Raw genomic sequence first — 72,089 nt, forward strand, 5'->3', positions numbered from 1 at the left:
GGGATGAGCAGACTTCCAAGTTTAGTACATTTAGGGAGTGTCAAGGAAGATTCCTCTGAGGAAGTTTACTTTTTAAATTGAAGTATTGTTGATTTATGATAAAGTTTGCTGAAGTTAAAACATGAAAATAGGGAGTAACCAAGTTGAGGAAAAGAGAAAATGTATTTCAGGATAAAGAACAGAAAGCAGGGGATTCTAGAATTTGTGAAGTACTTAGGGTATTGATGTCTCCAAGCCTTCATGATCGTAACTAGCAGGAAAGCAAAGAGTGGTGGGAAATAAGTTTGAAGAATTTCTTGTCTTGAGTTCTCCTGAAAACAGAACCTGATACAGGGACTTGGGAGATGATCTCAGGAAGCAAGAGTGATACAGTAGGGAGAGTGACATAGAGAAGGTGGAAAAATATCAAGTTTTTATTGGGTTTTTTTGTTTGGTTGGTTGGTTCATTTTCTGGCCACACTATGCAGCATGCAGGATCTTAGTTCCTCTACCAGGAATGGAACCTCTGCCCCCTGTGTTTGGAGTGCAGAGTCTTAACCCCTGAACTGCCAGGGAAGTATGTATTATAAGATTTTCATTTATAGGGTATTCAAGGATGTTACTGTGTGTAGCTGGAGTTCTATTTTGTTGGCCCTCCTAAGAAGCATACATAATGCCTTCCAGAATTACCCAACTGAAGGTCAGAAGAAAGAAAAATCCCTCACCAGTCTCAGTCTCCTTTGGTCAATGTCTATTCTCAGGAGGTACTTCCACAGTTGCATCCCGTGTTCAGGACCTATATTTTGACAGAATCCAAGCTTAAGGGAATGGGAAGCATAAATGTCACAAGTGACAGAGTAAAGGGAGGAAGAAGCAATCATTGCTTTACCCTTGCACTGATACATTCCCGGTATTGTGCAACAACACCATGCAATAACCCTTGATTCAGTACATATGCCACATCCTGAGGGACAACACCCCATCTCACTGACCTTTAGCTAGAATCTTCAATGAAACTCTAAAAGGTATTCTGTTGTTCTATCAGGTTAACAGTTTCCACATTAATTCTCACATGGTAGGATGAGAGAATCATGAGGTCATACATGCATTGCCACAGGCCCATCCCTGTAAAATAGGCATCTTTGCCTGAGGCAATATTGATGTAAGATTCAGTATTTCTCAATAAGGAACTGTGCAAACTCTTGAAGAAGTACTGGAAGAGGTAGTGCAGAAAATAAAAATCAAATTCACCACCACAGATGCCAATTCCATGAAGAAGCTTCCTTGTCTTGTCTGGGGTACTATGGTCCAATGTGGCAATCATAGTGTTCATTCAGCATTGGTTTCTAGATAATCCCCAATTGATTGATTTTGGTTCAAGGGTACCCATGGTATTGGACCCATGCACAGCCTGCTTCATTGCATTCATTGTCATTCCATTCATGGTCCTATTATATATAAGCACCAGGTTGGCCACTGATAAAAACTATATGACCTTTACTGGATAAGTCATTCTGTCCACCTCTTTCTTTAGTGGCCATTCAATGATGTGTGCTCTAAGAAGGCACTGATATGAAGTAGAAAGTTCTGCTCAGTTTATTCCTATCTTACAGATTCATTCATACTTCATGCTCCTTCCATAGACTTCTTTGTTTCTGATTTTTCAAATTATGCTTCCCCAGGCCACATACAACTAGCCAAGCCATTAACCATGGCTTAAGTTATGTATGTCCTTATCTCAGTCTATATCTCTCTACATACAGAGTAAATAATTAAACCTCTGCCCTGAGGGAAGATTTTCACACACAACTGTCCTTTAGGGTCTCCTAAGAATGGGGTCATAAGGTAAAAGAAATCCCTTATTTTGGCTTAAACCAATGTACTAAACTAATGCATCAGTGAATTAGGTTCACATTTTTGCTTTTTCCATTCTTTGATCTTAGGAAGAGGCATTGGTTTAACAAAAGTAGATGTCTTTGAAGACTGATTGGGCTACCATTCATGGTACCATTCGTGGATCATTACTTATGATCTCTGAATCTGCTTAATTCAATTTCTCAATACATCATTTTCATTATATGTTGGATTGCTGTGCCTGGTTAAACTCACAATTTGATCCATTTAAAATAGTGGCTCATGGTAGGCTACTCCTGCTGCACAGTCACTTGTCATATACAGGCGTTCAGTTTCTGACATCAGGTTGTGTGTCCAATGATAAGCCACGCTCTGCTGTAGAAGACATGGACAACTTTAAAATCCTAGGATTCTGAATTGTAACTCTTCTATAGCTCCTGTTTAAGAGTCCACACACCATTTTAAACACTACTGTGGAAATAACTGAAGATATTACAAATGAGAGAATATCAAGGATATTTAATTTGAGCTTTTACAGTAAGGAGGGTTTCTCTGGTGGCTCAGAAGGTAAAGAATCTGCATGCAATGCAGGAGGTCCAGGTACAATCCCTGGGTTAGGAAGATCCCCTGGAGAAGGGAATGGCTACCCATTCTAGTATTCTTGTTTGTTTGTTTGTTTGTTTTTACTTTTTATTTTATTCTCCTATAATTTTGTTGTTGTTGTTGTTGTTGTTTCTAGTATTCTTGCCTGAAGAATTCCAAAGACAGAGGAGCCTCGTGAACTGCAGTCTATGGGGTCACAAAGAGCTGGACACAACTGAGTGACTAATGCTTTACAGTTAAGGGAATCAGCTACCATCACTTCAGTTTGGTAAAGAATCAAAGTCAAGTAGAGGAGTGGGAAAACTTCATTGTGGGAAAAAGGAAGGTGTCATGTATGCCCTATTGGAGATTTTTGACTTGTGGAAGCTGTCGGCAGGCTAACTAAAAACAGAGTGTCCTGTGTTATTGATTAGGAGAGGATATTTGGCTTCTTTCAATTGGTCAGAAGTTGGAAATGAGCATAAAAACTAAGTCTGATAATAATTAATCAAGTCTTAACTGGTACAGGTCAGTTGCTATTGGGTTATCATCTGATCTCTTGAATTGGTTACTAGAGAGTATAGGCTGGCTTCCTGGGCTGATTGCTGAAAGTTGTGGGTAGAAGTTCTGTTTTGATACAGAGTCTGGCTGTTATCCATTTGTTATTCATTTGTACGCTTACCTCACACTTCTAGCAATATTTGATATGGAGAGTTTTAACACTGCAAGACTGTGAATATTTACTACTTGTACTTCCCACATAATAACTGAATGCTTTTTATTCTCTTTATTGAAAAGTGAAGTGAAGGTGTTAGTTGCTCAGTCATATCTGACTCTCTGTGACCCCAAGGAATGTAGCCCACCAGGCTCCTTTGTCCATGGAATCCTCCAGGCAAGAATACTGGAGTGGGTATCCATTCCCTTCTCCAAGGGATCTTCCTTACCCAGGGATCAAACCTGGGTCTCCTGAATTGCAGGCAGATTCTTTACTGTCTGAGCCACAAGGGAAGCCCCCTTCTCTTTATTGGTGGGAAATTAAAACGACATTTTTGCAAGATTAACAACCAAATACCAGTACTAGAGATTGTGATTATTTTATTCATCAAAGATATCACATTTGGAATGAAACCATTCTAGGGAATATCACCAACCTGCTAATCCCTTCATCCTTAAAATGGAGAATAAAATTAAATATAATTTCATATTTCATATTCACTAACAATTAGTGATGGAGAAGGCAATGCACCCCACTCCAGTACTCCTGCCTGGAAAATCCCATGGACAGAGGAGCCTGGTAGGCTGCAGTCCGTGGGGTCGCTGAGGGTCGGACAAGACTGAGCAACTTCGCTTTCACTTTTCACTTTCATGCATTGGAGAAGGAAATGGCAACCCACTCCAGTGTTCTTGCCTGGAGAATCCCAGGGACGGGAGAGCCTGGTGGGCTGCCATCTATGGGGTCACACAGAGTTGGACACAACTGAAGTGACTTAGCAGTAGCAACAGCAACAATTAGTGAATATGTTTTCAATAAACTTATAAAGATAACAAAGACCAGAAGTTGGCAAACTTTTTCTTTGAAGATTCAGATATTTAATATTTTAGTCTTTGTGGTCTATAGGGTCTCTGCCACAACTAATCAACTCTGAAAATATAGAAGCAGCTGTAGCTAATATGAAAATTAATAAGAATGAATAAACCTTCCTGATGGACACTGAAATTTGAATTTCATACAATTTTCTGAGCCCATGGGCCATACAAATATATGCAGCAGGACACATTTGGTGGTAGGTTGCTGACTCTAAATAAAGATGATATAAAGGTAAATTAGTGTTATCTTTGTCCTCAAACAGCTGCATTATAACATGAAACTGTAAACACATATTCTAGAGTAATTCAAATAACAAGGCAGAACTTTTGATCAAAAATCCAGAGTACTGTATGGTATGTTTGTTCATACCACTTGTACAAATTAAGCACATAAATTTATACATTTGTATGCAAAGAGTTGATATTGCCAAAATACTACATATTAATTTAAAATTGCATTTTAAAAAATAAAATAAATAAAATTGCATTTTTATTGATAAAACATAAAATTATTAAATTATTTCCAACCCTTTTGAGATTTGCATGTGTGATGAAGGGGTTAAAGTGTTCAGAACTAAGCTTACATTTTTAACTAAGGTACATTACTTTTCCAACTTTTTCTGAATGTATTTGCCTGATTTTTTATTTCCTTTGACAATTGTCTGTTGTTTTTAAGGAATTGAAATGTATATTTCAAAACAATCTGGTTTTCATGATAATTATTTTGCAAATTATTTTTGAGTCTTTGTGGGCAAATATTCAGTCATAGTAGGTTAGACTGCTTTTAGAGACAGGAAACATTAAATCTTTAGATACTGTGTTTTGCTCTAGATATGCAAAAGGTACTCTCAAAACCAGGTAATAATAATAAACCAAGAGAGACTTCACATTGACTTTCTGAAAAACATTACAAGGACTCCATTAATTTTGTTAATTCAAATGGGTTATATAAAACACAGCCTAGTGAGACAGCTTTACTATGCCCACATCCACAGACAACATTACTAAAACTCAGAAATTTAATTTACTTGAATAAAATTTACAGTTAAAAAATTGGAGAGATGACCATTAATTTAGGTCCATCTGATCTCAGTTAATTTTATTTACCATATGTCAGTATGTTAAAATGAAGCTATATTATCAAACTGCTATAAAATGAACTTCATTAGAAGTCATATTGGCTATAAAGAATCATATAAAAATTGGGTAAAGTTTCTTGGGGGGGCGAGGTAAATGTAGAGATACTGAATATTGAGTATCCTTCTATTTTTGAAGTTTATCATAGGGCAGATTACATGTCCCTGATGGAAATTTATCATTTGCCTTGTGGTTTATCATGTGAAAATATTTTAAAACATCTGAATATTTTTCGATGGTGAGGGATATTTTTGTACATTTTAACTGTTGCCAATTAATTTCTAAGTTTTCCTATTACAATCTGGAATCAAAATTAATTAAAGTCTGGGGACTGTGTTCCCATAAGTCACTCACTAACAAGGTCTCCAGATCCTTGAAGGAAAATTATTAAACAATCTTACTATCAAGTTAGATCTTCACTGATATACCAACCAGTATATAATATACACAGAATCATAGCCACTGATCTCACTTTCAAAATGCATGACTTGCCATCAACATCATGTCAGTTGCATTCACTTTTCTATGCAAAATAAAGGGCTAATGCTGCATAGTGAGAAGGTGTGCCTGATCACAGAAAATTTGGAAGTTTTCAGCAATTCCAAGAGGCAGAGGAGACTGGAGACAAATAGAATTTAAGGTAGAAATGAAACCAGGAAAATAAAGAGTTTCGAACCTTGCCTGGTAATGGAAATTCTGTAGAGAATCTATATGATTAAGTCCTCAAATGTCAGACTTTGGTGATTGTATTTGTCAAAGGAAAATAAAAATCTGACTGTAGGCTTCCCAGGATTGAGGTCTAGGGGAAAACTACATAGAATTACATTTCTGTTTGACTATCTGTAGGAATTACATCAATTAAATAATGAGTCATAAATACTCATATAATCAAACACAGTATAATACTAAGCAGGTACTATTTATGATGTCAAGTAAAACATTTGAGAATGAGAATTACTATTCATTTATACTCAAAACTGATATCCAAAGATTCACCTAAACTCAGGAAACGATTTAATCTCTTGATAATTTCTTGAATCAATCCTGCTGCTTTAGAAAAGCTGTTTGATGACTGAGTTGTGATTTCATTTCCATCTGCCTTGTATGAACCCATAATAGGTATGGCCTCAAAGTATGCTAACAATAAGGGCAAACTCTGTTCCTAAAATGATATAGTAGTCATATCATTGTAAAAAGTCTTAAAAGGTCAATAAAATTCTACAGGTTAATATCATACTGTCCTCTTTATAAGCAGATTCATCTTCCATATTAGAGAAATAATGGAAATATATTCAGAGTTGACTCTCAGTAAGTACTTATTCCATTGAATTAAACTAATAAAATTGATCCACTTTTGTGAGAAAAGTTTAATAAATAATACAGAAATATTTACTAAGGGATAGTTTATTGTTCTATTTTAAAAATACTGTGTATAATTGGGTTATGCTATGATCCAAGGTTTCTACTTCCTGAACACCAACCAACAATTTGTTTTCAGGTAGCTGGTTATTATTTAATAAGAATTTATAAAAAGCAAAATAAAAGTATCAGGTAAAAAATTAAACACATTTGGAGGTTTTTTCTTAAAGTTTTGGCTCCAAAATTTTTAAACACTGACTTAGTCATCTTCATTAACCTCTTTGCCAGTTGTATTCTCATTGTTATAAAGTTAACCACTCATAATCTTAAAGAATATCATACCTTGGGTAATTAAAGTCAGGAGCACAGACCTAAAGCAAATTGTCAAATAGGGTGGTTGCAGTGATACTCATGATTTCTGAGATTTAGAATGTTTGAATGTTAGAATGTTTGCCATACCTCATACTAACTTTAAGTTGGAAGTCCTTTGATTATTATTCTAGCGAGAGAAATCAAGTATTTTTAGTAGACATATGAGTTCAACATAAAATACCAAAAGAGTTGGATGTCTCGACTCATTGAAGTAAATGGCAGGACAAGTTACATGGCATGATATGACTGTCCAGTTAAGAATTCCATGAGGTTACTCAGGAATGAGAAAACCTCAGGCTTTCAGAGTTATATAGTTCAAAACAGTTGAATAAAAAAGTGTGTAAGAATTCTAATTTGTTTCCCACTCACTTAGGAAATGTGATTTTCGCCATCAATGTGTTTTTAACCACAACAAACTCTGTGTTGCCTCAATCTTTAAATGTACATGAGTTGCTGTGTACTAAGGTAGATATCGGGCTTCCCTGGTGGCTAAAATGGTGAAGAATCCACCTGCAATGCGGGAGACCTGGGTTCGATCCCTGGATTGGGAAGATCCCCTGAAGGAGGGCATGGCAACCCACTCCAGATTCTTGCCTGGAGAATCCCCACGGACAGAGGAGCCTGATGGACTACAGTCCATAGGATCACGAAGAATCAGACATGACTGAGCGACTAAGCACAGCACAAGGTAGATAGAACTCAAATTAAACCTTACCTAATTATCCACTTACATCGTACTCAGACATTAGCTCTGTCTTCTGCGTTGGCATGTCACCCCATAGGAGACTTAGTTATAGCACTTGTTTCACTCTTCTGTGATTAGTAGATAGAAATGATTTCATATCTAAGCTCACAGTTCATTGAAGGTATTGACTGTATCTGAATGCATTGCTGCCCCTTCTTCAACACCTAGTACAGAATGTGTAAAATATAGTGATTACTAAGTAAATGTAGAATGAAAAATAAGTGGCTGGTAAAAGTATTTCAAGAACTATTCTGTAACTCTTCTGAAATCATATGAATATGACTTTAGCAAAATGTGTGCTTCCTGATCATTTTCAACAAGATTACCTTCATAATTTATATTGTAGCAGAGTTGTCACTAAAGGAACAATAATAGTATTTATTAACTGACATTTTGTTACAAAAATCATCAGGATAAACACATTCAGAAATGAACCATCACCATTAAACCAAAGGAAGGCATTGTTTAAATTATGAAATTCCTGCTGCATTCATAGAGAACAGGATTTCCAGCTATTTTGATGTCTATGCTATATTACTGCACTTCTGAGAGAAAACAGCAAAGAATATGAAATTTCCCCATATACAGCAACTGTCTTATTCAGGAGCAGGAAATCCACTTTTCCGTAAGATGACATGGAAGGAATGAGCTTTAGTTCTCATCATCAATGCCAATCCAGTGAGGGATTTGTCATATATTCTACAGGAAAATGTTTACTACTAACTCCATGGGGTTTGTTCAACTTTCTGGTTAAATATTCATTGACTATATATTCTTCTATAGCTACTGTGCTGATTTTATTGAGATAGAGTAGATAAGTAAAACATAATCCTAGCACTTAAAACCTCAACATTTATGTTGGAGAAATATGTATACATGGAAAACTATAATAAACATATACAATAATAACTCATCTAAGCTTCATGACTACACTCTTGATGTTATTTGATTAACTTCCTTATTTTAAAGATCAGGAAAGTGAGGCACAGATAGTAAATGATGCAGCTAGGCTTGAATTTGGGTATCCTAGCCCTTGATACCCTGAGGTGTCTCAGTGGTAAGTATCCATCTGCCAGGGCAGGAGACGCAGGAAACGTGGGTTCGATCCCTGGGTCAGGAAGATCACTTGGAGGAAGACATGGTAAGCCATCCAGTATTTGTTCCTGAAAAATCCCATGGACAGAGGAGCCTGCAAGGCTACAGTCCTTTGCGGTCACAAAGAGTCAGAAGACTGAGTGACTGAGCACGTATGCAGCCTCTGACATATGCTCTTAGACTCCAAGCTACACTGTCTCTTAGTTATGATGATAAATAATTATATGTCTGATGTTATTAGGGACCGTAGGAATGTGGATAGGAAAATTTCTTCTTCTTCAGCTTTCAGTATACTGATAATTCTGAGCAGAAATAAAAGCGAAGGAGTTCAGCTGTGTGAATACATAAGTCCTGTGGAGAAACCATGAGAACGTATGTTTGACTGGAATGTGGGTTATCTGTTTTAAATTAATGGAATCTAAGATTTATAAGCTTTCTTGGACCCAAGTCATGGAAAATCTAAAATTCTAGACTGAAAATATAAGCTTTATTTGGTCAGAAATAGGGAATATTGATGGCTTCCTAGCAGGTAATAATGTAAGTCTAGGAATTTCTATTACTCCATCTATGATGGTATGCATACCTGCTAAGTTGCTCAGTCAAGTCTGACTCTTTGTGTACCCATGGACTATAGCCTGCCAGGCTCCTCTGTCCATGGGATTTCCCAAGCAAGATTACTGGAATGGGTTGCCATTTCCTATTCCCGGGAATCGTCCCAATCCAGGGATTGAACCTGTGTCTCTTGCATCTCCTGCATTCACAGGCAGATTCTTTACCACCTGTGCCTGTTTATGATGGCACTTACCATAGAAAGTAAATCAACGGGATATTTCATTAAAATTTGAAAAGCAATTGATTTGTGATTTTCAAAACTAAATTGAGTGAATTAAGTTGATATTTCTTTTGCCCAAATCTATAAGAGTTAATAATCAGGGTCCATGACTATCAGAAATAATATATACATTTTGAGGTTCAAATTTGTAGAAAGTAGATCCATTGCTATGATAAGTTTCTCCAAGAAAAAGCAAAGAGAGAGGAAAAAATAAAGAATAGAAAGAGGAAAACAAGATGAATCTTAGCGAGGTGAAGAGGAACTAAATTTGATCATTTTTTATAATCTTTATTTAACACACTTTTAGGCAATTGCTCAACAAAATGTAGTTAAATACTTCTGAGGAGTTAATAGCACATATTGTGAAAGTCCAAATGGGAGGAAAGATATAAAATTTTAGATCCACATATTGATATAAGACATGTACTGAGTGTTCATTGTTCTAATGCATTTGATTTGTTCCCCAGCCCTGTTATATTTCTTTTAGAGGCATGGTGGGTGGGAATGCATCATCAGTAACTGATTTCATCCTTGTGGGACTCTTTCCTGAGTTTCAGCATTCCATTGTTCTCAACTTCGTGGTCATTTTCATCTACATCCTTGCTTTCCTGGGAAACTTATTTCTCATTGTCTTGATTTGGGGGGACTCTCGGCTCCATACACCCATGTACATTCTCCTCAGTCAACTCTCCCTCATTGACTTGACATTAACTTCCACCATTGTTCCGAAGACAGCCTCTAACTTTTTCACAGGGAAAAAGACCATATCATGGATTGGCTGTGGAACACAGAGTTTCTTCTACTTGATGTTGGGAATGTCAGAATGCCTCATCTTGACTCTCATGGCTTATGACCGCTACGTGGCTGTCTGCATCCCGCTGCATTATCTCACCATCATGAGCCCCAGGTTCTGTCTGCACATGGTTGCTGGATGTTGGATTGGAGGCTCCATAAGTTCATTTATCCATACAGTCTACCCTATGCATTTTCCCATCTGTGGGTCAAGGGAGATCCACCATTTCTTCTGTGAGGTCCCAGTCCTCATTAAGCTTTCCTGTGAAGACACTTCAGTGTATCAGTTAGTGGTGGTGGTCACAAGCATTGTACTGCTTGTTATGCCTTTCAGTCTCATCATAGCTTCCTATACACTCATCTTCCTCACTGTCCTGCGTATGAACTCTGTCAAGGGCAGGAAAAAAGCCCTGGCCACCTGCTCTTCCCACCTAACTGTGGTAAGTCTCTTCTTCGGCCCAAACATATTCATCTACATGACTTTCACTTCCTCACATAGTCCAGAGCAGGACCAGGCTCTCTCTCTTTTCAGCAACATCCTCACTCCCATGCTGAACCCCCTTATCTACAGCCTGAGGAATAAGGAGGTGGTGGCAGCTCTCATGAAGTTGATGGGGAGATGTGGGGTATCTTAGTAGATAAGGAATACTTCTCAGTTGTGGAAAGAACATGCTTGTGACCATGGACTAAACTACAATTCAGAGTTTAAATCCCAAGGTGTTGCATGGTTCAGGAAACCAGGGTGATTGCGACCCTACGTAAATAAAACTTTTCACGTGTGATTTCCAGGTTTCTAATGGAGGTCCTTAATTTTTCACTGGGGCATTATCATGTAAGGAGAAATTTAAGAAAATTAGTTTACCTGTTAAGTTAAATAATATTTGAAATCTTTGAAGTTATTAGAAATTTCTTCTAATAAAATATAAATTCACTATGGACCTCAAGATGAACTAAAATTCCATGAGCTGGCTTACTATTAAAATTAACAGATAAGTTGAAATACAATCAATAAAAATTATTTTAAATGAACCAGGTTTAGGTGCATTCCAAAGTTTAATATTAAAATAAACTGGTATCTTTCATAATACAAGATGCTAAGGAAAGTGGCATTTTAAACTACAAGATGATGAGATAAAGTCATTTACATATGTATGAGGTGTTATGAGCTCATACCCTACTGTATAAATATCTTATTGCATAGTAGACTCATAATTAGTTATTAAAATCACATTAAATAAATGGATACAAATTCCATACTGTAATTTAAAGGGAGGAATAATACCTATAAGTAGTATACTGAACAATTGGGGAAATTATGAGATGTTGCCCTTCTGCTGTTTTCTCCCCAACATTTTTCCCTTCCCTTGAATGAAACCTCAGGAACTCTGCAGAGTTGATTTGCTTCCCCTTAGACAGTGAGAATTCCTTGTTCATTTGAAGCTACTCACTTCAGTAAATTTCCTTGAGATATGTTTCTATATCTCAAGAAAACAGCTTCTAGAACTAACACCCAAAAAAGATGTCCTTTTCTTCATAGGGGACTGGAATGCAAAAGTAAAAAGTCAAGAGATACTTGGAGTAACAGGCAAGTTTGGCTTTAGTGTACAAAATGAAGCAGGGCAAAGACTAACAAAGATTTTCCAAGAGAACACACTGGTCATAGCAAACATCCTCTTCCAACAACACAAAAGACGACTATACACATGGACATCACCAGATGATCAATACCAAAATCAGATTGATTATATTCTTTGTGACTGAAGATGGGGAGGCTCTATACAGTCAGGAAAAACAAGACCTGGAGCTGACTGGGGCTCTCATCATGAACACCATATTGCAAAATTCAGACTTAAATTAAAGAAAATAGGGAAAACCACTAGGCCATTCAGATATGACCTAAATCAAATCCCTTATGATTATGCTGTGGAAGTGACAAATACATTCAAGGGATTAGATCTGATAGACAGGGTGCCTGAAGAACTATGGGTGGAGGTTTGTGACATTGTAGAGGAGGCAATGATCAAGACCAGCCCCAAGGAAAGGAAACACAAAAGGCAAAGTGGTGGTCTGAGGAGGGCTTCCAAACAGCTGGGAAAAGACAAGAAGCTAATGCAAAGGAGAAGAGGAAAGATATACCCATCTTTGGAATGAAACCATTCTAGGGAATATCACCAGCCTGATTATCTTTTCATTCTTAAAATGGAGAATAAAATTAAATATAATGTCATATTTCATATTCACTAACAGTTAGTGAATATGTTTTCATTAAACTTATAAAGATAACAAACTTTTTCTTTTAGTATTCAGATATTTAATATTTTAGGCTTTGTGATCTATAGTGTCTCTGCCACAACTAATCAACTCTGAAAGTATAGAAGCAACTGTAGCTAATATGGAAATTAATAAGAATGAACATATTCTAGTAAACCTTCCTGATGGACACTGAAATGTGAATTTCACACAATTTTCTGAGCCCCTGGGCCATACAAATATATGCAGCAGGGAAGTTTTGGTGGTAGTTCACTGACCTAAATACAGATGATATAAAGAGGAATTAGTGTTATCTTTGTCCTCAAACAGCTGTATTATAACATGAAAGTGTAAGCACACATGCAAAGGAGAAATTCAATATAACAAGGCAGAAATTTTGATAAAAAATCCAGAGTAGTGTATGGTATGTTTGTTCATACCACTTGTACAAATTAAACATTTATTAATTTATACATTTGTATGCAAAGAGTTGATACTGCCAAAATACTACATATTAATTTATAATTGCATTTTCATTGGTGAAACATAAAATTATGCAATTATTTCCAACCCTTTTTTTAACTAAGGTACCTTACTTTTCCAACTTTTTCTGAATATGTTTGCCTGATTTTTTACTTCCTTGACATTTCTAGTTGTTTTTAAAGAACTGAAGTGCATATTTTAAAACAATCTGGTTTTCATGATAATTATTTTGCAAATTATTTTTGAGTCTTTGTGGGCAAATATTCAGTCATAGTCAGTCAGATTGCTTTTAGAGACAGGAAACATTAAGTCTTTAGATACTATGTTTCCCTCTAGATATGCAAAAGATACCCTCAAAACCAGGTAATAATTAACCAAGACAGACTTCACATTGACTTTCTGAGAAACTTTACAAGGACTACATTAATTTTGTTCATTCAAATGGGTTATATAAAACACAGCCTAGTGAGGCAGCTTTACTATGCCCATGTTCACAGACAACATTACTAAAACTCAGAAATTTAAGTTACTTGAACAAAATTTACAGTTAAAAAATTGGAGGGATGACCATTAATTTAGGTCCTTCTGATCTCAGTTGATTTTATTTACCATATGTTAGTATGTTAAAATGAAGCTATATTATCAAACTGCTATACAATTAACTTCTTTATAAGTCATACTGGCTAAAAGAATCATATAAAAGTTGGGGGAAGTTTCTTGGGGGGGGTGAGGTAAATGTAGAAATACTGAATATTGAGTATCCTTCTATTTTTGAAATTTATCATAGGACAGACTACATGTCCCTGATGGAAATTCATCATTTGCCTTGTGGTTTATCATGTGAAAATATTTTAAAACATCTGAATATTTTTCCATAGTGAGAAATATTTTTGTACATTTTAATGTTTGCCAATTAATTTCTAAGTTTTCCTATTACAATCTGGAATCAAAATTAATTAAAGTCTGGGGACTGTGTTCCCATAAGTCACTCACTAACAAGGTCTCCAGATCCTTGAAGGAAAATTATTAAACAATCTTACTATCAAGTTAGATCTTCACTGATATACCAACCAGTATATAATATACACAGAATCATAGCCACTGATCTCACTTTCAAAATGCATGACTTGCCATCAACATCATGTCAGTTGCATTCACTTTTCTATGCAAAATAAAGGGCTAATGCTGCATAGTGAGAAGGTGTGCCTGATCACAGAAAATTTGGAAGTTTTCAGCAATTCCAAGAGGCAGAGGAGACTGGAGACAAATAGAATTTAAGGTAGAAATGAAACCAGGAAAATAAAGAGTTTCGAACCTTGCCTGGTAATGGAAATTCTGTAGAGAATCTATATGATTAAGTCCTCAAATGTCAGACTTTGGTGATTGTATTTGTCAAAGGAAAATAAAAATCTGACTGTAGGCTTCCCAGGATTGAGGTCTAGGGGAAAACTACATAGAATTACATTTCTGTTTGACTATCTGTAGGAATTACATCAATTAAATAATGAGTCATAAATACTCATATAATCAAACACAGTATAATACTAAGCAGGTACTATTTATGATGTCAAGTAAAACATTTGAGAATGAGAATTACTATTCATTTATACTCAAAACTGATATCCAAAGATTCACCTAAACTCAGGAAACGATTTAATCTCTTGATAATTTCTTGAATCAATCCTGCTGCTTTAGAAAAGCTGTTTGATGACTGAGTTGTGATTTCATTTCCATCTGCCTTGTATGAACCCATAATAGGTATGGCCTCAAAGTATGCTAACAATAAGGGCAAACTCTGTTCCTAAAAAGATATAGTAGTCATATCATTGTAAAAAGTCTTAAAAGGTCAATAAAATTCTACAGGTTAATATCACACTGTCCTCTTTATAAGCAGATTCATCTTCCATATTAGAGAAATAATGGAAATATATTCAGAGTTGACTCTCAGTAAGTACTTATTCCATTGAATTAAACTAATAAAATTGATCCACTTTTGTGAGAAAAGTTTAATAAATAATACAGAAATATTTACTAAGGGATAGTTTATTGTTCTATTTTAAAAATACTGTGTATAATTGGGTTATGCTATGATCCAAGGTTTCTACTTCCTGAACACCAACCAACAATTTGTTTTCAGGTAGCTGGTTATTATTTAATAAGAATTTATAAAAAGCAAAATAAAAGTATCAGGTAAAAAATTAAACACATTTGGAGGTTTTTTCTTAAAGTTTTGGCTCCAAAATTTTTAAACACTGACTTAGTCATCTTCATTAACCTCTTTGCCAGTTGTATTCTCATTGTTATAAAGTTAACCACTCATAATCTTAAAGAATATCATACCTTGGGTAATTAAAGTCAGGAGCACAGACCTAAAGCAAATTGTCAAATAGGGTGGTTGCAGTGATACTCATGATTTCTGAGATTTAGAATGTTTGAATGTTAGAATGTTTGCCATACCTCATACTAACTTTAAGTTGGAAGTCCTTTGATTATTATTCTAGCGAGAGAAATCAAGTATTTTTAGTAGACATATGAGTTCAACATAAAATACCAAAAGAGTTGGATGTCTCGACTCATTGAAGTAAATGGCAGGACAAGTTACATGGCATGATATGACTGTCCAGTTAAGAATTCCATGAGGTTACTCAGGAATGAGAAAACCTCAGGCTTTCAGAGTTATATAGTTCAAAACAGTTGAATAAAAAAGTGTGTAAGAATTCTAATTTGTTTCCCACTCACTTAGGAAATGTGATTTTCGCCATCAATGTGTTTTTAACCACAACAAACTCTGTGTTGCCTCAATCTTTAAATGTACATGAGTTGCTGTGTACTAAGGTAGATATCGGGCTTCCCTGGTGGCTAAAATGGTGAAGAATCCACCTGCAATGCGGGAGACCTGGGTTCGATCCCTGGATTGGGAAGATCCCCTGAAGGAGGGCATGGCAACCCACTCCAGATTCTTGCCTGGAGAATCCCCACGGACAGAGGAGCCTGATGGACTACAGTCCATAGGATCACGAAGAATCAGACATGACTGAGCGACTAAGCACAGCACAAGGTAGATAGAACTCAAATTAAACCTTACCTAATTATCCACTTACATCGTACTCAGACATTAGCTCTGTCTTCTGCGTTGGCATGTCACCCCATAGGAGACTTAGTTATAGCACTTGTTTCACTCTTCTGTGATTAGTAGATAGAAATGATTTCATATCTAAGCTCACAGTTCATTGAAGGTATTGACTGTATCTGAATGCATTGCTGCCCCTTCTTCAACACCTAGTACAGAATGTGTAAAATATAGTGATTACTAAGTAAATGTAGAATGAAAAATAAGTGGCTGGTAAAAGTATTTCAAGAACTATTCTGTAACTCTTCTGAAATCATATGAATATGACTTTAGCAAAATGTGTGCTTCCTGATCATTTTCAACAAGATTACCTTCATAATTTATATTGTAGCAGAGTTGTCACTAAAGGAACAATAATAGTATTTATTAACTGACATTTTGTTACAAAAATCATCAGGATAAACACATTCAGAAATGAACCATCACCATTAAACCAAAGGAAGGCATTGTTTAAATTATGAAATTCCTGCTGCATTCATAGAGAACAGGATTTCCAGCTATTTTGATGTCTATGCTATATTACTGCACTTCTGAGAGAAAACAGCAAAGAATATGAAATTTCCCCATATACAGCAACTGTCTTATTCAGGAGCAGGAAATCCACTTTTCCGTAAGATGACATGGAAGGAATGAGCTTTAGTTCTCATCATCAATGCCAATCCAGTGAGGGATTTGTCATATATTCTACAGGAAAATGTTTACTACTAACTCCATGGGGTTTGTTCAACTTTCTGGTTAAATATTCATTGACTATATATTCTTCTATAGCTACTGTGCTGATTTTATTGAGATAGAGTAGATAAGTAAAACATAATCCTAGCACTTAAAACCTCAACATTTATGTTGGAGAAATATGTATACATGGAAAACTATAATAAACATATACAATAATAACTCATCTAAGCTTCATGACTACACTCTTGATGTTATTTGATTAACTTCCTTATTTTAAAGATCAGGAAAGTGAGGCACAGATAGTAAATGATGCAGCTAGGCTTGAATTTGGGTATCCTAGCCCTTGATACCCTGAGGTGTCTCAGTGGTAAGTATCCATCTGCCAGGGCAGGAGACGCAGGAAACGTGGGTTCGATCCCTGGGTCAGGAAGATCACTTGGAGGAAGACATGGTAAGCCATCCAGTATTTGTTCCTGAAAAATCCCATGGACAGAGGAGCCTGCAAGGCTACAGTCCTTTGCGGTCACAAAGAGTCAGAAGACTGAGTGACTGAGCACGTATGCAGCCTCTGACATATGCTCTTAGACTCCAAGCTACACTGTCTCTTAGTTATGATGATAAATAATTATATGTCTGATGTTATTAGGGACCGTAGGAATGTGGATAGGAAAATTTCTTCTTCTTCAGCTTTCAGTATACTGATAATTCTGAGCAGAAATAAAAGCGAAGGAGTTCAGCTGTGTGAATACATAAGTCCTGTGGAGAAACCATGAGAACGTATGTTTGACTGGAATGTGGGTTATCTGTTTTAAATTAATGGAATCTAAGATTTATAAGCTTTCTTGGACCCAAGTCATGGAAAATCTAAAATTCTAGACTGAAAATATAAGCTTTATTTGGTCAGAAATAGGGAATATTGATGGCTTCCTAGCAGGTAATAATGTAAGTCTAGGAATTTCTATTACTCCATCTATGATGGTATGCATACCTGCTAAGTTGCTCAGTCAAGTCTGACTCTTTGTGTACCCATGGACTATAGCCTGCCAGGCTCCTCTGTCCATGGGATTTCCCAAGCAAGATTACTGGAATGGGTTGCCATTTCCTATTCCCGGGAATCGTCCCAATCCAGGGATTGAACCTGTGTCTCTTGCATCTCCTGCATTCACAGGCAGATTCTTTACCACCTGTGCCTGTTTATGATGGCACTTACCATAGAAAGTAAATCAACGGGATATTTCATTAAAATTTGAAAAGCAATTGATTTGTGATTTTCAAAACTAAATTGAGTGAATTAAGTTGATATTTCTTTTGCCCAAATCTATAAGAGTTAATAATCAGGGTCCATGACTATCAGAAATAATATATACATTTTGAGGTTCAAATTTGTAGAAAGTAGATCCATTGCTATGATAAGTTTCTCCAAGAAAAAGCAAAGAGAGAGGAAAAAATAAAGAATAGAAAGAGGAAAACAAGATGAATCTTAGCGAGGTGAAGAGGAACTAAATTTGATCATTTTTTATAATCTTTATTTAACACACTTTTAGGCAATTGCTCAACAAAATGTAGTTAAATACTTCTGAGGAGTTAATAGCACATATTGTGAAAGTCCAAATGGGAGGAAAGATATAAAATTTTAGATCCACATATTGATATAAGACATGTACTGAGTGTTCATTGTTCTAATGCATTTGATTTGTTCCCCAGCCCTGTTATATTTCTTTTAGAGGCATGGTGGGTGGGAATGCATCATCAGTAACTGATTTCATCCTTGTGGGACTCTTTCCTGAGTTTCAGCATTCCATTGTTCTCAACTTCGTGGTCATTTTCATCTACATCCTTGCTTTCCTGGGAAACTTATTTCTCATTGTCTTGATTTGGGGGGACTCTCGGCTCCATACACCCATGTACATTCTCCTCAGTCAACTCTCCCTCATTGACTTGACATTAACTTCCACCATTGTTCCGAAGACAGCCTCTAACTTTTTCACAGGGAAAAAGACCATATCATGGATTGGCTGTGGAACACAGAGTTTCTTCTACTTGATGTTGGGAATGTCAGAATGCCTCATCTTGACTCTCATGGCTTATGACCGCTACGTGGCTGTCTGCATCCCGCTGCATTATCTCACCATCATGAGCCCCAGGTTCTGTCTGCACATGGTTGCTGGATGTTGGATTGGAGGCTCCATAAGTTCATTTATCCATACAGTCTACCCTATGCATTTTCCCATCTGTGGGTCAAGGGAGATCCACCATTTCTTCTGTGAGGTCCCAGTCCTCATTAAGCTTTCCTGTGAAGACACTTCAGTGTATCAGTTAGTGGTGGTGGTCACAAGCATTGTACTGCTTGTTATGCCTTTCAGTCTCATCATAGCTTCCTATACACTCATCTTCCTCACTGTCCTGCGTATGAACTCTGTCAAGGGCAGGAAAAAAGCCCTGGCCACCTGCTCTTCCCACCTAACTGTGGTAAGTCTCTTCTTCGGCCCAAACATATTCATCTACATGACTTTCACTTCCTCACATAGTCCAGAGCAGGACCAGGCTCTCTCTCTTTTCAGCAACATCCTCACTCCCATGCTGAACCCCCTTATCTACAGCCTGAGGAATAAGGAGGTGGTGGCAGCTCTCATGAAGTTGATGGGGAGATGTGGGGTATCTTAGTAGATAAGGAATACTTCTCAGTTGTGGAAAGAACATGCTTGTGACCATGGACTAAACTACAATTCAGAGTTTAAATCCCAAGGTGTTGCATGGTTCAGGAAACCAGGGTGATTGCGACCCTACGTAAATAAAACTTTTCACGTGTGATTTCCAGGTTTCTAATGGAGGTCCTTAATTTTTCACTGGGGCATTATCATGTAAGGAGAAATTTAAGAAAATTAGTTTACCTGTTAAGTTAAATAATATTTGAAATCTTTGAAGTTATTAGAAATTTCTTCTAATAAAATATAAATTCACTATGGACCTCAAGATGAACTAAAATTCCATGAGCTGGCTTACTATTAAAATTAACAGATAAGTTGAAATACAATCAATAAAAATTATTTTAAATGAACCAGGTTTAGGTGCATTCCAAAGTTTAATATTAAAATAAACTGGTATCTTTCATAATACAAGATGCTAAGGAAAGTGGCATTTTAAACTACAAGATGATGAGATAAAGTCATTTACATATGTATGAGGTGTTATGAGCTCATACCCTACTGTATAAATATCTTATTGCATAGTAGACTCATAATTAGTTATTAAAATCACATTAAATAAATGGATACAAATTCCATACTGTAATTTAAAGGGAGGAATAATACCTATAAGTAGTATACTGAACAATTGGGGAAATTATGAGATGTTGCCCTTCTGCTGTTTTCTCCCCAACATTTTTCCCTTCCCTTGAATGAAACCTCAGGAACTCTGCAGAGTTGATTTGCTTCCCCTTAGACAGTGAGAATTCCTTGTTCATTTGAAGCTACTCACTTCAGTAAATTTCCTTGAGATATGTTTCTATATCTCAAGAAAACAGCTTCTAGAACTAACACCCAAAAAAGATGTCCTTTTCTTCATAGGGGACTGGAATGCAAAAGTAAAAAGTCAAGAGATACTTGGAGTAACAGGCAAGTTTGGCTTTAGTGTACAAAATGAAGCAGGGCAAAGACTAACAAAGATTTTCCAAGAGAACACACTGGTCATAGCAAACATCCTCTTCCAACAACACAAAAGACGACTATACACATGGACATCACCAGATGATCAATACCAAAATCAGATTGATTATATTCTTTGTGACTGAAGATGGGGAGGCTCTATACAGTCAGGAAAAACAAGACCTGGAGCTGACTGGGGCTCTCATCATGAACACCATATTGCAAAATTCAGACTTAAATTAAAGAAAATAGGGAAAACCACTAGGCCATTCAGATATGACCTAAATCAAATCCCTTATGATTATGCTGTGGAAGTGACAAATACATTCAAGGGATTAGATCTGATAGACAGGGTGCCTGAAGAACTATGGGTGGAGGTTTGTGACATTGTAGAGGAGGCAATGATCAAGACCAGCCCCAAGGAAAGGAAACACAAAAGGCAAAGTGGTGGTCTGAGGAGGGCTTCCAAACAGCTGGGAAAAGACAAGAAGCTAATGCAAAGGAGAAGAGGAAAGATATACCCATCTTTGGAATGAAACCATTCTAGGGAATATCACCAGCCTGATTATCTTTTCATTCTTAAAATGGAGAATAAAATTAAATATAATGTCATATTTCATATTCACTAACAGTTAGTGAATATGTTTTCATTAAACTTATAAAGATAACAAACTTTTTCTTTTAGTATTCAGATATTTAATATTTTAGGCTTTGTGATCTATAGTGTCTCTGCCACAACTAATCAACTCTGAAAGTATAGAAGCAACTGTAGCTAATATGGAAATTAATAAGAATGAACATATTCTAGTAAACCTTCCTGATGGACACTGAAATGTGAATTTCACACAATTTTCTGAGCCCCTGGGCCATACAAATATATGCAGCAGGGAAGTTTTGGTGGTAGTTCACTGACCTAAATACAGATGATATAAAGAGGAATTAGTGTTATCTTTGTCCTCAAACAGCTGTATTATAACATGAAAGTGTAAGCACACATGCAAAGGAGAAATTCAATATAACAAGGCAGAAATTTTGATAAAAAATCCAGAGTAGTGTATGGTATGTTTGTTCATACCACTTGTACAAATTAAACATTTATTAATTTATACATTTGTATGCAAAGAGTTGATACTGCCAAAATACTACATATTAATTTATAATTGCATTTTCATTGGTGAAACATAAAATTATGCAATTATTTCCAACCCTTTTTTTAACTAAGGTACCTTACTTTTCCAACTTTTTCTGAATATGTTTGCCTGATTTTTTACTTCCTTGACATTTCTAGTTGTTTTTAAAGAACTGAAGTGCATATTTTAAAACAATCTGGTTTTCATGATAATTATTTTGCAAATTATTTTTGAGTCTTTGTGGGCAAATATTCAGTCATAGTCAGTCAGATTGCTTTTAGAGACAGGAAACATTAAGTCTTTAGATACTATGTTTCCCTCTAGATATGCAAAAGATACCCTCAAAACCAGGTAATAATTAACCAAGACAGACTTCACATTGACTTTCTGAGAAACTTTACAAGGACTACATTAATTTTGTTCATTCAAATGGGTTATATAAAACACAGCCTAGTGAGGCAGCTTTACTATGCCCATGTTCACAGACAACATTACTAAAACTCAGAAATTTAAGTTACTTGAACAAAATTTACAGTTAAAAAATTGGAGGGATGACCATTAATTTAGGTCCTTCTGATCTCAGTTGATTTTATTTACCATATGTTAGTATGTTAAAATGAAGCTATATTATCAAACTGCTATACAATTAACTTCTTTATAAGTCATACTGGCTAAAAGAATCATATAAAAGTTGGGGGAAGTTTCTTGGGGGGGGTGAGGTAAATGTAGAAATACTGAATATTGAGTATCCTTCTATTTTTGAAATTTATCATAGGACAGACTACATGTCCCTGATGGAAATTCATCATTTGCCTTGTGGTTTATCATGTGAAAATATTTTAAAACATCTGAATATTTTTCCATAGTGAGAAATATTTTTGTACATTTTAATGTTTGCCAATTAATTTCTAAGTTTTCCTATTACAATCTGGAATCAAAATTAATTAAAGTCTGGGGACTGTGTTCCCATAAGTCACTCACTAACAAGGTCTCCAGATCCTTGAAGGAAAATTATTAAACAATCTTACTATCAAGTTAGATCTTCACTGATATACCAACCAGTATATAATATACACAGAATCATAGCCACTGATCTCACTTTCAAAATGCATGACTTGCCATCAACATCATGTCAGTTGCATTCACTTTTCTATGCAAAATAAAGGGCTAATGCTGCATAGTGAGAAGGTGTGCCTGATCACAGAAAATTTGGAAGTTTTCAGCAATTCCAAGAGGCAGAGGAGACTGGAGACAAATAGAATTTAAGGTAGAAATGAAACCAGGAAAATAAAGAGTTTCGAACCTTGCCTGGTAATGGAAATTCTGTAGAGAATCTATATGATTAAGTCCTCAAATGTCAGACTTTGGTGATTGTATTTGTCAAAGGAAAATAAAAATCTGACTGTAGGCTTCCCAGGATTGAGGTCTAGGGGAAAACTACATAGAATTACATTTCTGTTTGACTATCTGTAGGAATTACATCAATTAAATAATGAGTCATAAATACTCATATAATCAAACACAGTATAATACTAAGCAGGTACTATTTATGATGTCAAGTAAAACATTTGAGAATGAGAATTACTATTCATTTATACTCAAAACTGATATCCAAAGATTCACCTAAACTCAGGAAACGATTTAATCTCTTGATAATTTCTTGAATCAATCCTGCTGCTTTAGAAAAGCTGTTTGATGACTGAGTTGTGATTTCATTTCCATCTGCCTTGTATGAACCCATAATAGGTATGGCCTCAAAGTATGCTAACAATAAGGGCAAACTCTGTTCCTAAAAAGATATAGTAGTCATATCATTGTAAAAAGTCTTAAAAGGTCAATAAAATTCTACAGGTTAATATCACACTGTCCTCTTTATAAGCAGATTCATCTTCCATATTAGAGAAATAATGGAAATATATTCAGAGTTGACTCTCAGTAAGTACTTATTCCATTGAATTAAACTAATAAAATTGATCCACTTTTGTGAGAAAAGTTTAATAAATAATACAGAAATATTTACTAAGGGATAGTTTATTGTTCTATTTTAAAAATACTGTGTATAATTGGGTTATGCTATGATCCAAGGTTTCTACTTCCTGAACACCAACCAACAATTTGTTTTCAGGTAGCTGGTTATTATTTAATAAGAATTTATAAAAAGCAAAATAAAAGTATCAGGTAAAAAATTAAACACATTTGGAGGTTTTTTCTTAAAGTTTTGGCTCCAAAATTTTTAAACACTGACTTAGTCATCTTCATTAACCTCTTTGCCAGTTGTATTCTCATTGTTATAAAGTTAACCACTCATAATCTTAAAGAATATCATACCTTGGGTAATTAAAGTCAGGAGCACAGACCTAAAGCAAATTGTCAAATAGGGTGGTTGCAGTGATACTCATGATTTCTGAGATTTAGAATGTTTGAATGTTAGAATGTTTGCCATACCTCATACTAACTTTAAGTTGGAAGTCCTTTGATTATTATTCTAGCGAGAGAAATCAAGTATTTTTAGTAGACATATGAGTTCAACATAAAATACCAAAAGAGTTGGATGTCTCGACTCATTGAAGTAAATGGCAGGACAAGTTACATGGCATGATATGACTGTCCAGTTAAGAATTCCATGAGGTTACTCAGGAATGAGAAAACCTCAGGCTTTCAGAGTTATATAGTTCAAAACAGTTGAATAAAAAAGTGTGTAAGAATTCTAATTTGTTTCCCACTCACTTAGGAAATGTGATTTTCGCCATCAATGTGTTTTTAACCACAACAAACTCTGTGTTGCCTCAATCTTTAAATGTACATGAGTTGCTGTGTACTAAGGTAGATATCGGGCTTCCCTGGTGGCTAAAATGGTGAAGAATCCACCTGCAATGCGGGAGACCTGGGTTCGATCCCTGGATTGGGAAGATCCCCTGAAGGAGGGCATGGCAACCCACTCCAGATTCTTGCCTGGAGAATCCCCACGGACAGAGGAGCCTGATGGACTACAGTCCATAGGATCACGAAGAATCAGACATGACTGAGCGACTAAGCACAGCACAAGGTAGATAGAACTCAAATTAAACCTTACCTAATTATCCACTTACATCGTACTCAGACATTAGCTCTGTCTTCTGCGTTGGCATGTCACCCCATAGGAGACTTAGTTATAGCACTTGTTTCACTCTTCTGTGATTAGTAGATAGAAATGATTTCATATCTAAGCTCACAGTTCATTGAAGGTATTGACTGTATCTGAATGCATTGCTGCCCCTTCTTCAACACCTAGTACAGAATGTGTAAAATATAGTGATTACTAAGTAAATGTAGAATGAAAAATAAGTGGCTGGTAAAAGTATTTCAAGAACTATTCTGTAACTCTTCTGAAATCATATGAATATGACTTTAGCAAAATGTGTGCTTCCTGATCATTTTCAACAAGATTACCTTCATAATTTATATTGTAGCAGAGTTGTCACTAAAGGAACAATAATAGTATTTATTAACTGACATTTTGTTACAAAAATCATCAGGATAAACACATTCAGAAATGAACCATCACCATTAAACCAAAGGAAGGCATTGTTTAAATTATGAAATTCCTGCTGCATTCATAGAGAACAGGATTTCCAGCTATTTTGATGTCTATGCTATATTACTGCACTTCTGAGAGAAAACAGCAAAGAATATGAAATTTCCCCATATACAGCAACTGTCTTATTCAGGAGCAGGAAATCCACTTTTCCGTAAGATGACATGGAAGGAATGAGCTTTAGTTCTCATCATCAATGCCAATCCAGTGAGGGATTTGTCATATATTCTACAGGAAAATGTTTACTACTAACTCCATGGGGTTTGTTCAACTTTCTGGTTAAATATTCATTGACTATATATTCTTCTATAGCTACTGTGCTGATTTTATTGAGATAGAGTAGATAAGTAAAACATAATCCTAGCACTTAAAACCTCAACATTTATGTTGGAGAAATATGTATACATGGAAAACTATAATAAACATATACAATAATAACTCATCTAAGCTTCATGACTACACTCTTGATGTTATTTGATTAACTTCCTTATTTTAAAGATCAGGAAAGTGAGGCACAGATAGTAAATGATGCAGCTAGGCTTGAATTTGGGTATCCTAGCCCTTGATACCCTGAGGTGTCTCAGTGGTAAGTATCCATCTGCCAGGGCAGGAGACGCAGGAAACGTGGGTTCGATCCCTGGGTCAGGAAGATCACTTGGAGGAAGACATGGTAAGCCATCCAGTATTTGTTCCTGAAAAATCCCATGGACAGAGGAGCCTGCAAGGCTACAGTCCTTTGCGGTCACAAAGAGTCAGAAGACTGAGTGACTGAGCACGTATGCAGCCTCTGACATATGCTCTTAGACTCCAAGCTACACTGTCTCTTAGTTATGATGATAAATAATTATATGTCTGATGTTATTAGGGACCGTAGGAATGTGGATAGGAAAATTTCTTCTTCTTCAGCTTTCAGTATACTGATAATTCTGAGCAGAAATAAAAGCGAAGGAGTTCAGCTGTGTGAATACATAAGTCCTGTGGAGAAACCATGAGAACGTATGTTTGACTGGAATGTGGGTTATCTGTTTTAAATTAATGGAATCTAAGATTTATAAGCTTTCTTGGACCCAAGTCATGGAAAATCTAAAATTCTAGACTGAAAATATAAGCTTTATTTGGTCAGAAATAGGGAATATTGATGGCTTCCTAGCAGGTAATAATGTAAGTCTAGGAATTTCTATTACTCCATCTATGATGGTATGCATACCTGCTAAGTTGCTCAGTCAAGTCTGACTCTTTGTGTACCCATGGACTATAGCCTGCCAGGCTCCTCTGTCCATGGGATTTCCCAAGCAAGATTACTGGAATGGGTTGCCATTTCCTATTCCCGGGAATCGTCCCAATCCAGGGATTGAACCTGTGTCTCTTGCATCTCCTGCATTCACAGGCAGATTCTTTACCACCTGTGCCTGTTTATGATGGCACTTACCATAGAAAGTAAATCAACGGGATATTTCATTAAAATTTGAAAAGCAATTGATTTGTGATTTTCAAAACTAAATTGAGTGAATTAAGTTGATATTTCTTTTGCCCAAATCTATAAGAGTTAATAATCAGGGTCCATGACTATCAGAAATAATATATACATTTTGAGGTTCAAATTTGTAGAAAGTAGATCCATTGCTATGATAAGTTTCTCCAAGAAAAAGCAAAGAGAGAGGAAAAAATAAAGAATAGAAAGAGGAAAACAAGATGAATCTTAGCGAGGTGAAGAGGAACTAAATTTGATCATTTTTTATAATCTTTATTTAACACACTTTTAGGCAATTGCTCAACAAAATGTAGTTAAATACTTCTGAGGAGTTAATAGCACATATTGTGAAAGTCCAAATGGGAGGAAAGATATAAAATTTTAGATCCACATATTGATATAAGACATGTACTGAGTGTTCATTGTTCTAATGCATTTGATTTGTTCCCCAGCCCTGTTATATTTCTTTTAGAGGCATGGTGGGTGGGAATGCATCATCAGTAACTGATTTCATCCTTGTGGGACTCTTTCCTGAGTTTCAGCATTCCATTGTTCTCAACTTCGTGGTCATTTTCATCTACATCCTTGCTTTCCTGGGAAACTTATTTCTCATTGTCTTGATTTGGGGGGACTCTCGGCTCCATACACCCATGTACATTCTCCTCAGTCAACTCTCCCTCATTGACTTGACATTAACTTCCACCATTGTTCCGAAGACAGCCTCTAACTTTTTCACAGGGAAAAAGACCATATCATGGATTGGCTGTGGAACACAGAGTTTCTTCTACTTGATGTTGGGAATGTCAGAATGCCTCATCTTGACTCTCATGGCTTATGACCGCTACGTGGCTGTCTGCATCCCGCTGCATTATCTCACCATCATGAGCCCCAGGTTCTGTCTGCACATGGTTGCTGGATGTTGGATTGGAGGCTCCATAAGTTCATTTATCCATACAGTCTACCCTATGCATTTTCCCATCTGTGGGTCAAGGGAGATCCACCATTTCTTCTGTGAGGTCCCAGTCCTCATTAAGCTTTCCTGTGAAGACACTTCAGTGTATCAGTTAGTGGTGGTGGTCACAAGCATTGTACTGCTTGTTATGCCTTTCAGTCTCATCATAGCTTCCTATACACTCATCTTCCTCACTGTCCTGCGTATGAACTCTGTCAAGGGCAGGAAAAAAGCCCTGGCCACCTGCTCTTCCCACCTAACTGTGGTAAGTCTCTTCTTCGGCCCAAACATATTCATCTACATGACTTTCACTTCCTCACATAGTCCAGAGCAGGACCAGGCTCTCTCTCTTTTCAGCAACATCCTCACTCCCATGCTGAACCCCCTTATCTACAGCCTGAGGAATAAGGAGGTGGTGGCAGCTCTCATGAAGTTGATGGGGAGATGTGGGGTATCTTAGTAGATAAGGAATACTTCTCAGTTGTGGAAAGAACATGCTTGTGACCATGGACTAAACTACAATTCAGAGTTTAAATCCCAAGGTGTTGCATGGTTCAGGAAACCAGGGTGATTGCGACCCTACGTAAATAAAACTTTTCACGTGTGATTTCCAGGTTTCTAATGGAGGTCCTTAATTTTTCACTGGGGCATTATCATGTAAGGAGAAATTTAAGAAAATTAGTTTACCTGTTAAGTTAAATAATATTTGAAATCTTTGAAGTTATTAGAAATTTCTTCTAATAAAATATAAATTCACTATGGACCTCAAGATGAACTAAAATTCCATGAGCTGGCTTACTATTAAAATTAACAGATAAGTTGAAATACAATCAATAAAAATTATTTTAAATGAACCAGGTTTAGGTGCATTCCAAAGTTTAATATTAAAATAAACTGGTATCTTTCATAATACAAGATGCTAAGGAAAGTGGCATTTTAAACTACAAGATGATGAGATAAAGTCATTTACATATGTATGAGGTGTTATGAGCTCATACCCTACTGTATAAATATCTTATTGCATAGTAGACTCATAATTAGTTATTAAAATCACATTAAATAAATGGATACAAATTCCATACTGTAATTTAAAGGGAGGAATAATACCTATAAGTAGTATACTGAACAATTGGGGAAATTATGAGATGTTGCCCTTCTGCTGTTTTCTCCCCAACATTTTTCCCTTCCCTTGAATGAAACCTCAGGAACTCTGCAGAGTTGATTTGCTTCCCCTTAGACAGTGAGAATTCCTTGTTCATTTGAAGCTACTCACTTCAGTAAATTTCCTTGAGATATGTTTCTATATCTCAAGAAAACAGCTTCTAGAACTAACACCCAAAAAAGATGTCCTTTTCTTCATAGGGGACTGGAATGCAAAAGTAAAAAGTCAAGAGATACTTGGAGTAACAGGCAAGTTTGGCTTTAGTGTACAAAATGAAGCAGGGCAAAGACTAACAAAGATTTTCCAAGAGAACACACTGGTCATAGCAAACATCCTCTTCCAACAACACAAAAGACGACTATACACATGGACATCACCAGATGATCAATACCAAAATCAGATTGATTATATTCTTTGTGACTGAAGATGGGGAGGCTCTATACAGTCAGGAAAAACAAGACCTGGAGCTGACTGGGGCTCTCATCATGAACACCATATTGCAAAATTCAGACTTAAATTAAAGAAAATAGGGAAAACCACTAGGCCATTCAGATATGACCTAAATCAAATCCCTTATGATTATGCTGTGGAAGTGACAAATACATTCAAGGGATTAGATCTGATAGACAGGGTGCCTGAAGAACTATGGGTGGAGGTTTGTGACATTGTAGAGGAGGCAATGATCAAGACCAGCCCCAAGGAAAGGAAACACAAAAGGCAAAGTGGTGGTCTGAGGAGGGCTTCCAAACAGCTGGGAAAAGACAAGAAGCTAATGCAAAGGAGAAGAGGAAAGATATACCCATCTTTGGAATGAAACCATTCTAGGGAATATCACCAGCCTGATTATCTTTTCATTCTTAAAATGGAGAATAAAATTAAATATAATGTCATATTTCATATTCACTAACAGTTAGTGAATATGTTTTCATTAAACTTATAAAGATAACAAACTTTTTCTTTTAGTATTCAGATATTTAATATTTTAGGCTTTGTGATCTATAGTGTCTCTGCCACAACTAATCAACTCTGAAAGTATAGAAGCAACTGTAGCTAATATGGAAATTAATAAGAATGAACATATTCTAGTAAACCTTCCTGATGGACACTGAAATGTGAATTTCACACAATTTTCTGAGCCCCTGGGCCATACAAATATATGCAGCAGGGAAGTTTTGGTGGTAGTTCACTGACCTAAATACAGATGATATAAAGAGGAATTAGTGTTATCTTTGTCCTCAAACAGCTGTATTATAACATGAAAGTGTAAGCACACATGCAAAGGAGAAATTCAATATAACAAGGCAGAAATTTTGATAAAAAATCCAGAGTAGTGTATGGTATGTTTGTTCATACCACTTGTACAAATTAAACATTTATTAATTTATACATTTGTATGCAAAGAGTTGATACTGCCAAAATACTACATATTAATTTATAATTGCATTTTCATTGGTGAAACATAAAATTATGCAATTATTTCCAACCCTTTTTTTAACTAAGGTACCTTACTTTTCCAACTTTTTCTGAATATGTTTGCCTGATTTTTTACTTCCTTGACATTTCTAGTTGTTTTTAAAGAACTGAAGTGCATATTTTAAAACAATCTGGTTTTCATGATAATTATTTTGCAAATTATTTTTGAGTCTTTGTGGGCAAATATTCAGTCATAGTCAGTCAGATTGCTTTTAGAGACAGGAAACATTAAGTCTTTAGATACTATGTTTCCCTCTAGATATGCAAAAGATACCCTCAAAACCAGGTAATAATTAACCAAGACAGACTTCACATTGACTTTCTGAGAAACTTTACAAGGACTACATTAATTTTGTTCATTCAAATGGGTTATATAAAACACAGCCTAGTGAGGCAGCTTTACTATGCCCATGTTCACAGACAACATTACTAAAACTCAGAAATTTAAGTTACTTGAACAAAATTTACAGTTAAAAAATTGGAGGGATGACCATTAATTTAGGTCCTTCTGATCTCAGTTGATTTTATTTACCATATGTTAGTATGTTAAAATGAAGCTATATTATCAAACTGCTATACAATTAACTTCTTTATAAGTCATACTGGCTAAAAGAATCATATAAAAGTTGGGGGAAGTTTCTTGGGGGGGGTGAGGTAAATGTAGAAATACTGAATATTGAGTATCCTTCTATTTTTGAAATTTATCATAGGACAGACTACATGTCCCTGATGGAAATTCATCATTTGCCTTGTGGTTTATCATGTGAAAATATTTTAAAACATCTGAATATTTTTCCATAGTGAGAAATATTTTTGTACATTTTAATGTTTGCCAATTAATTTCTAAGTTTTCCTATTACAATCTGGAATCAAAATTAATTAAAGTCTGGGGACTGTGTTCCCCTAGGTTATTCACTACCAAGGTCTCCAGACCCTTGATGGGAAATTAGTAAGCCTTCTATCTAGATCTTTGCTGATATACCAACCAGTATTTAATATACATAGTATCATAGAATCATAGCCACTGGTCTCATTTTCAAAATGCATGACTTGCCATCAACATCAAGTCAGTTGCATTCACTTTTCTATGCAAAATAAAGGGCTAATGCCGCATAATGAGAAGTGTACCTGATCACAGAAATAATCCGGAAGTTATCAGCAATTCCAAGAGGCAGAGGAGATTGGAGATAAATAGAATTTAAGGTAGATATGAAACCAGGAAAAATAAGGAGTTTTGAACCTTGCCTGGTAATGGAAATTCTGTAGAGAATCTATATGATTATCATTAAGTCCTCAAATGTCAGACTTTGGTGATTGTATTTGTCAAAGGAAAATAAAAATCTGACTGTAGGCTTCCCAGGATTGAGGTCTAGGGGAAAGCTACATAGAATTACATTTCTGTTTGACTATCTGTAGGAATTACATCAATTAAATAATGAGTCATAAATACTCATATAATCAAACAGCATAATACTAAGCAGGTACCATTTATGATGTCAAGTAAAACATTTGAGAATGAGAATTACTATTCATTTAGACTCAAAACTGATATCCAAAGATGCACCTAAACTCAGGAAACGATTTAATCTCTTGATAATTTCTTGAATTAATCCTGTTGCTTTAGAAAAGCTGTTTGATGACTGAGTTGTGATTTCATTTCCATCTGCCTTGTATGAACCCATAATAGGTATGGCCTCAAAGTATGCTAACAATAAGGGCAAACTCTGTTCCTAAAATGATATAGTAGTCATATCATTGTAAAAAGTCTTAAAAGGTCAATAAAATTCTTCAGGTTAATATCATACTGTCCTCTTTATAAGCAGATTCATCTTCCATATTAGAGAAATAATGGAAATATATTCAGAGTTGACTCTCAGTAAGTACTTATTCCATTGAATTAAACTAATAAAATTGATCCACTTTTGTGAGAAAAATTTAATAAATAATACAGAAATATTTACTAAGGGATAGTTTATTGTTCTATTTAAAAAATACTGTGTTATTTGGTTATATTATGATCCAAGGTTTCTACTTCCTAAACACCAACCAAAAATTTGTTTTCAGGTTGTTGGTTATTATTTAATACGAATTTATGAAAAGCGAAGTAAAAGTATCAAGTAAAAAATTAAACACATGTGGATGTTTTTTCTTAAAGTTTTGGCTCCAAAATTTTTAAACACTGACTTGGTCATCTTCATTAACCTCTTTGCCAGTTGTATTCTCATTGTTATAAAGTTAACCACTCATAATCTTAAAGAATATCATACCTTGGATAATTAAAGTCAGGAGCACAGACCTAAAGCAAATTGTCAAATAGGGTTGATACAGTGATACTGATGATTTCTGAGATTTAGAATGTTTGAATGTTAGAATGTTTGCCATACCTCATACTCACTTTAAGTTGAAAGTCCTTTGATTATTATTCTAGCGAGAGAAATCAAGTATTTTTAGTAGACATATGAGTTCAACATAAAATACCAAAAGAGTTGGATGTCTCGACTCATTGAAGTAAATGGCAGGACAAGTTACGTGGCATGATATGACTGTATGGTTAAGAATTCCATGAGGTTACTCAGGAATGAGAAAACCTCAGGCTTTCAGAGTTATATAGTTCAAAACAGTTGAATAAAAAAGTGTGTAAGAATTCTAATTTGTTTCCCACTCACCTAGGAAATGTGATTTTCGCCATCAATGTGTTTTTAACCACAACAAACTCTGTGTTGCCTCAATCTTTAAATGTACATGAGTTGCTGTGTACTAAGGTAGATATCGGGCTTCCCTGGTGGCTCAGATGGTGAAGAATCCACCTGCAATGCGGGAGACCTGGGTTCGATCCCTGGATTGGGAAGATCCCCTGAAGGAGGGCATGGCAACCCACTCCAGATTCTTGCCTGGAGAATCCCCACGGACAGAGGAGCCTGATGGACTACAGTCCATAGGATCACGAAGAATCAGACATGACTGAGCGACTAAGCACAGCACAAGGTAGATAGAACTCAAATTAAACCTTACCTAATTATCCACTTACATCGTACTCAGACATTAGCTCTGTCTTCTGCGTTGGCATGTCACCCCATAGGAGACTTAGTTATAGCACTTGTTTCACTCTTCTGTGATTAGTGATAGAAATGATTTCATATCTAAGCTCACAGTTCATTGAAGGTATTGAATGTATTGACTGTATCTGAATGCATTGCTGCCCCTTCTTCAACACCTAGTACAGAATGTGTAAAATATAGTGATTACTAAGTAAATGTAGAATGAAAAATAAGTGGCTGGTAAAAGTATTTCAAGAACTATTCTGTAACTCTTCTGAAATCATATGAATATGACTTTAGCAAAATGTGTGCTTCCTGATCATTTTCAACAAGATTACCTTCATAATTTATATTGTAGCAGAGTTGTCACTAAAGGAACAATAATAGTATTTATTAACTGACATTTTGTTACAAAAATCATCAGGATAAACACATTCAGAAATGAACCATCACCATTAAACCAAAGGAGGACATTGTTTAAATTATGAAATTCCTGCTGCATTCATAGAGAACAGGATTTCCAGCTATTTTGATGTCTATGCTATATTACTGCACTTCTGAGAGAAAACAGCAAAGAATATGAAATTTCCCCATATACAGCAACTGTCTTATTCAGGAGCAGGAAATCCACTTTTCCGTAAGATGACATGTAAGGAACAAGCTTTAGTTCTCATTGTCAATGCCAATCCAGTGAGGGATTTGTCATATATTCTACATGAAAATGTTACTACTAACTCCATGGGGTTTGTTCAACTTTCTGGTTAAATATTCATTGACTATATATTCTTCTATAGCTACTGTGCTGATTTTATTGAGATAGAGTAGATAAGTAAAACATAATCCTAGCACTTAAAACCTTAACATTTATGTTGGAGAAATATGTATACATGGAAAACTATAATAAACATATACAATAATAACTCATCTAAGCTTCATGACTACACTCTTGATGTTATTTGATTAACTTCCTTATTTTAAAGATCAGGAAAGTGAGGCACAGATAGTAAATGATGCAGCTAGGCTTGAATTTGGGTATCCTAGCCCTTGATACCCTGAGGTGTCTCAGTGGTAAGTATCCATCTGCCAGGGCAGGAGACGCAGGAAACGTGGGTTCGATCCCTGGGTCAAGAAGATCACTTGGAGGAAGACATGGCAAGCCATCCAGTATTTGTTCCTGAAAAATCCCATGGACAGAGGAGCCTGGAGGGCTACAGTCCTTTGCAGTCACAAAGAGTCAGAAGACTGAGTGACTGAACACGTATGCAGCCTCTGACATATGCTCTTAGACTCCAAGCTACACTGTCTCTTAGTTATGATGATAAATAATTATATGTCTGATGTTATTAGGGACCGTAGGAATGTGGATAGGAAAATTTCTTCTTCTTCAGCTTTCAGTATACTGATAATTCTGAGCAGAAATAAAAGCAAAGGAATTCAGCTGTGTGAATACATAAGTCCTGTGGAGAAACCATGAGAACATATGTTTGACTGGAATTTGGGTTATCTGTTTTAAATTAATGGAATCTAAGATTTATAAGCTTTCTTGGACCCAAGTCATGGAAAATCTAAAATTCTAGACTGAAAATATAAGCTTTATTTGGTCAGAAATAAGGAATATTGATGGCCTCATGGCAGATAATTATGTAAGTTTAGGAATTGCTATTACTCCATCTATGATGGTATACATACCTACTCAGTTGCTCAGTCAAGTCCAACTCTTTCTGACCCCATAGACCCTGCTGGCTCCTCTGTCCATGGGATTTCTCAAGCAAGATTACTGGAATGGGTTGCTATTTCCTATTCCCGGGAATCATTCCAATCCAGGGATTGGACCCGTGTCTCTTGCATCTCCTGCATTGGCAGGCAGATTCTTTACCACCTGTGCCACTTGGGAAGCCTGTTTATGATGGCACTTACCATAAAAAGTAAATCAATGGGATATTTCATTAAAATTTGAAAAGCAATTGATTTGTGATATTCAAAACTGAATTGAGTGAATTAAGTTGATATTTCTTTTGCCCAAATCTATAAGAGTTAATAATCAGGGTCCATACTATCAGAAATAATATATACATTTTGAGGTTCAAATTTGTAGAAAGTAGATCCTTTGCTATAATAAGTTTCTCCAAGAAAAAGCAAAGAGAGAGGAAAAAATAAAGAATAGAAAGAGGAAAACAAGATGAATTTAAGCGAGGTGAAGAGGAACTAAATTTGATCATTTTTTATAATATTCTTTATTTAACACACTTTTAGGCAATTGCTCAACAAAATGTAGTTAAATACTTCTGAGGAGTTAATAGCACATATTGTGAAAGTCCAAATGGGAGGAAAGATATAAAATTTTAGATCCACATATTGATATAAGACATATACTGAGTGTTCATTATTCTAATGCATTTGATTTGTTCCCCAGCCCTGTTATATTTCTTTTAGAGGCATGGTGGGTGGGAATGCGTCATCAGTAACTGATTTCATCCTTGTGGGACTCTTTCCTGAGTTTCAGCATTCCATTGTTCTCAACTTCGTGGTCATTTTCATCTACATCCTTGCTTTCCTGGGAAACTTACTTCTCATTGTCTTGATTTGGGGGGACTCTCGGCTCCATACACCCATGTACATTCTCCTCAGTCAACTCTCCCTCATTGACTTGACATTAACTTCTACCATTGTTCCGAAGACAGCCTCTAACTTTTTCACAGGGAAAAGGACCATATCATGGATTGGCTGTGGAACACAGAGTTTCTTCTACTTGATGTTGGGAATGTCAGAATGCCTCATCTTGACTCTCATGGCTTATGACCGCTACGTGGCTGTCTGCATCCCGCTGCGTTATCTCACCATCATGAGCCCCAGGTTCTGTCTGCACATGGTTGCTGGATGTTGGATTGGAGGCTCCATAGGTTCATTTATCCATACAGTCTACCCTATGCATTTTCCCATCTGTGGGTCAAGGGAGATCCACCATTTCTTCTGTGAGGTCCCAGTCCTCATTAAGCTTTCCTGTGAAGACACTTCAGTGTATCAGTTAGTGGTGGTGGTCACAAGCATTGTACTGCTTGTTATGCCTTTCAGTCTCATCATAGCTTCCTATACACTCATCTTCCTCACTGTCCTGCGTATGAACTCTGTCAAGGGCAGGAAAAAAGCCCTGGCCACCTGCTCTTCCCACCTAACTGTGGTAAGTCTCTTCTTCGGCCCAAACATATTCATCTACATGACTTTCACTTCCTCACATAGTCCAGAGCAGGACCAGGCTCTCTCTCTTTTCAGCAACATCCTCACTCCCATGCTGAACCCCCTTATCTACAGCCTGAGGAATAAGGAGGTGGTGGCAGCTCTCATGAAGTTGGTGGGGAGATGTGGGGTATCTTAGTAGATAAGGAATACTTCTCAGCTGTGAAAAGAACATGCTTGTGACCATGGACTAAACTACAGTTCAGAATTTAAATCCCAAGGTGTTGCGTGGTTCAGGAAACCAGGGTGATTGCGACCCTATGTAAATAAAACTTTCCATGTGTGATTTCCAGGTTTCTAATGGAGGTCCTTAATTTTTCACTGGGGCATTATCATGTAAGGAGAAATTTAAGAAAATTAGTTTACCTGTTAAGTTAAATATTATTTGAAATCTTTGAAGTTATTAGAAAATTTTTCTAATAAAATATAAATTCACTATGGACCTCAAGATGAACTAAAATTCCATGAGTTGGCTTACTATTAAAATTAGCAGATAAGTTGAAATACAATCAATAAAAATTATTTTAAATGAACCAGGTTTAGGTGCATTCCAAAGTTTAATATTAAAATAAACTGGTATCTTTCATAATACAAGATGCTAAGGAAAGTGGCATTTTAAACTACAAGATGATGAGATAAAGTCATTTACATATGTTAGGTGTTATAAGGTCATACCCTACTGTATAAATATCTTATTGCATAGTTGACTCATAATTAGTTATTAAAATCACATTAAATAAATGGATACAAATTCCATACTGTAATTTAAAGGGAGGAATAATACCTATAAGTAATGTACTGAACAATTGGGGAAATTATGAGATGTTGCCCTTCTGCTGTTTTCTCCCCAACATTTTTCCCTTCCCTTGAATGAAACCTCAGGAACTCTGCAGAGTTGATTTGCTTCCCCTTAGACAGTGAGAATTCCTTGTTCATTTGAAGCTACTCACTTTAGTAAATTTCCTTGAGATATGTTTCTATATCTCAAGAAAACAGCTTCTAGAACTAACACCCAAAAAAGATGTCCTTTTCTTCATAGGGGACTGGAATGCAAAAGTAAAAAGTCAAGAGATACTTGGAGTAACAGGCAAGTTTGGCTTTAGTGTACAAAATGAAGCAGGGCAAAGACTAACAAAGATTTTCCAAGAGAACACACTGGTCATAGCAAACATCCTCTTCCAACAACACAAAAGACGACTATACACATGGACATCACCAGATGATCAATACCAAAATCAGATTGATTATATTCTTTGTGACTGAAGATGGAGAGGCTCTATACAGTCAGGAAAAACAAGACCTGGAGCTGACTGGGGCTCTCATCATGAACACCATATTGCAAAATTCAGACTTAAATTAAAGAAAATAGGGAAAACCACTAGGCCATTCAGATATGACCTAAATCAAATCCCTTATGATTATGCTGTGGAAGTGACAAATACATTCAAGGGATTAGATCTGATAGACAGGGTGCCTGAAGAACTATGGGTGGAGGTTTGTGACATTGTAGAGGAGGCAGTGATCAAGACCACCCCCAAGGAAAGGAAACACAAAAGGCAAAGTGGTGGTCTGAGGAGGGCTTCCAAACAGCTGGGAAAAGACAAGAAGCTAATGCAAAGGAGAAGAGGAAAGATATACCCATCTTTGGAATGAAACCATTCTAGGGAATATCACCAGCCTGATTATCTTTTCATTCTTAAAATGGAGAATAAAATTAAATATAATGTCATATTTCATATTCACTAACAGTTAGTGAATATGTTTTCATTAAACTTATAAAGATAACAAACTTTTTCTTTTAGTATTCAGATATTTAATATTTTAGGCTTTGTGATCTATAGTGTCTCTGCCACAACTAATCAACTCTGAAAGTATAGAAGCAACTGTAGCTAATATGGAAATTAATAAGAATGAACATATTCTAGTAAACCTTCCTGATGGACACTGAAATGTGAATTTCACACAATTTTCTGAGCCCCTGGGCCATACAAATATATGCAGCAGGGCAGTTTTGGTGGTAGTTCGCTGGCTCTAAATACAGATGATATAAAGAGGAATTAGTGTTATCTTTGTCCTCAAACAGCTGTATTATAACATGAAAGTGTAAGCACACATGCAAAGGAGAAATTCAATATACCAAGGCAGAAATTTTGATAAAAAACCCAGAGTAGTGTATGGTATGTTTGTTCATACCACTTGTACAAATTAAACATTTATTAATTTATACATTTATATGAAGGAGATCCAACCAGTCCATTCTGAAGGAAATCAGCCCTGGAATTTCTTTGGAGGGAATGATGCTGAAACTCCAGTACTTTGGCCACCTCATGCAAAGAGCTGACTCATTGGAAAAGACTCTGACGCTGGGAGGGATTGGGGTCAGGAGGAGAAGGGGACGACAGAGGATGAGATGGCTGGATGGCATCACTGACTTGATGGACGTGAGTCTGAGTGAACTCCAGGAGTTTATGATGGACAGGGAGGCCTGGCGTGCTGCGATTCATGGGGTCGCAAAGAGTCGGACACGACTGAGCGACTGAACTGAACTGATGCAAAGAGTTGATATTGCCAAAATACTACATATTAATTTATAATTGCTTTTTCATTGATGAAACATAAAATTATGCAATTATTTCCAACCCTTTTTTTAACTAAGGTACCTTACTTTTCCAACTTTTTCTGAATATATTTGCCTGATTTTTTATTTCCTTTGACAATTCTAGTTGTTTTTAAAGAACTGAAGTGCATATTTTAAAACAATCTGGTTTTCATGATAATTATTTTGCAAATTATTTTTGAGTCTTTGTGGGCAAATATTCAGTCATAGTCAGTCAGATTGCTTTTAGAGACAGGAAACATTAAGTCTTTAGATACTGTGTTTCCTTCTAGATATGCAAAAGATACCCTCAAAACCAGGTAATAATTAACCAAGACAGACTTCACATTGACTTTCTGAGAAACTTTACAAGGACTCCATTAATTTTGTTCATTCAAATAGGTTATATAAAACACAGCCTAGTGAGGCAGCTTTACTATGCCCATGTTCACAGACAACATTACTAAAACTCAGAAATTTAAGTTACTTGAACAAAATTTACAGTTAAAAAATTGGAGGGATGACCATTAATTTAGGTCCTTCTGATCTCAGTTGATTTTATTTACCATATGTTAGTATGTTAAAATGAAGCTATATTATCAAACTGCTATATAATTAACTTCTTTATAAGTCATACTGGCTAAAAGAATCATATAAAAGTTGGGGGAAGTTTCTTGGGGGGTGAGGTAAATGTAGAAATACTGAATATTGAATATCCTATTTTTGAAATTTATCATAGGGCAGACTACATGTCCCTGATGGAAATTCATCATTTGCCTTGTGGTTTATCATGTGAAAATATTTTAAAACATCTGAATATTTTTCCATGGTGAGAAATATTTTTGTACATTTTAATGTTTGCCAATTAATTTCTAAGTTTTCCTATTACAATCTGGAATCAAAATTAATTAAAGTCTGGGGACTGTGTTCCCCTAGGTTATTCACTACCAAGGTCTCCAGACCCTTGATGGGAAATTAGTAAGCCTTCTATCTAGATCTTTGCTGATATACCAACCAGTATTTAATATACATAGTATCATAGAATCATAGCCACTGGTCTCATTTTCAAATGCATGACTTGCCATCAACATCAAGTCAGTTGCATTCACTTTTCTATGCAAAATAAAGGGCTAATGCCGCATAATGAGAAGGTGTACCTGATCACAGAAATAATCCGGAAGTTATCAGCAATTCCAAGAGGCAGAGGAGATTGGAGATAAATAGAATTTAAGGTAGATATGAAACCAGGAAAAATAAGGAGTTTTGAAACTTGCCTAGTAATGGAAATTCTGTAGAGAATCTATATGATTATCATTAAGTCCTCAAATGTCAGACTTTGGTGATTGTATTTGTCAAAGGAAAATAAAAATCTGACTGTATATACTAACGCATATATATGGAATTTAGAAAGATGGTAACAATAACCTGGTGTACGAGACAGCAAAAGAGACACTGATGTATAGAACAGTCTTATGCACTCTGTGGGAGAGGGGAGGGAAGATTTGGGAGAGTGACATTGAAACATGTAGAATATCATGTAAGAAACGAGTTGCCAGTCCAGGTTCGATGAGCGATACTGGATGCTTGGGGCTGGTGCACTGGGACGACCCAGAGGGATGGTGTGGGGAGGGAGGAGGGAAGAGGGTTCAGGATGGGGAACACATGTATGCCTGTGGCGGATTCATTTTTGATATTTGGCAAAACTAATACAATTATGTAAAGTTTAAAAATAAAATAAAATTAAAAAAAAAAAATCTGACTGTAGGCTTCCCAGGATTGAGGTCTAGGGGAAAGCTACATAGAATTATATTTCTGTTTGACTATCTGTAGGAATTACATCAATTAAATAATGAGTCATAAATACTCATATAATCAAACACAGCATAATACTAAGTAGGTACCATTTATGATGTCAAGTAAAACATTTGAGAATGAGAATTGCTATTCATTTAGACTCAAAACTGATATCCAAAGATACACCTAAACTCAGGAAACGATTTAATCTCTTGATAATTTCTTGAATCAATCCTGCTGCTTTAGAAAAGCTGTTTGATGACTGAGTTGTGATTTCATTTCCATCTGCCTTGTATGGAACCCATAATAGATATGGCCTCAAAGTATGCTAACAATAAGGGCAAACTCTGTTCCTAAAATGATATAGTAGTCATATCATTGTAAAAAGTCTTAAAAGGTCAATAAAATTCTTCAGGTTAATATCACACTGTCCTCTTTATAAGTAGATATATCTTCCATATTAGAGAACTAATGGAAGTATATTCAGAGTTGATCTCTGTAAGTAATCATTCCATTGAATTAAGGTAATAAAATTGATTCACTTTTGTGAGAAAAATTTAATAAATAATACAGAAATATTTACTAAGGGATAGTTGATTGTTCTATTTAAAAAATACTGTGTGTTATTTGGTTATGCTATGATCCAAGGTTTCTACTTCCTAAACACCAGCCAACAATTTGTTTTCAGGTAGTTGGTTATTATTTAATAAGTATTTATAAAAAGCTAAGTAAAAGTATCAAGTAAAAAATTAAACACATATAGATGCTTTTTCTTAAAGTTTTGGCTCCAAAATTTTTAAACACTGACTTGGTCATCTTCATTAACCTCTTTGCCAGTTGTATGCTCATTGTTATAAAGTTAACCACTCATAATCTTAAAGAATATCATACCTTGGGTAATTCAAGAACTATTCTGTAACTCTTCTGAAATCATATGAATATGACTTTAGCAAAATGTGTGCTTCCTGATCATTTTTAACAAGATTACCTTCATAATTTATATTTTAGCAGAGTTGTCACTAAAGGAACAATAATAGTATTTATTAACTGACATTTTGTTACAAAAATCATCAGGATAAACACATTCAGAAATGAACCATCACCATTAAACCAAAGGAGGGTATTGTTTAAATTATGAAATTCCTGCTGCATTCATAGAGAACAGGATTTCCAGCTATTTTGATGTCTATGCTATATTACTGCACTTCTGAGAGAAAACAACACAGAATATGAAATTTCCCCATATACAGCAACTGTCTTATTCAGGAGCAGGAAATCCACTTTTCCATAAGATGACATGGAGGGAAAGAGCTTTGTCTCTCATCATCAATGCCAATCCAGTGAGAGATTTGTCATATATTCTACATGGAAATGTGGACTGCTGAATTCCATGGGGTTTGTTCAACCTTCTGGTTAAACATTCATTGACTATATACTCTTCTATAGCTATTGTGCTGATTTTATTGAGATATAGATTGGTAAAACATAATCCTAGCACTTAAAACCTTAACTTTTATGTGAGGAGAAATATGTATACGTGGAAAACTATAATAAACATATATAATAATAATAACTCATCTAACCCTGACTACCCTCTTGGAGTCATTTGATTAACTTCCTTATTTTAAAGATGAGGAAAGTGAGACATAGATAGTAAATGATGCAGCTAGGCTTGAATTTGGGTATCCTAGCCCCTGATACTCTGAGGTGTCCCAGTGGTAAAGTATCTGTCTGCCAGGGCAGAGATGCAGGAGACATGGGTTCAGTCCCTTGGAGGGAAGATCCCTTGGAGGAGGACATGGCAAGCCACTCCAGTCTTCGTTCCTGAAAAATCCAATGGACAGAGGAACCTGGAGGGCTACAGTCCATTGAGGTCACAAAGAGTCAGACACAACTGAGTAACTGAGCACACATGCAGCCCCTGATATATGCCCTTAGACACCAATCTACACTGTCTCTTAGCTCTGGTGATAAATAATTATATGTGTGATATGATAAGGGACTGTAGAAATGTGGATAGGAAAATTTCTTCTTCTTCAGCTTTAAGTATACTGATAATTCTGAGCAGAAATAAAAGCAAAGTTTCAGCTGTGTGGAGAAACCATGAGAATGTACATTTGACTGGAATTTGGGTTATCTGCTTTAAAATTAATGGAATCTAAGGTTTAAAAAGTATCTTGGACCAAGTAAAGGAAAATCTAAAATTCTAGACTGAAAATATAAGCTTTATTTGGTAAAAAAAAAAAAAAAAAAAGAGAATATTGATGGCCTCCTGACAGATAATTATGTAAGTTTAGGAATTGCTATTACTCCATCTATGATGGTATATATACCTACTTGTTGCTCAGTCAAGTCCAACTCTTTGTGACCCCATAGACCCTGCTGGCTCCTCTGTACATGGGATTTCCCAAGCAAGATTACTGGAATGGGTTGCCATTTCCTATTCCTGGGAATCATCCCAATCCAGGTATTGAACCCATGTCTTTTGCATCTCCTGCATTGGCAGGCAGATTCTTTACCACCTGTGCCACTTGGGAAGCCTGTTTATGATGGCACTTAGCCATAAGGAGTAAATCAATGGGATATTTCATTAAAAATTTGAAAAGCAATTGATTTATGATTTTCAAAACTAATTGAGTGAATTAAGTTGATATTTCTTTTGCCCAAATCTACAAGAGTTAATAATCAGGGTCCATGACTATCAGAAATAACATATACATTTTGAGGTTCAAATTTGCAGAAAGTAGATGCATTGTTACGATAAGATTCTCCAAGTGAAAACAAATAGAGAGAAAAAAGAAAGAGGAAAACAAGATGAATCCAAGTGAGGCAAAGAGGGACTAAAGTTAATCATTTAATATTCTTTATTTAACACGCTTTTAGGCAATTGCTCAATAATATGTAGTTAAATATCTCTGATGAGTTGATGGCACATATTGTGAGAGTCCAATATTGGGAAGAAAGATATAAAATTTTAGATCCACATATTGATATAAGACATGTACTGAGTGTTCATTGTTCTAATCCATTTGATTTGTTCCCCAGCCCTGTTATATTTCTTTTAGAGGCATGGTGGGTGGGAATGCGTCATCAGTAACTGATTTCATCCTTGTGGGACTCTTTCCTGAGTTTCAGCATTCCATTGTTCTCAACTTCGTGGTCATTTTCATCTACATCCTTGCTTTCCTGGGAAACTTACTTCTCATTGTCTTGATTTGGGGGGACTCTCAGCTCCATACACCCATGTACATTCTCCTCAGTCAACTCTCCCTCATTGACTTGACATTAACTTCTACCATTGTTCCGAAGACAGCCTCTAACTTTTTCACAGGGAAAAGGACCATATCATGGATTGGCTGTGGAACACAGAGTTTCTTCTTCCTGATGTTGGGAATGTCAGAATGCCTCATCTTGACTCTCATGGCTTATGACCGCTACGTGGCTGTCTGCATCCCGCTGCGTTATCCCACCATCATGAGCCCCAGGTTCTGTCTGCACATGGTTGCTGGATGTTGGATTGGAGGCTCCATAGGTTCATTTATCCATACAGTCTACCCTATGCATTTTCCCATCTGTGGGTCAAGGGAGATCCACCATTTCTTCTGTGAGGTCCCAGTCCTCATTAAGCTTTCCTGTGAAGACACTTCAGTGTATCAGTTAGTGGTGGTGGTCACAAGCATTGTACTGCTTGTTATGCCTTTCAGTCTCATCATAGCTTCCTATACACTCATCTTCCTCACTGTCCTGCGTATGAACTCTGTCAAGGGCAGGAAAAAAGCCCTGGCCACCTGCTCTTCCCACCTGACTGTGGTAAGTCTCTTCTTCGGCCCAAACATATTCATCTACATGACTTTCACTTCCTCACATAGTCCAGAGCAGGACCAGGCTCTCTCTCTTTTCAGCAACATCCTCACTCCCATGCTGAACCCCCTTATCTACAGCCTGAGGAATAAGGAGGTGGTGGCAGCTCTCATGAAGTTGGTGGGGAGATGTGGGGTATCTTAGTAGATAAGGAATACTTCTCAGTTGTGGAAAGAACATGCTTGTGACCATGGACTAAACTACAATTCAGAGTTTAAATCCCAAGGTGTTGCGTGGTTCAGGAAACCAGGGTGATTGCGACCCTACGTAAATAAAACTTTTCATGTTTGATTTCCAGGTTTCTAATGGAGGTCCTTAATTTTTCACTGGGGCATTATCATGTAAGGAGAAATTTAAGAAAATTAGTTTACATGTTAAATTAAATATTATTTGAAATCTATGAAGTTATTAGAAATTTTCTCTAATAAAATATAAATTCACTATGGGCCTCAAGATGAACTAAAATTCCATGAGTTGGCTTACTATTAAAATTAGCAAGAAAAGTTAAAATACAATAAATAAAAATTATTTTAAATGAACCAGGTTTAGGTGAATTCCAAAGTTTAATATTAAAATAAATTGGTATCTTTTATAATACAAGATGCTAGGAAAGGTGCATTTTAAACTATGAGATAATGAGATAAAGTCATTTAAATATGTATTAGGTGTTATAAGCTCATACCCTACTGTGAAAGTGAAAGTGAGATCACTCAGTCGTGTCCGACTCTTTGTGACCCCATGGACTGTAGCCTACCAGGCTCCTCAGTCCATGGAATTTTCCAGGCAACAGTACTGGAGTGGGTTGCCATTTCCTTCTCCAAGGGATCTTCCTGGTGAAGGAAGGATCAAACCTGGGTCTCCCGCATTGCAGACAGATGCCTTACCATCTGAGCCACCAGGGAAGACCCTTATTGCATAGTTGACTCATAATTAGTTACTAAAATCACCATAACTAAATGAATACAAATTCCATGCTGTAATTTAAAAAAGAATAACACCTATATGTAGTATACTGAACAATTGGGGAAATTATGAGATGCTGCCCTTCTGCTGTTCTCTCCCTAACATTTTTCCCTTCTCTTGAATGAAACCTCAGGAACTCTCCAGAGTTGATTTGCTTCCCCTTAGACAGTGAGCAGTCGGACACGACTGAGCGACTTCACTTTCACTTTTCACTTTCACACATTGGAGAAGGAAATGGCAACCACTCCAGTGTTCTTGCCTGGAGAATCCCAGGGAAGGGGGAGCCTGGTGGGCTGCCGTCTATGGAGTCACACAGAGTCAGACACGACTGAAGTGACTTAGCAGCAGTAGCAGCAGCAGCAGACAGTGAGAATTCCTTGTTCATTTTAAGCTACAAGAGTAGCCTAAATTTAATAACTTTAGTAAATTTTCTTGAGATATGTATCTATATTTCAAGAAAATACCTTCTAGAACTAACACCCAAAAAAATGTCCTTTTCTTCATAGGGGACTAGAATGCAAAAGCAAAAAGTCAAGAGATACTTGGAGTAACAGGCAAGTTTGGCCTTAGGTACAAAATGAAGCAGGGCAAAGAGTAACAAAGATTTTCCAACAGAACACACTGGTCATAGCAAACATCCTCTTCCAACAACACAAAAGACAACTATACACATGGACATCACCAGATGGTTAATACCAAAATCAGATTGATTGTATTCTTTGTCACTGAAGAAGGAAGAGTTCTATACAGTCAGGAAAAACAAGACCTGGAGCTGACTGTGGCTCTTATCATGAATTCTGTATTGCAAAATTTAAACTTAAATTGAAGTAAGGAAAACCACTAGGCCATTCAGATATGACCTAAATCAAATTCCTTATGATTATGCTGTGGAAGTGACAAATACATTCAAGGGATTAGATCTGATAGACAGGGTGCCTGAAGAACTATGGGTGGAGGTTTGTGACATTGTAGAGGAGGCAGTGATCAAGACCACCCCTAAGAAAAAGAAATGCAAAAGGCAAAATGGTTGTCTGAGGAGGACTTACAAACAGCTGAAAAAAGAAAAGAAGCTAAAGGCAAAGGAGAAAGGGAAAGATATACCCATCTGAATGCAGAGTTCCAAAGAATAACAAGGAAAGATAGGAAAGTCTTCTTAAGTGAACAAGACAAAGAAATAGAGGAAAATAATAGAATGGGAAAGACTAGAGATATCTTCAAGAAAATCAGAGATACCAATGGAACATTTCATACAATGATGGGCACAATAGTGGACAGAAACAATATGGACTTAACAGAAGCAGGAGATATTAAGAAGATGTGACCAGAATACACAGAACAGTACAAAAAAGCTCTTAATGACCATGATGGTGTGATCATTCACCTAGAGCCAGACATCCTGGAGTATGAAGGCAAGTGGGCCATAGGGAAGTATTACTATGAACAAAGCTATTGGATGTGATGAAATTTCAGCTGAGCTATTTTAAATCCTAAAAGATGATGCTGTTAAAGTGCTGCACTCATTATGCCAGCAAATTTGGAAAACTCAGCAGCTGCCACAGGACTGGAAAAGGTCAGTTTTCATTCCCCTCCCAGAGAAAAGCAATGACAAAGAATGTTCAAACTGCTGCACAATTGCACTCAATTCACATGCTAGCAAGGTAATGCTCAAAATCTTTCAAGCTAGATTTCAAAAACACATGAACTGAGAACTTCCAGATGGATTTAGAAAAGGCCGAGGAACTAGATATCAAATTGCCAAAATCTGCTGGATCATAGAAAAAGCAAAGGTATTCCAGCAAAACATCTACTTTTGCTTCATTGACTACACTAAAGCCTTTGACTACGTGGATCACAACAAACTGTGGAAAATTCTTAAAGAAATGAGAATACCAGACCACATTACTTGCCTCCTGAGAAACCTGTAGGCAGGACAAGAAGCAATAGTTAGAACCAGACATTGAACAATGAGCTGGTTCAAATTGAGAGAGGAGTAGGTCAAGGCTGATTACTGTCACCCTGCTTATTTAACTTATATGCAGAGTATATCATGCAAATACCAGGCTGGATGAAACACAAGCTGGAAAGAAGATTTCAAGGAGAAATATCAACAACTTCATATATACAGATGACACCACCCTAATGGCAGAAAGTGAAGAGGAACTAAAGAGCCTCTTGATGAAGGTGAAAGAGGAGAGTGAAAAATCTGGCTTAAAACTTCAACATTTGAAAAACTAAGATCGTGGCATCTGATCCCATCATTTCATGGCATATAGATGGGGAAAAATGGAAACAGTGGCAGACTTTATTTTCTTGGGCTCCAAAATCATTGTGGAAGGTGACTGCAGCCATGAAATTAAAAGAAACTTGCTCCTTGGAAGAAAAGCTACGACAAACCTAGACAGCGTATTTAAAAGCAAATACATCACTTTGCCGACAAAGGTCTATCTGTCTAGTCAAAGCTACGGTTTTTCCAGTAGTCATGTACAGATGTGAGAGCTGTACCATAAAGAAGGCTGAGAGCTGAGTAATTGATCCATTTGAACTGTGGTGTTGGAGAAGCCTCTTGAGAGTCCCTTGGACTGCAAAGAAATGAAACCAGTCAATCGTAAAGAAAATTAACCCTGAATATTCATTGGAAAAACTGATGCTGAAGCTGAAGCTCCAATACTTTGGCCACCTGATGAAAAGAGCTGACTCATTGGAAAATACCCTTATGCTGGAAAGATTGAGGGCAAGAGAGAAGAGCGTGACAACGGATAAGATGGTTGAATGGTATCACTGACTCAATGGATGTAAGTTTGAACAAACTACAAGAGATAGGGAAGGATGGGGAAGTGTGTTGTGAATATATACATGTATGTTCAACAAAAAGGAAATGTCTATGTGTGTTTCAATATACCATATGGTAAATCACTAGACAACCATTAAAGGGATAAATCAGGAATTTTAAATAACAGGAGAAAATAGACATTCAGTTCAGTCACTCAATCATGTCTGACTCTTTGTGACCCCATGAAACATAGCACACCAGGCCTCCCTGTCCATCACCAGCTCCCGGAGTTCACCCAAACCCATGTCCATTGAGTTGGTGATGCTATCCAACCATCTCATCCTCTGTTATCCCCTTCTCCTCCTGCTCTCAATCTTTCCCAGCACCAAGGTCTTTTCAAATGAGTCAGCTCTTCCCATCAGGTGGCCAAAGTATTGGAGTTTCAGCTTCAACATCAGTCCTTCCAATGAACACCCAGGACTGATCTTTAGGATGGACTGGTTGGATCTCCTTGCAGACCAAGAGACTCTCAAGAGTCTTCTCCAACAACACAGTTGAAAAGCATCAATTCTTCAGCACTCAGCTTTCTTTATAGTCCAAATCTCACATCCATACATGACCACTGGAAAAACCATAGCCTTGACTAGACGGACCTTTGTTGACAGAGTAATGTCTCTGCTTTCTAATAGGCTATCTAGGTTGATCATAACTTTCCTTCCAAGGAGCAAGCATCTTTTAATTTCATGGCTGCAATCACCATCTGCAGTGATTTTGGAGCCCAGAAAAATAAAGTCAGCCACTGTTTCCCCATCTATTTCCCATGAAGTGATGGGACTGGATGCCATGATCTTAGTTTTCTGAATGTTGAGCTTTAAGCCAACTTTTTCACTCTCTTCTTTCACTTTCATCAAGAGGCTTTTTAGTTCCTCTTCACTTTCTGTCATAAGGGTGGTGTCGTCTACATATCTGAGGTTATTGATATTTCTCCCAGCAATCTTGATTCCAGCTTGTGCTTCTTCCAGCCCAGCGTTTCTCATGATGTACTTACTCTGCATATAAGTTAAATAAGCAGGGTGACAGTATACAGCCTTAATGTACTCCTTTTCCTATTTCCAATCAGTTGTTCCATGTCCAATTCTGTTGCTTCCTGACCTGCATACAGGTTTCTCAAGAGGCAGGTCAGGTGGTCTGGTATTCCCATCTCTTTGTTAAAGGAAGAAACAAGTTGAAAAATTGTGATTACAGTCTAATTTTGCTCAGATGGTAAAGAATCTGCCTGCAATGCAGGAGACCTGTGTTCGATCCCTGGGTTGGGAAGATCCCCTGGAGGAGAACATGGCAACCCACTCCAGTATTCTTGCCTGGAAAATCCCCATGGACAGAGGAGCCTGGTGAACTACAGTCCACAGGGTTGCAAAGAGTCGGACACAACTGAGCTCTCCTCACCCTGGTTGTAATTATGTATTAAACCAGTGGGATTCATGGAGTGCAGAAAGAAAACACCTTTACTCTCCTGCTTTCCCTGGTCTACATGTACACGCAGTATGATCTCTCTGGTCCGGCTTTGGCCTGGTCCCAGATAACCATTTCCATCTTATAGGGACTGCTGCTGGTCCTGTTTCACTTGGTTGGTCTGAAGGACCCAGATTTTAATGGACCATTTCAGGTGCAATGTCACTGAGTGTTCCGTGGTCATTGTGTCCTATCTCTTCTGGGGCCCAGAAACATGCCAATAATTTTGTTTTTTAAAAGTTTAAATTGAGGTATAATTAACATATAACATTATATTAGTTCAACATATACAAGATAGTATTTTCATATACATACATATTATAAAATGTTCTCCACGGTATGTCTAGTTAACATAGACTTTTCATTGTAACTGATAAGGGAATATCATGCATGCTGCTTGTAGATGCTAAGTTGTTTCAGTCTTATCCGACTCTTTGCAACGCTATCGACTATAGCTCGCCAAGCTCCTCTGTCCATTGGATTCTCCAGGCAAGAGTATTGGAGTGAGTTGCCATGCCCTCCTCCAGGGGATCTTCCTGGACCAGGGATCGAATCCACATCTCCTGCATTGGCAGGCAGGCTCTTTACCACCTGTGCTACCTGGGAAGCCATCAATGAAGTTACAAGTAGAAATTTGTTCTTATGATGAGAACTTTTAAGACTTACTCTCTTAACAGTTTTTAAGTATATCTTATAGTATTATTAACTATTGTCATCATACTGTACATTACATCCCCATGACTTACTTATTTGATAACTGGGAGTTTGTATCTCTTGATCACCTTCACCCATTTCACCCACTGCCAACTCCTGCCTCTGGTAACCACCAATCTCTTCTCAGCATTTGTTTTCTTTTTTTAACTTTTAGATCTCATATAAAAGTGAGATCATATAGCACTTGTCTTTGTCTGTATGATTTATTTTACTTACCACAGTGTCTTCATAGTCCACTCATGTTGTATAAAATGTTAGAATTTTCTTTATTTTTTGACTGAATAATATATATATATATATATGTATTTCCTAATCATCAACAGACAAATATGTTGTTTCAAAGTCTTGACTGTTGTAAATAATGATGCAGATATATTTTTGAGATAGTACTTTTTATTTCTTTCAGATAAATACCCTGAAGTAGAAGTACTGGATCATACATATGGTAGTTTTACTTTTAAGTTTTTGAGGAAATGTTTTACTGTTTTCCATAGCGGATGTGCCAGTTTACATTCCACCGAAGGCCACAAGTGTTCCCCTTGCTCCCTATCCTCACCTGCAGTTGTTGTTTCTTGTTTTTGATGTCAGCCATTCTAACAGGTGTTATGTGACATCATTATGGCTTTGATTTGAAATTCTTGAATGATTATTGAAGGTGAGCATGTTGGCTATCTGTATGGATTCCTTGGAAAATGTCTATTCAGATCCTCTGATTATTTTTTAAGTACTATTGTTTGTGTTTTCACTATTGACTCATATGAGTTTTTAACAAAACATTTGAGACACTAATTCTGTATCAAATATGTGATTTAATATTTTATCCCATTTGGAAGATTGCTTTTACATTTTGTTGATGGTTTTCCTTGCTGTGCAGAGTTTATTTTTTTTATTTTCTAAGTAGCCCCACTCGTTTATTTTTGTTTCTATTGTCTTTGCTTTTAGTGTCTTACTGCCTTTGTTTTCTTCTAGGATTCTTTTGGTTTCAAATCTTATGTTCCATCTTTAATCTATTTTAAGATAACGTTTGTGTATGAGATAGGATATCGCTCCAGATTCATTCTTTTGCATGTAGCTACATAGTGTTCCCAACCTTTTTTTGAAAAAACAAATTTTTCTCATTGAATATTCTTGGCTCCATTTTAGTATATTCATTGACCACATATATGTGGGTTTATTTCTTGGACCTCTATTTTGTTCAGTTTATTTGTGTGTCTGTTTTTATGCCAATAGCATATCATTTGTTGATTGGTATACCTTGCCATATAGTTTGAAATCAGGGAGCATAATGCCACCAGCTTTTTTCTTTCTCAGGAGTGCTTTAGCTATTTGGGGTCTTTTGTAGTTTCATACAAACTATAGAATTGTTTATTTCTTTAAATTGAGTACTGAAGAAGATTTCAGGAAATCTATAGGCTGTTTTGGGTAGTTTCTATATTTGAACATCAATTCATCCTACCTGTGTGCATGGAATATCTTTCCACTTATTTGGGCCTCTCATTTCTTTCATTAATTTCATATAGTTTTCAGTACATATCTTTAAATTCCTTGGTTAAATTTATTACTGGATATTTATTCTCATTGACATAATTATAAACAAGATTGTTTTGTTAGTTTATCTATGTGTGCACAAAAACACAGCTGATTTTTCCATGTTGCTTTTGTACCCTGCAGCATTACTGAATTTGTAACTATCTTTAATAAATGTTTTAAATTGAAATATAGTTGATAATATTATTGTTGTTGCCGTTCAGTTGCTAAGTCATGTCTGACTCCTTGAGACCCCATGAACTGCAGTACGCCAGGCTTCCTGGTCCTTTACTATCTACCAGAGTTTGTTCAAACTCATGTCCAGTTGAGTTAGTGATGCCATCCAGCCATCTCATCCTCTGTCACCCCCTTCTCCTCTTGCCTTCAATCTTTCCCAGCATCAGGGTCTTTTCAAATGAGTCAGCTATTCAAATCAAGTGGCCAAAGTACCAGAGCTTCAGCTTCAGCACTGGTCCTTCCAGTAAATATTCAGGGTTAATTTCTTTTATGATTGACTGATTTGATCTCCTTACTATCCAAGAAATTCTCCAGAGTCTTGTCCAGCACAACAGTATTGATTCTAGTCTAGTTAACATAGGCTTTTCATTGTAATTTATAAGGAAATTACATGCGTGCTTCTTTCATATTCCCGCCTCTGTCCTGGCTCTCAGAATGTATGCGATTTTGTGTGTACCATGTTGTTGTTGTTCAGTCACTCAGTCGTGTCCAACTCTTTGTGACCCTATGGACTACAGCACCCCAATCTCCCCTATCCTTCACCACCTCTTGGAGCTTGCTCAAACTCATGTCCATTGAGTCAGAGAGGCCATCCAAACATCTCATCCTCTGTCATCCCCTTCTCCTCCTGCTTTCAATCTTTTCCAGCATCAGGGTCTTTTCTAATGAGTCAGCTCTTCACATCATGTGGCCAAAGTATTGGAGCTTCAGCATCAGTCCTTTCAATAAATATTCAAGGTTGATTTCCTTTAGGACTAACTGGTTTCATCTCTTTGCAGTCCAAGGGATGCTCAAGAGTCTTCTCCAAGGTGTCCCAAAAGAAAGAAAGAAAGGGCATGAGAAGATACTTGAGGAGATAATAGTTGAAAACTTCCCTAAAATAGGAAAGGAAATAGCCACCCAAGTCCAAGAAACCCAGAGTCCCAAACAGGATAAACCCAAGGCAAAACACAAGACAGATGTTAATCAACTAACAAAAATTAAACACAAAGAATTAAACACAAAAATTAAACACAAAGAATAAATATCAAAAGCAGCAAGGGAAAAGCAACAAATAATACACAAGGGGATTCCTCATAAGGATGACAATTGATCTTTCAATAGAAACTCTTCAGGCCAGAAGGGAATGGCAGAATATACTTAAACTGATGAAAGAGGAAAACCTACAACCAGTATTACTCTATCCAGCAAGAATATCATTCATATATGAAGGAGAAATCAAAACCTTTACAGACAAGCAAAAGCTGAGAGAATTCAGAACCACCAAATCAGCTCTTCAACAAATGCTGAAGGATCTTTTCTAGATAGGAAACACAGAAAAGGTTTATAAAAATGAACCCAAAACAACAAAGTAAATAGTAACAGGATCATACTTATCAATATTATCTTAAATGTAAATGGGTTAAATGCTCCAACCAAAAGACAAAGACTGACCAAATGGATACAAAAACAAGACCCCTATATATGCTGTCTACAAGAGACCCACCTCAAATATAGGGACACATACAGACTGAAAGTCAGGGGCTGGAAAAAGATATCTCATGAAAATGGAGACCAAAAGAAAGCAGGACTAGCAATACTCATATCAGATAAAATAGACTTTGAAATAAAGACCATGATAAGAGACATAGGACACTACATAATGATCAAGGGATCAATCCAAGAAGAAGATAAATAATTATAAATATACATGCACCTAACATTAGGAGCACCTCCATACATAAGGCAAATGCTAACAAGTAGGAAAGAGGACATTAAGAGTAACACAATAATAGTGGAGGACTTTAATACCCCACTCACACCTATGAATAGGTCAACCAAACAGAAAATTAGCAGGGAAACACAAGTTTTAAAGGATACAATGGACCAGTTAGACCTAATTTATATCTACAGGGCATTTCACCAAAAAAACAATGTATTTCACTTTTTTCTCAAGTGCACATGAAACATTATCCAGGATAGATCACATCCTGGGTCACAAATCTAGCCTTGGTAAATTTTTAAAAACTGAAATCATTTCAAGCATCTTTTCTGATCACAGTGCCAGATATCAACTACAGAGAAAAAAACTATAAAAAACAAAAACATATGGAGGCTAACCCCTGACCTGCCTCTTGAGAAACCTATACGCAGGTCAGGAAGCAACAGTTAGCACTGGACATGGAACAACAGACTGGCTCCAAATAGGAAAAGGAGTACGTCAAGGCTGTATTTTGTCACCCTGCTTATTTAACTTATATGCAGAGTACATCATGAGAAGCACTGGGCTGGAAGAAGCACAAGCTGGAATCAAGATTGCCAGGAGAAATATCAATAACCTCAGATATGCAGATGACACCACCCTTATGGCAGAAAGTGAAGAACTAAAGAGCTTCTTGATGAAAGTGAAAGAAGAGAGTGAAAAAGTTGGCTTAAAGCTCAACATTCAGAAAACTAAGATCATGGCATCCGTTCCCATCACTTCATGGGAAATAGATGGGGAAACAGTGGAAACAGTGGCTAACTTTATTTCTGGGGGCTCCAAAATCACTGCAGATGGTGACTGCAGCCATGAAGTTAAAAGACGCTTACTCCTTGGAAGGAAAGTTATGATCAACCTAGATAGCATATTCAAAAGCAGAGACATTACTTTGCCAACAAAGGTCCATCTAGTCAAGGCTATGGTTTTTCCAGTGGTCATGTATGGATGTGAGAGTTGGACTGTGAAGAAAGCTGAGCACCGAAGAATTGATGCTTTTGAACTGTGGTGTTGGAGAAGACTCTTGAGAGTCCCTTGGACTGCAACAAGATCCAACCAGTCCATTCTAAAGGAGATCAGTCCTGGGTGTTCTTTGGAAGGAATGATGCTAAAGCTGAAACTCCAGTACTTTGGCCACCTCGTGAGAAGAGCTGACTCATTGGAAAAGACTCTGATGCTGGGAGGGATTGGGGGCAGGAGGAGAAGGGGACGACAGAGGATGAGATGGCTGGATGGCATCACCGACTCGGTGGACGTGAGTTTGAGTGAACTCCGGGAGTTGGTGATGGACAGGGAGGCCTGGCGTGCTGCGATTCATGGGGTCACAAAGAGTCGGACACGACTGAGCGACTGAACTGACTGACTGACTGACTGATGGAGGCTAAACAACAAACTTCTGAATAACCAACATATCACAGAAGAAATCATAAAGGAGATCAAAATATGCACAGAAACAAATGAAAATGAAAACACAACAACCCAAAATCTATGGGATTCAGTAAAAGCAGTGCCCAGAAGGAGGCTCATAGCAATACAAGCCTACCTCAAAAAACAAGAGAAACATCAAATAAACAGCCTAATTTTACACCTAAAGCAACTAGAAAAAGAAGAACAGAAAAACACCAAAGTTAATAGAAGGAAAGAAATGATAAAACTCATAGCAGAAATGAACGAAAAAGAAACAAAGGAGACTATAGCAAAGATCAACAAAACTAAAAGTTGGTTCTTGGAACAAAATAGAAAGCCCAGAGATAAATCCACACACCTATGGACACCTTATCTTTGACAAAGGAGGCAAGAATATACAATGGAGAAAAGACAATCTCTTTAACAAGTGGTGCTGGGAAAACTGGTCAACCACTTGTAAAAGAATGAAACTAGAACACTTTCTAACACCATACACAAAAATAAACTCAAAATGGATTAAAGATCTCAACGTAAGACCAGAAACTGTAAAACTCCTAGAGGAGAACATAGGCAAAACACTCTCTGACATACATCACAGCAGGATCCTCTATGACCCACCTCCCAGAATATTGGAAATAAAAGCAAAAATAAACAAATGGGACCTAATTAAAATTAAAAGTGTCTGCACAACAAAGGAAACTATAAGCAGGGTGAAAAGACAGCCTTCAGAATGGGAGAAAATAATAGCAATTGAAGCAACTGACAAACAACTAATCTCAAAAATATACAAGCAACTCCTGCAGCTCAATTCCAGAAAAATAAACGACCCAATCAAAAAATGGGCCAAAGAACTAAACAGATATTTCTGCAAAGAAGACATAAAGATGGCTAACAAACACATGAAAAGATGCTCAACATCACTCATTATCAGAGAAATGCAAATCAAAACCACAATGAGGTACCATTTCACACCAGTCAGAATGGCTGCTATCCAAAAGTCTACAAGCAATAAATGCTGGAGAGGATGTGGAGAAACGGGAACCCTCTTACACTGTTGGTGGGAATGCAAACTAGTACAGCCACTATGGAGAACAGTGTGGAGATTCCTTAAAAAACTGGAAATAGAACTGCCACGTGACCCAGCAATCCCACTGCTGGGCATACACACTGAGGAAACCAGAATTGAAAGAGACATGTGTATGCCAGTGTTCATCACAGCCCTGTTTATAACAGCCAGGACATGGAAGCAACCTAGATGTCCATCAGCAGACGAATGGATAAGAAAGCTGTGGTACATATACACAATGGAGTATTACTCAGCCATTAAAAAGAATACATTTGAATCAGTTCTAATGAGATGGATAAAACTGGAGCCTATTATACAGAGTGAAGTAAGCCAGAAAGAAAAACACCGATACAGTATACTAATGCATATATGTGGAATTTAGAAAGATGGTAACGATAACCCTGTATGTAAGACAGCAAAAGAGACACAGATGTATAGAACAGTCTTTTGGACTCTATGGGAGAGGGCGAGGGTGGGATGATTTGGGAGAATGGCATTGTAACATGTATAATATCATATGTGAAACGAATCACCAGACCAGGGTCGATGCATGATACAGGGTGCTCGGGGCTTGTGCACTGGGATGACCCGGAGGGATGGTATGGGGAGGGAAGTGGGAGGGGGGTTCAGAATGTGGAACACATGTACACCCATGGTGAATTCATGTTGATGTATGGCAAAACCAATACAATATTGTAAAGTAATTACCCTCCAATTAAAATAAATAAATTTATATTAAAAAAAAAGAATCTTATTCAAAGCTGACTCATTGGAAAATACCCTGATGCTGGGAAAGATTGAGGGTAGGAGAAGTGGATGACAGAGGATGCGATGGTTGGATGGCATAAAATAAAATAATAAAAGTTGGTTTTTTGAGAAGATAAACAAAATAGACAAATCATTAGCCAAACTTATAAAGAAAAAAAAGAGAGAAGAATCAAATCAATAAAATTAGAAATGAAAATGGAGAAATTACACAACAGACAACACAAAACTACAAAAGATCATAAAGAGACTACTATGAGCAACTATATGCCAATAAAATGGATAGATAACCTGGAAGAAATGGACAAATTCTTAGAAAAGTATAACCTTCCAAAACTGAAGCAGGAAGAAATAGAAAATCTGAACAGACCAATCACAAGCACTGAAATTGAAACTGTAATCTAAAATCTTCCAACAAAGGCCCAGGACAAGATGGCTTCACATGTAAATTATACCAAAAATTTAGAGATGAACTAATATCTATCCTACCGAAATCCTTCCACAAAATTGCAGGGGAATGTAAACTCCCCAACTTATTGTATGAGGCCACCATCACCCTAATACCAAAACCAGACAAAGACACCACAAAAAATGAAAACTACAGGCCAATACCACTGATGAACATGGATGCAAACATCCTCGACAAAATTCTACCAAGCAGAATTCAAAAACATATTTAAAAGATAATACATCATGACCAAGTGGGCTTTATTCCAAGGGTACAAGGGTTCCTCAATATTTGCAAATCAATCAATGTGATACACCATATTAACAAATTGAAAGATAAAAACCATATGATTATTTCAATAGATGCAGAAAAAGCCTTTAACAAAATTCAACACCCATTTATGATAATTAAAAAAAAAAACTCTCCAGAAAGCAGGCATAGAAGGAACATACCTCAACATAATAAAGGCCACATATGACAAACTCACAGCAAACATTATCCTCAGTGGAGAAAAATTGAAAGCATTTCTTCTAAAATCAGGAACAAGACAAAGGTGCCCACTCTCACCATTACTATTCAACATAGTTTTGGAAGTCCTAGGCACAGCAGTCAGAGAAGAAAAAGAAATAAAAGGAATCCTGATTGGAAGAGAAGAAGTAAAACACTCACTGTTTGCAGATGACATGATCCTCTACATAGAAAACCCTAAAGATACCACCATAAAATTACTAGAGCTAATCAATGAATATAGAAAAGCTTCAGGATATTAAATTAATACACAGAAATCCCTTGTGTTCCTATACACTAACAAGGAAAAAGTTAGAAAGAGAAATTAAGGAAACAATCCCATTCACCATTGCAATGAAAACAAAAAAAATACTTAGGAATAAATTTACCTAAAGAAACAAAAGACCTGTGTATAGAAAACTATAAAATCCTGATGAAAGAAGTCAAAGATGACAGAAATAGATAGAGAAATATACCATGTTCGTGGACTGGAAGAATCAATATAGTGAAAATGAGTATACTACTCAAAGCAATCTATAGATTCAACACAATCCCTATCAAGCTACCAATGATATTTTTCACAGAACTAGAATAAATAATTTCACAATTTGTATGGAAACATGAAAACCTCGAATAGCCAAAACAACCTTGCAAAAGAAGAATGGAACTGGAGAAATCAACCTTCCTGACTTCATACTATACTACAAAGCTACAGTCATCAAGACAGTATGATACTAGACAAAGACAGAAATATAGGTCAATGGAACAAAATAGAAAGCCCAGAGATAAATCCATGCATCTATGGACACCTTATCTTTGACAAAAGAGGCAAGAATATACAATGGAGAAAAGACAATCTCTTTAACAAGTGGTGCCGGGAAAACTGGTCAACCACATGTAACAAAATTAAACTAGAACACTTTCTAACATCATACACAAAAATAAACCCAAAATGGATTAAACATCTAAATGTAAGACCAGAAACTATAAAACTCCAAGAGGAAAACATAGGCAGAACACTCTCTGACATAAATCACAGCAAGATCCTGTACGACCCACCTCCCAGAGTAATGGAAATAAAAGCAAAAATAAACAAATAGGACCTAATTAAACTTAAAACCTTTTGCACAACAAAGGAAACTATAAGTGCAGTGAAAAGGCAGCCCTCAGAATGGGAGAAACTAACAGTAAATGAAGCAACTGACATAGAATTAATCTCCAAAATATACAAGCAGTTCATGTAGCTCAATACCAGAAAAACAAACAACCTAATCAAAAAGTGGGCAATAGAACTAAACAGAAATTTCTCCAAAGAAGAGATACAGATGGCTAATAAACACATGAAAAGATGCTCAACATCACTCATTATTAAAGAAATGGAAATCAAAACCACAATGAGATATCATCTCATGCTGGTCAGAATGGCCACCATCAAAATATCTATGAATAATAAATGCTGGAGAAGGTGTAGAGAAAAGGGAACCCTCTTACACTGTTGGTGTGAATGCAAACTGTTACAGCCACTATGGAGAACAGTGTGGAGATTCCATAAAAAACTGGAAATAGAATTGCCATACAACACAGCAATCCCACTGCTGGGCAAATACACCAAGGAAACCAGAACTGATAGAGGCACGTGTACCCCAATGTTCACTGAAGCACTGTTTACAAGAGCTAGGACATGGAAGCAACCTAAATGTCCATCAGCAGGCAAATGGATAAGGAAATTGTGGTACATATACACAATGGAATATTACTCAGCTATAAAAAGGAAAGCTTTTGTCAGTACTAATGAGGTGGATAAAACTGGAGCCTATTATACAGAGCAAAGTAAGTCAGAAAGAGAAACACCAATATAGTATATTAACCCATATATATGGAATTTAGGAAGATGGTAATGACAATCCTACATACAAGGCAGCAAAAGAGACGCAGATGTAAAGAACAGAATTTTGAACTATGCGGGAGAAGGGGAGGGTGGGATGATTTGAGAGAATAGCACTGAAACAAGTATATTACCATATGTAAAATATATGACCAATGTAAGTTCGATGCATGAAGCAGGGCACTCAAAGCTGCTGCTCTGGGACAACAAGGAGGGATGGGGTGGCGAGGGAGGTGGGGAGGAGGGTTCAGGATGGGGGAACACATGTGCACCCACGGCTGATTCATGTCAATGTATGGCAAAAACCATCACAAAGCTGTAAAGTAATTACCCTCCAATTAAAATAATTAATTTTTTAAAATTGTGGTGCTAGAGGAGATCCTTGAGTACTTTGGACTACAAGGAGATCAAACCTGTCAATCCTAAAGGAAATTAACCCTGAATATTCAATAAAAGTACTGTTGCTGAAGTTGAAACGCCAGTATTTGGGGCACCTGAGGTGAAGAGACAACTCACTGGAAAAGACCGTGATGGCGGGAAAGAGTGAAGGCAAAAGAGAAGGGTGCAGCAGAGTATGAAATGGTCAGATAGCCTCATGGGCTCAATGGAAATGAAATTGAGCAAAACCAACGAGATAGTGAAAGATAGGGGAGCCTGGCATGCTACCAGCCTTGGGGTTGAAAAGAGTTGAACACGATTTAGCAGCTTAACAACAATGACAACAACAACATGGCTACTGAGGAAGAGATTCATTTCCACCAGCAAACAATGTTCCATATAAACTCTGAGAATTAATAAAATTTTTCTCATTAAACACAATGATATATTAAATTTATTGCCTGAGCCTTACCTAGATTATCCTGGAAATTGCAATAACCTATCCTCTCAGAAAGCTAATGCAGCTATGCTCAAAAGTAATGTCACCTGACTATTGCTGATCAGGCCTTTCCCTGGAATGAAATTCTGAAATAGACTGTTACATGTGGAAAGTTTACGCGGGTGTCCTCCAGAGATAAACCCATAGGACTAGAGAAATGGGCAGAAGGAAATGCTGAAGCACAAAACAGTTGTAACTGAGTCTCAGTCAATCGTCAGTAATCTCTGAAGCTGGGATGGCCCTTCAGTTTTCTCTCAGATTGAGACAAGGGAACCAAGCTCTCAACTGTCATATCCACTAGACACTGGCTTCTGCTTGTGCTCTGAGAGAACCTGTCTTTGGGTGAGGTAGCCCCTAATACTGTGGGCATTTGCTATGATGTAAAAGTTTTTGATCCATGACAACTCAATATTCCCAGTAGCTGTGGGGTGGATACCTTGGCCTCGAGCACAGATCTGGGCTTCAGAGTATTCACTGCATTTTCCTTCTTCCTTCCAAACCCAGGGCAAGCCCTCACAATCTGATGAAGTCTCTGGAACTCTGGAAGGTGTTTATAACTCTGTGGGAAGCATACACTCTGCTTCCATCTTTACCATTGTTGTGATGAGAGGGAAAGGCATTGGGGAAGAGCAGTGTCTCTCCCCAGAACTCAGTCCACTCACCTGTGGAATTTTGTACAGCTCCAGAAGTGGTCCAATCTCATTGAAAATGCTCATGCAGTTCCTGTAACTATCCAGAGTCCTGTGGTCACTTTCAAAGGCATTGTAGAGATCATAACCCAAGGTCAGTTTGGGAAGGAGATGAGGGCTTTTGTTGATCTCCTCAGTGTCAAAGACAAAGACCAGAACATGTTGGTAGCTCTTCATGAAGAACCTAAACAGTGGGGACAGCATTAGGCAGAATGGTCAAGTAATTCAGGGGTATATCAAAAGCCAAGCCAAGGAAAGGGAAGGGCTTTAAGCCAAGGTTTCCCACAGAGGTTCTCCTGTCTTCTCATATGGAGATGGTATGAATAAGGTTCCTAGGGATCTGGAAGACACTGGCAAGCTCTTATTGTGAGGAAGCAAATTGTGGCCAGCCCACCTAGAGAGGTTTATAGTGCACTGGAAGTGGTGTGAGGTGTTATATATTTGGAATATACAGCTGTCATTGGAATAGATTTTTTTTTCCTCTTTAAAGATCAAGTGCATCAAGATAGCAAGATATTCTCCTCTACATGTGTAAGTAAGGAGTAAAAAAAACAGCTCATAAACCATTTTGGAAAGATAGTTGATTCTCAAATGTCATCTTGTTTTTCTTAGGGCTGAAAGTCAAGATGTAAGCACCTTTCCCATACTTCAAATACATTAAATAACACCAGATTTCAAAGTTCCCACATTTTGGGGGATTTCTTTCTGACATCATATTCAGCTAATGCATTAGAAAGGACTTTTACTATTATTTTTTGTTTTGTTGTTGTTTTTTTTCTTTTTTAATTTTTATTTTTTTTAATTTTATTTTATTTTTAAACTTTACATAATTGTATTAGTTTTGCCAAATATCAAAATGAATCCGCCACAGATATACATGTGTTACCCATCCTGAACCCTCCTCCCTCCTCCCTCCCCATACCATCCCTCTGGGTCGTCCCAGTGCACTAGCCCCAAGCATCCAGTATCGTGTATCAAACCTGGACTGGCAACTCGTTTCTTACTGGAAATAGAACTGCCTTATGATCCAGCAATCCCACTGCTGGGCATACACACTGAGGAAACCAGAAGGGAAAGAGACACGTGTACCCCAATGTTCATCGCAGCACTGTTTATAATAGCCAGGACATGGAAGCAACCTAGATGTCCATCAGCAGATGAATGGATAAGAAAGCTGTGGTACATATACACAATGGAGTATTACTCAGCCATTAAAAAGAATACATTTGAATCAGTTCTACTGAGGTGGATGAAACTGGAGCCTATTATACAGAGTGAAGTAAGCCAGAAGGAAAAACATAAATACAGTATACTAACGCATATATATGGAATTTAGAAAGATGGTAACAATAACCCGGTGTATGAGACAGCAAAAGAGACACTGATGTATAGAACAGTCATATGGACTCTGTGGGAGAGGGAGAGGGTGGGAAGATTTGGGAGAATGACATTGAAACATGTAAAATATCATGTAATTTTTATTTTTAATTGGAGGATAATTGCTTAAAATATTTTGTTGCTTTCTGCCATACAAGAATATGAATCAGCTATAATTATACATATATCCCTTCCAAATAGTGTCTCCCTCTCACGACCCCTGCCCCCATCTTACTCCTCTAAGTTGTCCCGGAGCACTAAGCTGAGCTCTTTGTGTTTTATAGCAACTTCCCAACAGCTATCTATTTTACACATGGTAATGAATATAATTTAATGCTACTCTTTCAATTCATCTCACCTTCTCCTTCCCCTGCTGTGTCCACAAGTTTGTTCTCTACTTCTGGGTCTCTATTCCTGCCCTGCAAATTAGTTCATTGGTACCATTTTTCTAGATTCTCTCTCTCTCTTTATATATATATATATAAATATATATGTATGTACATATATATATATATGTATGTATGTATATACATGCAAGTGTATACCCTGAAAAAACATTCATTAATTCAAAAAGACATATGTATCCCAATGCTTATTGCAGCACTATATACAACAACCAGGACATGGAGGTAACCTAGATGTCTGTCAATATTTGAATGAATAAAGAAGTTCCAGTACATACATACAATGGAATATTAGTGATAAAAAGGAACAAATTTGAGTCAGTTAAAATGAAGTGGGCAAATCTACAGTGTGTAATACAGTCTGAAGTCAGAAAGAGAAAAACAAATATCGCTCTTATTTTCCATTCTGATTAGTCAACTCTTACGAAGCCAATTTTGCCTAATTATATTGTCTTTGAGATATATGCATCCATTCAGATAGTCTTGTTTTTATTCAACAAATTCTTTCTATCTTTTTCTTCTATAATTTTTAACTTTATATGTGACTTTTCTTCTACTGAGGCACTAGTCCTTTGCTTCAGATCAGATCAGATCAGATCAGTCGCTCAGTCGTGTCCGACTGAACCCATTGTTATAGATTTCACAATTATTTATCAAAACGATTTATTTAGAGCTATTTAAACATTAAAAATCATAAATATTTAGAAAATGCAATTATGGTAACATCAGAAATTGAGTCACTCAAACTTAGACATGACTGAGTAACTTGTACTTTCTGATATTACAATAATTGCATTTTCTGAATATTTAAGGTTTTTGATGTTTAAATAGCTCTAAATAAACCATTGTGAAAAATAATTGTGAAATCTGTAATAATAGGCTCAGATAATTATTACATAGGAATATATGAATAAATAAACAAGAGCCAGCACTTGAGTAGAGATAACATAAAAGACAAAAGACTATGAACAAACACAGTGTTGAAAAATAGATGCAATGGCCGAAAACCATAGGCAATGATACTGAGATTCTAATCAGCAAAAACGTGCACTGTGATATCATGGCCTAGTATTATGTGCCTCTGAAGTGAAGCAAAATTGGAATATTCAGTTTGACAAGGAGGTAGAAAAAGGATGACCCTGCCCTCTGCTGGCTGTATTGTGAAGTGCTAGTTCCCAGCAGATTTCTCCACAACACATATCAAACGCTGTATGAAAAGTGAATGTGTCTTGGTCTAAAAATTTTTAACTATTAAAACAACAAAAATGTTCCCAGTTTATTATAAGGACTTAACAATCCCTAATTCATTACTGAAAAAATTAATGGCAGTGAATTAATAAATATTCCATATCTATATGAAATCACATTTGTACACATTAAACAATAATGTAAAAGTCCATTTACTCATGATAAATAATGTTCATGGTAAACTGTTTTGTGAAAGAAGCAGTTTACAGGATCAAGTTGATAGTATATAGTCAGGCAGTTAACCACATAGCATAGAAAAACATGCCAGAGTTGAGAGTCACATGATACCCTCAGCCCTTGTGCCAGAATGGAGATACACAGAAAGATCCCTGTGTACTGCGCAGAAGTAATTCTCAAAGTTCCACCTCCAGCCACTTGACATTACTAAAACTCTCAAACCCTCCACCACACAGAGCTCATGGACAAAATAGGTTTTCTCTTTCCCCTCACAGTATCGAGAATCACAGAGGTTCTTTCTGGCCTGATACTCACTTCCTTTCATCCTAACCCTGTTGGAAGGCCAATAATCAGTAGCTTTCACCAAACTGGAGAATGTACACTCATCTAACAACTTATATAAAACATTTCATGTTTTGGTAAAATACACAGAAGCAAACCAAGAAGAAAGGAGACATGAAATGAGACAGCTGGAAGGGACAAAGATCGGGCACGAGAGGTCATCACATAGATGAGAGGAAAGGTCAGAGCCCTCCAGTGCAAGGACCCCTATTCAAATGGCTAGGGTTAAAAAAACTCCAAAAAGAACTAGTAACAAAACAAAGTATGTGATTCTAAATATCTCCACACTCTTCTGAGGACACCAACATGTTGATAAATGGTGCAGAAGCACTGCTTATTCTTTCAACCAACACAGCAGGAACAGAACACAGGTTACTCGAGAAAAACCAGTTTTTAAGCATTTGTACTAAACTCAACCAGAGACATGCATGCCACAGGATTACATAAATCCAGATTTTGAGGCAGTTCCTAATTTTTCCTGGAGAATTTAAAATTATAGATCAAAATGAAGGGGTTACACTTCCTCAGAAATATTGTTTTCTTCTTTTGGCTTCTGGGAAAGAGGTGAATGCCGCATTACTGAGGAGATTAAATTAATGACCTTTAGGAGACTTATCTTTTATGCTGGAGAATCCAAGCACTTAGCGTCTCTATTTCAACAATGTCTGTGTCAGCAGTGAGCATAACGACTGAGCCACTTTCTCTTAAGCCAGGGCCAGGCTTACTGATGACCTCAGGCCAGGGCATCAGTGTTTCAAAGGCCTTGTATGCCTCAGTCTAGGGGTCCTGGCAGTAGGAGGGACTGGGGTTCATCAGTCTCAGTAATTCTAAGACCTCCAGGAACAGAGCTTGAATACACTGCTGGTGAGGTGAACAGGGTATGATACATCATTCGCTCCTCTGTCTTGAAAGGAGCAACAAGATAAAACATTTCAGATAGTTGAGGGACACAGAAGCAGTGTGTGTGTGTGTGTGTGTGTGTGTGTGTGTGTTAGTCGCTCAGTTGTGTCCGACTCTTTGTGACCCCATGGATTGTAGGCCGCCAGGCATCTCTGTCCGTGGGATTCTCCAGGCAAGAGTACTGGAGTGGGTTGCCATTTCCTTCTCCATACAACTGCCTGTGTGTGTGTGACAGAAGCAATAGACCATTCTAAATTCCATGGGCCAAATTTCTGCCATTTCTGTGCACTACTGAGATCATTTCAAGGGGATGAAACACACACAGATGTACATACAAACAATAACTTACCAAATGGATGTAATTTCTTCTGGCCTGCGCACAAAAGACAGCAGGAATATTTCTGCTTTCCAGCCCAAAGGAAAAAAGGGGACAAACCCACTAACATTTAGATCCCCATCTCTATAGGCACTTAGCTTGTGGCGATGTAAACAGCCATCCTTAACTATCCCACATGCGATGTGTAAAGGCTGCAGCATTAGGAAAACACTAACCAGAGAGAATGACATGGCAGGGTCTGCCAGAGGGAGACAAAAATCTGTGTCTAAGCTGAGCTGAGGAGAAGCTGGATCAGGTTTGAGTCTGTAAGGCTCTGCTCAAATAGGAAAATTTCCCCTCACATACAGCACAGCATATGCCCACTACTCCTCTGTCTCTCAGCCTGTGTGAACCCTACAGGGCATGTTGCATGCTGGTGTCCCAGACAAGGACACAGTTAGAATCAGAAATTAGGTGTGTATAAGGGAGTCAGAGTGCTGAGACCTCACCCTCAGTGTCACTGTGACAGGAGCAGACTGGCTTCCCCTTCTTTCTACCGCTTCATATCAGTCCCATGGAGGATGTCTGGGGAGGCTCCTGCCCTGGGGTCCTGCACCTGTTTCCCTCTATCCTGATGAAAAACAATGAGAAAAAAATGTGTTTTTCCCCATTGCCTTTTTTATTTCATCATAGTCTGTGACTCTCAAACTTCAGGCTTGGGGGCAAAATTGAGGTGTGGGAGAGACAAGTGCATCCTGATACTGAGAGCTCTGCCATTCTGTGTCCATGGTTGATGTCCCTCCAAGGAGCTCATGGTTTCTGTGCCACAACTGCTCTCATGGACTTCACAGAATTGGAATCAACATATGACATGTTAACGTCATTTCAACTGATTCTTTAGCAAGAAGGGAAATGTTAATTATCAATTCTTGATCATGGCATATATGACAAGAAGCCTCATTCTTAATCTCAAACACAGTTTTATTTCTTTCAAACTTATTATATCAAAAGCTTAATGTTACACCTTAAAGTACTGGGAAAATATGGGAAACAAAATTCAGATCTTTGGCATGGAATGAAATAATACATATTTGAAGAATATGAATGAAATAAAGGAGAGAGAAAATATAGAAAAACAGCAAATTGTGTTCTTTGCCAAGATTCACAAAATAAAAATTCTGTACTGGCTGAGATGACTGACCCTGATTACCAAGGGGAAATTGATCTGCACTCTGCAATGAAGGTGAGGAAGCCTAAGTCTGGAAATCAGATTTCTTAGGGCATTCTTAGTATTAGTGTATCTCATGATTCAAATGAACAGAAAACTACAGAAAAACAAGCCAGGCAGGATTACTAATGATTAGATCCTTCAGAAATAAAGAAGAGAGTCATCCAACCAGGTGAGGATCCAGGAACTGCTGAGGTGCTTACTGAGGGTGAAGTGAATAGAAATGGGTAATGGAGACAGTTATAAATACCAGCAAGAAAAGGCAACCAGCTTCAAGAACATGAATTTAATTGTTATGAGTATTTTTTCTTATTCTGTTTTGAATGAATCAGAGTGCATTTATTACACAGATGAATATGTGACTAGTGAGAGAGATCATTACAAGAAATATGTTCTATCAGGGCACTTGGGCAATTAAAAGCCCAGAGTTGCAGTAAGTTGTCCTTCCTCTGCCTTAGTTGCACTCACAAGACTTAGTCAACATTGCTACACACAGCCTCTGCTCTCAGGAAGCGCACGTTTCTCCAGAAGTCCTTCAGAACAACCTCCTATTCCTGGCCTTGGATAAGCACTGGGGCCTGGCATTGTCTTTCTCTTTGAAGTGAAAATACAGCCTTATGAACTTCTCTGTAGCCTATCAGTCTCTTGGATAGCCGTACCATATGAATTTGAACCTGGGAAGGCAAAAACTAGGGTTTATCTTCAGCTACTGGCCATACTGGAAAGGCCTCCTTTCCAGAACCCAGCCTGCAGTGTTTCTCATGACATCAGCCTTGAAGGGTGGCTGGGTGACATCAGTGTGGAGTCGAGATTCACACTGAAGTTTGTCCCAAGGTTTGCTCTAGAGGTCATTGGAGACAATTCTGAATCTATCAAGATAGCTGAGAAGAGCTCGTTTTGAGCTAGAGACTGTCCCTGACCAGAGAATAGGAGTCCAGCTGGGTGATGCTGTGGCTCTGTCTGCTCAGCTCATGGAACACCTGCTTGGCCAGCAGATCTTGTTGCTGAGGAGCTGCCTGTAGGTGCAGAAAAGGTCCACCCCTGTGTTACTGCCATTTTTCATTAATCTCAGAAAGGAGAAGTTGACTTTTGTGGTTTGCAGCCCACATGGTTTCTCTGTGTGTTCACTAGAAAATACATTCCATTGTAGGTTGAAAATGTATATGATCAAATCAAAATCTGAAACAAATTCTGATATAATGAAAAAGAACAAGAGAGGAATAAAAAGTAATATTTAGGTATTTCAATATTCTCCTCACCAATTGACAATACAGCTTGTCAAAAAGTCAGATAATATAAGAAAAATTAAACGGTGCCTTCAAGCATCAATAATCCATCAATTTATAGAATATCAAATAATCAATTATTGGACAATCCATTCATAAACAGCAGAACATACATTATTACCATGTACCAAAGTAACATCCCTAAAAATAGAACATATTCTGGATCACAAAACAAACTTCATAGATCCTTAAACATTGAAATTATACATAGTATTTTCAGATCATAGAGGAAATAATCTTAAATCAATAACCTAAAGGTAAGCAAAAAGTTTGAAAGTCACTAGAAAATAAACAGCCCATTTTTTCTAAAACCTAAAGTTCAAGCAGAAAGTCTCAAAAACATTGAAAAATATATTAAAAGTAAAGGACACGGAAATGCAGCATAATAAAATGTGGAATTCATTTTTAAGTGAATTTTAAGCTTTTAAGCTGAAAGGGGAATTCATAGTACTAAATGCTTACATTAGAAAAGAAAAAATGTCTGAAATCTATACTCCAAGTTCCTACTTGAACATATTAAAAATATAGGAATATAACTCAGATATCACCAAAAATGTAATAATAAATATAAAAAATCAATGCAATATAAAACAAATTCAGTGAAAAGCATGATAAAATCATGATTAAGCAAAGAGAGGATATAAAACCCCTGATTAAATACTACCTTATTTATTAATTGTATAGCAAAACTCTCATTTGCATCCAAAATATTTGAATCAAAGAAATAAAGTGAATGCAATATTCTAATTTAAAAGGAAAAGTATTGATTCTTACATTCAAAAGAAATGGAAGCTTTTCAAGAAAACTAATAAATTTTCTAGGGGAAAAAAAGAGCCATCAAGAAAGATATGAAAAAATATATACCAATCCTGCCAATCGTTTGTTGTTAGGGGACAAAAAAACTCAATGAGGACAAAAAGAAAATGATATCCCAGAAATAATTTTTGTATATATAAGAGGTTGGTATTTAATGATGTTCAAGTAAGTTGAAAGAAGATGACTTAAAATGATTTAAGGAGATACATTACAATTTTCAAAATTTGGCTAACTACTGCATTCAGAAAAAAAGATGAGAGCAAAAAAAAAAAAATTAAACTCTAAACAATTTTGAATAAACATGGGAATGTCAAGCATAATATGGATTTTTTTAATCCAAGTATAAGTTTTTACCCTCACAGTTAGCTGATGAACCTAGAGAATATACAGGAAAGAATTATCTGAAACGTTCTTAGTTATAGAAAGCTCCCTGGGATACAGAAGAGGCTGAAGCAATAAGGATATACTTAATCATGAAGGAAAAGGCTAGATTATGTACAAAAAGCATGAGAATAGTTGATAAACTGATATAGAACACTTAGTGTGAGTCTGGATGGTTACAGGGAATTGTACAAAGAAATTCCTTGCTAAAGAGAGGTAAGGCAGTTTTTATGGTTTCTAATATCTGAAAGAATAAACCTATGCTATAATGTTTCTGATTCATTGTTGTTCAAAAGCCAAAACTGTCACAGAGATAAAACCTCAATGCCTATTTCTCTTAGAATCTATTTTATTCCTGAAACTTTTCAAAGAGTTCTTCTCATGTCTTATAAGGATAATGTGTAGCACTTTGGGGCAAAGATACAGCCTAGAAGCCCAGCACTGGAGGCCAAGATGGAGAAGATCTTCACGGCCACCATGACCTTGCCCTTGGTGCTGTGGTAGACCGGGAGGAAGGTGACCTGGACATTGCAGAACACTAGCATGCTGAAAGTCAGGAACTTGGCTTCATTGAAGATGTCAGGCAGGTTCCTGGCCAGGATAGCTAAGAAGAAGGTGCCCAGGGCTAAAAAGCCCAAGTATCCCAAGACATGGTAGAAGGCAGTGACCAAACATTTGTTGCATATGATGATGAGCTCCATGGTCTCAGAATGACTACTTCTCAAGGAAAGGGGGCGTGGTTCCCAGCCAGATTCCACAGATAATCAATTGGATCAGAGAGCAGATGGGAATGACATAATTAGAAGCTCCTATTACCAGCAATCATCTCATGGTTCTTCCTGGTTTCATGGCCTTGAATGCCAGAATCACAATCAGGGTTTTGGCTAAAACTATGGCAAGAGCCACAGTGAACACAGATCCAAATGTAATTTGTTGGATGATGCAGATGACTATGTTGGGACAGCCAATGAAGAGTAAGGAGCAGAGGAAGCACAGGAGAAGGGAGATGAGCAGGACGTAGCTGAGAGGCCAGTTATTGGCCTTGACTGGAAAAGATCAGTTTTCATTCCGATCCCAAAGAAAGGCAATGCCAAAGAACTACCACACAATTGCACTCATCTCACACACTAGTAAAGTAATGCTCAAAACTCTCCAAGCCAGGCTTCAGCAATATGTGAACCATGAAATTCCAGATGTTCAAGCTGGTTTTAGAAAAGGCAGAGGAACCAGAGATCAAATTGCCAACAACCGCTGGATCATCAAAAAAGCAAGAGAATTCCAGAAAAACACCTATTTCTGCTTTATTGACTATGCCAAAGCCTTTGACTGTGTGGATCACAATAAACTGTGGAAAATTCTGAAAGAGATGGGAATACCAGACCACCTGACCTGCCTCTTGAGAGATCTGTATGCAGGTCAGGAAGCAACAGTTAGAACTGGACATGAACAACAGACTGTTTCCAAATAGGAAAAAGAGTATGTCAAGGCTGTATATTGTCACCCTGCTTATTTAACTTATATGCAGAGTACATCATGAGAAACGCTGGGCTGGAAGAAGCACAAGCTGGAATCAAGATTGCCGGGAGAAATATCAATAATCTCAGATATGCAGATGACACCACCCTTATGGCAGAAAGTGAAGAACTAAAGAGCCTCTTGATGAAAGTGAAAGAAAAGAGTGAAAAAGTTGGCTTAAAGCTCAACATTC

The 72,089-nt window shown here is 36.9% G+C and overlaps 6 protein-coding genes across 6 annotated transcripts in view; all 6 read left to right on the forward strand.

The window, feature by feature from the left end:
* Positions 1–3,966, forward strand: part of LOC139184136 (olfactory receptor 2T1-like) — a 10,889-nt gene extending 6,923 nt beyond the window's left edge. The window contains exon 1 of the mRNA XM_070793403.1: positions 1–3,966. This exon is cut by the window's left edge and continues 6,923 nt beyond it. The gene's annotated coding sequence lies outside the window, so the exon portion shown is untranslated.
* Positions 3,967–10,033: 6,067 nt separating this feature from the next.
* LOC109561252 (olfactory receptor 2L8-like) lies at positions 10,034–10,969 on the forward strand. The gene has a single exon (XM_019963636.2). The coding sequence runs from the start codon at positions 10,034–10,036 to the stop codon at positions 10,967–10,969; it is 936 nt and encodes a 311-aa protein (XP_019819195.2).
* A 4-nt stretch (positions 10,970–10,973) lies between these two features.
* Positions 10,974–19,541, forward strand: LOC139184137 (olfactory receptor 2L8-like). Its single transcript, XM_070793404.1, has one exon. The coding sequence runs from the start codon at positions 18,601–18,603 to the stop codon at positions 19,534–19,536; it is 936 nt and encodes a 311-aa protein (XP_070649505.1). The 5' UTR covers positions 10,974–18,600; the 3' UTR covers positions 19,537–19,541.
* A 7,612-nt stretch (positions 19,542–27,153) lies between these two features.
* Positions 27,154–31,504, forward strand: LOC139184138 (olfactory receptor 2L8-like). Its single transcript, XM_070793405.1, has one exon. It carries the CDS (start codon positions 27,168–27,170, stop codon positions 28,101–28,103), a length of 936 nt encoding a protein of 311 aa, XP_070649506.1. The 5' UTR covers positions 27,154–27,167; the 3' UTR covers positions 28,104–31,504.
* Positions 31,505–32,164: 660 nt separating this feature from the next.
* Positions 32,165–39,119, forward strand: LOC109561054 (olfactory receptor 2L8-like). Its single transcript, XM_070793406.1, has one exon. It carries the CDS (start codon positions 35,754–35,756, stop codon positions 36,687–36,689), a length of 936 nt encoding a protein of 311 aa, XP_070649507.1. The 5' UTR covers positions 32,165–35,753; the 3' UTR covers positions 36,690–39,119.
* Positions 39,120–42,979: 3,860 nt separating this feature from the next.
* Positions 42,980–45,355, forward strand: LOC109561253 (olfactory receptor 2L3-like). Its single transcript, XM_019963637.2, has one exon. The coding sequence runs from the start codon at positions 44,010–44,012 to the stop codon at positions 44,943–44,945; it is 936 nt and encodes a 311-aa protein (XP_019819196.2). The 5' UTR covers positions 42,980–44,009; the 3' UTR covers positions 44,946–45,355.
* Positions 45,356–72,089: the final 26,734 nt, after the last annotated feature.

Source organism: Bos indicus, chromosome 7 (assembly GCF_029378745.1).
Source record: "Bos indicus isolate NIAB-ARS_2022 breed Sahiwal x Tharparkar chromosome 7, NIAB-ARS_B.indTharparkar_mat_pri_1.0, whole genome shotgun sequence".
NCBI classification, from domain to species: domain Eukaryota; kingdom Metazoa; phylum Chordata; class Mammalia; order Artiodactyla; family Bovidae; genus Bos; species Bos indicus.

Bases quoted from the DNA above. Each gene is read 5' to 3' on its own strand.
- LOC139184137 (XM_070793404.1), top strand. From the start codon at position 18,601: ATGGTGGGTGGGAATGCATCATCAGTAACTGATTTCATCCTTGTGGGA.
- LOC109561252 (XM_019963636.2), top strand. From the start codon at position 10,034: ATGGTGGGTGGGAATGCATCATCAGTAACTGATTTCATCCTTGTGGGA.
- LOC139184138 (XM_070793405.1), top strand. From the start codon at position 27,168: ATGGTGGGTGGGAATGCATCATCAGTAACTGATTTCATCCTTGTGGGA.
- LOC109561054 (XM_070793406.1), top strand. From the start codon at position 35,754: ATGGTGGGTGGGAATGCGTCATCAGTAACTGATTTCATCCTTGTGGGA.
- LOC109561253 (XM_019963637.2), top strand. From the start codon at position 44,010: ATGGTGGGTGGGAATGCGTCATCAGTAACTGATTTCATCCTTGTGGGA.